The 67,590-nt window shown below is 47.4% G+C and overlaps 1 protein-coding gene across 5 annotated transcripts; it reads left to right on the forward strand.

Moving 5' to 3' along the window:
* The first annotated feature begins 3,019 nt into the window (after positions 1-3,019).
* LOC101691816 (non-compact myelin associated protein) lies at positions 3,020-45,365 on the forward strand. Of its 5 annotated transcripts, none has more exons than XM_013047582.2 (6): positions 3,020-3,075; positions 27,898-28,044; positions 33,296-33,414; positions 37,013-37,101; positions 40,040-40,124; positions 42,593-45,365. In XM_013047582.2, exons 2-6 carry the CDS (start codon positions 27,949-27,951, stop codon positions 42,732-42,734), a joined length of 531 nt encoding a protein of 176 aa, XP_012903036.1. In that variant the 5' UTR covers positions 3,020-3,075; positions 27,898-27,948; the 3' UTR covers positions 42,735-45,365. The 5 variants fall into 5 exon arrangements, with proteins under 5 accessions (XP_012903036.1, XP_012903052.1, XP_044919900.1 ...); XM_013047576.2 differs by having other exon boundaries at positions 3,042-3,075; positions 27,765-28,044; XM_045063965.1 differs by lacking the exons at positions 27,898-28,044; positions 33,296-33,414 and adding an exon at positions 12,805-12,869 and having other exon boundaries at positions 3,039-3,075.
* Positions 45,366-67,590: the final 22,225 nt, after the last annotated feature.

Below are 67,590 nucleotides of genomic sequence, written 5' to 3' on the forward strand. Positions count from 1 at the left end.
TAGGAGACCTCTGTTTTTACCCAGGATGTGGGCATGCTTCCTCAACTCTCTGGGCTGGGGCTCTATGGGTGTGAGATCCCAGAGAGATGAGAATGTCTCCAAGTTGTGTCCAGCTCAGCCAAAAGAGGGGCCCATAATCCTGGTCGTGGAAGCCTCCATTGCTCAGGGCATCGTGACTCATCAGCAGTCACCCCATGGCCTTCTTCAAATCTTTATCCCCCTCAGCAATTCCTGTGTGCCCGTCTTCCAGAATATATCCCAAATCTGACCACAACTTCCACTGCCACTCCATTATTCCACACCACCCTCCCATCTGGGCTTCCTTGATCTGTTCTTCTCAGCCAGAGAGGTCTATTACAAACATAGGTCAGATCAGGTCATTGCCTGGCCTTCCAAGTCCATGAAATGAAATGTACTCCTCACAGTAACCTGTGAGACCTCACAACATCTGACCTCTGCCTGCCTCTGACCTCATCCTGTCCACTCTGCCTTCAGCCCCCACTCTGGTCAACCACATCAGCCTTATGGACTTTCCCTCCTCCAGGAATGCCCCAGCTCCAGTGCTCCCTACACCTCCTTGCTTGTCCTGCTTTAAAAAGAATTTTTTTTAAATAAAAATATAAATTTAAAGATCTAATTGGCTTTGTTAAGTGATTCATGTCAGGCAGCATCTCATCTAGCAAGTAGAGGGGAGCTCTGAGGAGTCATACAAAACAGAAGTTTTCTATAGCAAAAGAAAAAAAGTACTGTTATTAGCAAAAGAAAAAAAGTACTGTTCCAGGCAAGGTCATTTTCCTTGTGGGGTTGGGGAAGAACAGGGGTTTTTATCATGCACATTACCTCATCTTCCTTAGGGGGATAGAGAAGGCCCATGTGACAGATTTCCTCACTTTTTCTGGTGCTGACCAGAAAATTCCTGACGGACCAGTGAAGACTTCATTTCTGGGGGAGGGTTGAAACTGCAGTTAGGTTCGGTTGAAGCCCTAGTATGGTGACAAGGCCTAGCATAAGTGACTCCATCCTGGGCCTGTGGTTTTCTTCTTAACACCCTTCAGGCCCATCTCACCTGTCTTCTCCTGGCAGATGGTCCTTACCCTCCCTTTCTAAAGGAACCCTGTCTCCCACTTACAGTGACCAGTGACAGCATGTTATTGTTTGCTTCAAGGGACTTTTCACAGGTTGTCTTTCTCTTGTGTTGCCATCTTTTGTGCTAGAGTATCAGCTGTTTCTCCCACCTTTCCTGGAAGGTGAGATCTACAGGGTGGGGCACGACCTCCACTGACTCTGGCCTGCCTTGCGGAGTGCCCAGCCAGAGGTGAACATTTGGGAGGACTTCATGATTGCATACCCAGAAAAAGGAAGATTCCCTTTCATATTTCTGCTTCACTGGGCTTGGCTCAGGTGTCTGACCCTAGTCAACTATTTATGGGGGGGGGGCGGGGAGGCTGGGGATGGGAGGGGTTCTGTTCCTAAATCCCTCACTGTAGGTGTGTGCAAGGCTTTCTGATGTGTGCAAGGCTTTCTGATGTGGTGGGTGTCCTGTGGCTGGTTTAGCCTGGGTTAACAGAGAAAGCAGAAGGTGGGGGTCAAGTCCTGGATGGCAGAAAGCTGAAGGTCATCAAATCTCATACAGGTGGACCAACCCAGGGATGCCAAAGTCCCCTTTGTGTCAGCACACCCCCCTCCCTAGCCCCTATCACTTAGCATAGGAAGTTTCCCATTTATTCAGTATTTTACAAACATTATCTTTTTTAAGTCCCATCACAACTGTGCTGAAGTGAGTATGTTATCTTCATCCGACCAAAGGAAACGGAGTCTCAGAGAGGTTTAAAAAACCGATTCTGTCTTGCAATGGAGTCAGGATAGGAACCTGAGTGCTGAGCCCTTGACCCCAAGCAGATTCCAGCAAGAGCTTCTAGTAGCATCTGGAAGTAGCCCCAGAGATTTTAGATCTCAGAGCCTGAGCGGTCTCTCCCTGGGCTCCCCTCCTTTCTTCATGGCCCCTGCTTCGTGGACAGGTCCGCCTCTCCCATCACATGGAAAGCTATTTGAAGCCAAGGATTGTCTTATGTCTTTGGTGAGGAAGTAGAATCCCAGAATTACACTTCTTAATCTTTGTTAATAAATACTACCATGGAGTTTCCCGTGAAAACACAGTAGACTCTTCGTTCTCAGGCAACTTGGGAGGACACTGTCAAGGTGTGGACAGCATCTCATAGGGGGTCCATAGCAACGCAGTCGCCCAGAACCTTACACTTTCAAGAAATCACCTGAAAACAGAATGAGGAAATCTGACTGTGTTCCTGGTTCTGTTACTGACCTTCTGTGTGACTTTGGGCAACTCACCTCTGCTTCCCAAGCCTCAATTTCCCTATTTATATAAGGAGAGGGGCTTGGGATTCTTCTAAGACCCCTTCCCTCTTTCTGTACATATTGGTTGAAGGCCTATGGTGTGCTGGCTTAGTGTGGGGGTGAGGATGAGGGAGGGATGGGGGTTGGGGTTTCAGGAGGAAATATACAGCAATGAACCACACAGTCCTAAAGAGGAGATGGGCCTTGATTCCACAAGGCAGAGTTTTTGACCCTTTCGAGCTATCAAACACCTTGTAATAGCTTGCAATAGGTCTAAAGCCCAACCTGCCCCCAAATCTTTCAATCAGATTAACGCAGTCCCACTTTAAAGACATCTTTCTCCATCTGCCCTGGGGTATCTCCAAGGTCCTTTCTCCCTTTTGGCCCTTGGAGAAGTCTGACCTGGCATAGGTGGCCTGCGGGACGGAGCGTCCCCGTGGTGCCCCACCTGGGATTCCAAAAAGGACCCAGGTCCGGGAGAGGCGCGAGGACACCACGGGGAGGCGCCGCCACTCCAGTGTCCCGACCCTGGCCCCCCCCCCCCGGGGCGGTCCCCAAGGCCCCGGGACCGAGGGGCGAGCTCGGCCTCTCCCCAGGATCACCTGCGCCGGGTGGGGCGGGGCCGGGGGCGGGATCCCCGGCGGGTAGAGCCTGGGCCGCCGCGGTGGCGCCGGCGGGAGGGCGAGCGGGCGGCGGCGCAGGGCGGGCGGCTGGCCCGGGCAGGTAAGAGGTCGCGGGACTCCGGGACGCCCGGGGCTGCAGGGAGCGCGGGCGGCTCGGCATGGGCGCTGCTGCTCGAGGTCCACCTGCCGGCCGCGCTTGGTGCAGGAGAGCCCGGGCGTGGGGTATGAGGGCTCCCCGAGTTGCTCCACTTTCGTGGGAGGAAGGGCCTGCGGTGGGCACGCGAGGGCAGCGATCGGAGCCGGTGGGAGGAAAGTTGATCATCTCGCGCGGGCACTCTGGGCACGCGTAAGGTGCCCAGAGTGCCGAACACGCTCAGCCAAGCGCGGAGAAGCGCCCCGAGAACTAACCTGCCTTTGGGGGGTTGATATTCCGGGTATCCAGTAGGCAGGTCATACCCTTGTCCCGCCCCCCTTCCCCACCAAGCCTCGGTCTGAGAGCTTGAGACTCAGCAAGGAGGTAGAAGGGACTTGAAACCATTCAGGACCTGTGTTTGCTTCATCTGTGAAATGGGCGTCTTGATGGGTGGGCCTCATGGGGCGACCTCTTCGGGAGGAAGATCAGTGATTCTGTGAGATGAAAAGCCACACCAGGGGGAGGAACCCAAGGGCTGGGTCAGATCAGCAAATTGAGTAGACACGTTGGAGCAGCTGCTCCAGAGGAAAGACGTAGGGACAGCTACTATTCTGTGGTGTGGGTCCCTGATGGGACAAGGAGATGGGTGAGTTAAATACTAGGTCTCCTTTAGAGGGACCAAGGAAGTCCTCTAGTCTGGGAGGAGGATCTGGAAAGCTTCTTGGAGGAGATGGGATTGAGTGGAGCTGGGGGAAAAAAGCTCTGTGCTTAAGGAAGGATGGTTTGGCATCAATCAACCTAGGCATTGGAATCTTGCCTTGCCCCTCAGCCTGTGGCTAACTTAACCTTTATTCCTCTATGGCCCCATTTGATGTATTCCCTAAAAGAAGCAGTTTCTCTGAAAGGTTAAGTCAGATAATCCATATAAAGTACTTAGTACAGAGTCTGTATGTAGTAGGCGCTCAACAAACACAAACTATTAATTTCCACTAGACTCTAGCTCCTTGGGGACAGGGACAATGTCTGTTTGGTTCGCCATTAAATTCCCAGCACCAACCAGTATGGTGCCTGGCATATAGTAGGTCTCACTACATAGTTGTTGAATGAATGAACAAGTACTCAACAAATAAGTGAATTTAGAGATGGCTAGATGCTAACAGATGGATGTAGCTGACGATGGTGCAGGTGGATGAGACAGTGTGAACGTAAGCCCAAAGTAACAGATCAGGGTACCTCTGTCGTCTGGGGCAGAAGGCTAACAGGAGCATATCCAGAGCATAGAGGTAAGGAAGGGCACTCAGACTCCTGAGATCCTGAATCCCAACAGCCATACAGGGGTGGGGAAGGAGCTGGAAGTACAGGTAGGTCAGATAGCCTTTGCACATCCTGTAAGTGTCCATCTCAAAGTTACATGGCTAAGGGGAGGACGGGGTGCTGGGTACCTGACGGGAGTGGACTATGACAAGAGAAGAGAGCCCCGGGCCCCCTTTGTGGGGGTGAGGCATTCCTCACCTTGTCCCCCCACGTCTCCATGCAGGGTCATGGTGAGGTGACCAAAAGGGGCAGCATGGTGCCGCCAAGGGAGCCAGCCCCTGGGTGTGTGTGATGAGCCAGGCAGAGAATGAGCCAGGTCAGAGGAAGGTGCTCCACATTTTGAGGAATCTGCTGTAATGGTTTTATATCACCAGCAAATCCTCATGGGGGGCTCCCGCACTCCCGATCACACTATGGACTGTGGCCACTCCAGCCTCAGGCCACGAGCGAGCTGTGTGTTTGGGGGTAGAACCATCCTCTAAGCAAAGTGAGGGACCTTTCTCTTTTCTGAAGTCCCAGAAAGGCAGTGCGTGTTGGGTTTCTCTGTCCCCGGGGTGACCAGGAAGGTGTGAGGAGCAAAGACGTAAGGTGAAGGTGAGGGTTGGGGGAACGTATCCATGGAAGACAGGAGGCCTCGCCCTCAAAAAAGTCAGGCTCAAACTGTCTCCTCATGGCACTTCCCATAGTTGCTCATAATCGTTGGTTTAATTTGCCATTTGCCCTGGATCCGTCAGTGCCCTAGAGACCCTCGCGGCTCTGAAGAGCGTCCCCGCTGATCCCCGTCCTACTGCTCCTGGTGCACAGGGTCATAGGCTGTAAGGGCTACAGGGACCCTGGGCAGTAAGAGAGGGCACTCGCCATTGAAAGGTGCAGAATCAGGGACGCCTGGGTGGCTAGGTTGGTTAAGCGGCTGCTTTCGGCTCAGGTCATGATCCCAGCGTCCTGGGATCGAGTCCCACATCGGGCTCCTTGCTCAGCAGGGAGCCTGCTTCTCCCTCTGCCTCTGCCTGCCATTCTGTCTGCCTGTGCTTGCTCGCTCTCCCTCTCTCTCTCTCTAACAAATAAATAAATAAAATTTAAAAAGAAAAAAAAGGTGCAGAATCAGGGGTAAGATGTGCTCAGCCATGGAGCGTTGTGGGGCAGGGGAGGACCCCAAGTCTCCTGTTGCATGTGCTGTCTCGCTACAGAGGGCCCTGAAACTCTCTGGGAATTGACGATGCTGCCACACTTGCCTTCGTTTTCGGATCTTCCAATAAAATGGGATGAAAAGTTAGAAAAAAAGAAAGGTAAAGTGGATTTTAAGTGGCTCAGTGAAACCTTTTAGTTAAAAAAGACAGAAAGTCACGTATGTTCACTTTGTCTTTTTAAAGATACATATTGATCTTAAAGAGAAATCATTAGAATAGGGACCTCTCTATGCTAGGCTGAACTCTTGCTGTCAGGAGCGCCTGTGTCCAGATGGCATACTCTGCAGGCCTCCCCAGAAAGGCCCCCAGAGGCCGCCTGGAGGCAGTGGCATGTTTACTTGTCCTGGACAGCCACCAGGCCCCACGCCTATCACCTTCCCCACCTGCATCTAGTCAGCTGATGCAGTTGTCAGTCGTGGACATCTTGGCTTCTGGCATCCAGCTCTTTGCTTCGGGATCCGGCAGGAGGGATCCCTCTTTGTTTTCTCTTGAACAAATGCCTTATCAGAATTCTAGATCCTAGGCAGCCAGGAGGAGGCAGGAAGAAAGGAAGGGGGGAAAGCGATCAGCTGTGGATTCCTGAGCAGGGCTGGGGTGTAGGTAAAGCTGGGGGATGTGGCCCTGGGGCTGGAACTTGTGTGGTTTGAACCTCCCTAGGGGTGGTGGCTGCAGTTTGGCCTAAGGAAGGAAAAGAGGGTGTGCCAGTCTCTAAGACAGAGCGGTCTGGTCTTCTGCCAGCGGGAAGGCTGGCTGCGGGGCCTCCTGTCTGGGCTGGCTGCCCCTGAGCTGTGGGGGCCCTCGGCGGGGCTGCTGGGTCCTGTGGTAGCCGCTGGGGCCCTCGAGGAGGTGGAGCAGATGATGGTAGAGACCTGGCATCTCAAGGTCAGTGCTGACACCAGAGGCCAGTGTGCCCTGCCCCAGGGTGGCCTCGGGCAGAAGTCAGCAGCAAGCCTAGGCCAGGAGCAGGGACTTGGGCCTCTGCTTTGGACTTGTGAGATCTTGTTCAAGCCACGACACCTCTCTGGGCCTCCGTTTCGTAATATATTAGAGAGGGTACTAGCTACAGAAGCCACAGCAGTCATTTAATAGGTATTAGTTCCCCTTCCCCTTGAGAGAAGCTTGTGTCTTGGGAACTGTTGAGCCAACCTCTCGGGCAAACAGCATCAGAATTTTTTAATTCCTCTGCAAATCACACTTGATTCACTCATTCCGCTCGGGGCTAACACCTGCCCCTGGCCTGCGCTGGGGATTCAGACTTTGCTCTCTTTGCTGCTGGGTGCAAAGAGAGTTTGCAGGCCCCCAGCACGGCACCGTGGGCTGGCTCCGAAGATTCCATCTATGGTGGCCCCTGCAGTTGGCATGGAGGGAGTCAAAGTATCACTCCTCTTTGCCAAGTGCTTGCTGGTGTGTACACACGCTGCTAAACGCTCCACATGCCTCGCGGCCTGTAACACCCACAGGATCCCAGGAAGCCAGCAGTTGTGTCCCCTAGTTCTGTGCCAAGGCTCAGAGACAGAAGTCACTCACTGGTTGTCACAGACACAACCAAGGATGCATTCAGACTTTCCTGGGCCTGAGGCAACTTTGCCTTCAAGGGCCCCTTACTTCATAAAAAAAATATTAAAAAGTTATATTTCTGGCTGCATTGGTATATTAAAGCATTTTGTTTGGGGAGCCTGGCTGGCTCAGTCGATTGAGCACCTGACTCACGTTCACGATCAGGTCTTGATCTCAGGGTCACCAGACTGAGCCCTTCGTGGGGAGCCACGCCCAGCACGGGCATCTGCTTGACATTCTCCCTCTCCCTCTGCCCCTTCCCCACTTGTGCTCGCGCTCTCTTTCTCGAATAAATAATTCTTCTTTTTTTTTTTTATGATTTTCTTCAACCTTAAAGTTTCTTTTCTGATTTGGAAAAAAATGAAAACATTTTCGTAGGCTCTGGGCATTTTGTCCCTTGTGCCCGATGGCAACATGGGCCCGGGAGCTGGCAGGGCTGGGATTCCAGCAGAAGCCCGCTGCTGTGGGAGTCCTAGTCTCCTCACTGCACTGCTGTTAGCAGCTTAAAAACAAAGAAAGAGGGGCGCCTGGGTGGCTCAGTGGGTTGGGCCTCTGCCTTTGGCTCAGGTCATGATCCCAGGGTCCTGGAATCGAGCCCCGCATCGGGCTCTCTGCTCAGCAGGGAGCCTGCTTCCTCCTCTCTCTCTGCCTGCCTCTCTGCCTACTTGTGATCTCCGTCTGTCAAATAAATAAATAAAATCTTAAAAAAAAAAAAAAAAAAGAAAAGAAAGAAAGAAAAAAGGTTATCTGAAATCTTAGCACCTAGAGCGGCATTAATAGTTCTCTGTGGAAAAGTTCGGAACTTGATTTGTTTATCTTCCCACTCTCTGCCTTGCTGTTTTTTGACCTAAACATTTGAAGGGTCAAGATCACTGGATCCAGGGCACCTGGGTGGCTCAGTGGGTTAAAGCCTCTGCCTTCGGCTCAGGTCATGATCCCAGGGTCCTGGGATCGAGCCCCACATCGGGCTCTCTGCTCAGTGGGGAGCCTGCTTCCCTCTCTCTCTCTGCCTGCTGTCCTGCCTACTTGTGATCTCTATCTGTCAAATAAATAAATAAAATCTAAAAAAAAAAAAAATCACTGGATCCTCTTTCTTCAAAGCTCTAGATGCTCCACATGGGCCATCTCTCTAATCACAGACCCTAAGGAGAACTTGTTTGCCCAGAAGACAAAGAGGATCCATTTATTTTTTTTTTAGAAATAGTTTCAGGTTCCTACCTGGTCCCCTGTATCAGTATCCTAGGCAATAATAATAATGATTATTATTACTAATAATTAAATAATAAATTATTATTGTTATTATTATTAACACATTTGCATCCTCTGAGGGTTTGGGGTTGGACACTGTGCCACTCCTTTGGCATACACTGTCAGTATGAATAGATAGTGTGATCATTTCCATTTTGCAGATGAAGACACTGAGGCTTAGGAAGACTGTGAGAGTCACCCAAGTGGCAGTGCCAGGATTGGGCCTGGGGTCGGCTAGCTGATTGTCAGAGCCTAACCTCCATGAAGGCAGGGACCGTTTCCCATCATCCCCCCATCATCTGGCACAATGGCTTGGTAGGTATGAGCCTTCAAAGCAGAATGAATGAATGTTTGGCTGATCCCAGAGCCTGACGTCTTAAAAAAATCTCCTCTGTCCTGCTCTTTAAGGAAGCTTACTGGCTTCCAGTCCTGCCCCAGCAGCAAAAATTGGCTGCTGCACCCCAAGGTAGTCTGGGACAGCTCAGAGCTAGAGTGAGGAATTGGACAGGTGGAGGCCCAGGCATTCCCTGTCCCATCCACACCCCACCTACCCCCCCCCACCCCCAGCCTGTGGAGTCCCACTTGGAGAGTCCACCCCCTACCCAGGCTGCTGCCCATCTAGGAACTCGAAGGTGCAGCCTGATAGTCACAGACAGAGTGCCAGCCAGAAGGGGGTGGCCAAGGGTGTCTGTATGGCTCTCCATCTTTTTCCTGTCTGGTTATGCCTTTGGCACCTCCCCAGGGTACAGTACAGTACCAGAGAGATAGCTGGTATCCCCAGAGGAACTTGAACCCACCTGACACTGTAATTAGACACCTAAGAAATATAGCTACTGGGGCGCCTGGGTAGTCCAGTCGGTTGAGCATCTCCCTTCAGCTCAAGTCACGATCCCAGGGTCCAGGGGTAGAGCCCCGAGTCCGGCTTCCCGCTCAGCTGAGAATCTGCTTCTCCCTCTCCCTCCCCTCCTCCAAGATCGTGCATGCTCTCGCTCGCTCTCTCTCACTCAAATGAGTGAATAAATCTTTAACAGAATATTTATCAGTTTATTTGAAACAGAAAATTTCCATCACTTCTGAATATAGAAACAAAACAATGTCAATTGCCGTCGACAGAAGATAACCAAAGAAGCAGATCGGTGTCATTAAATTCTAGCTAGACAGTTACCCCGTGTCTGAGCCCAAGGCTGGCCCTCTCTTGGTTGAAGAGATGAGCGAGGATGCCGCTAACACTGGAGCCAGATTCCAAGTTCCAAGATCGCTCAGGGACAGCCAGTCAGCTTCCAGATCCTGATCGCACAGTCCTGGCCACTGTGTTCTTAAATTTGACAGTTTGGAGCAGCTTCGGGATTCTCCCGCTTTCCTGATTTTGGCAGGTGCCATCCACAGCTCCCCAGTCTGGCCAGTTCTGCAGCATTGTGGAATTCTCCAGCCTTTCTAGTACGATGTATAAACCAGGTGTATAAACCCCTTCATACCTCAACTGCCAAATACTGTTTCCATAGCTTGCCTGAAATGCCTGTTTCCCTTAGTTCTTGCAATCTCCTGGATTTCTTTTATTGTCTAAGTATTTCCTCCAAGAGGATCTTCAGTGTGGGCCTGTGTCTTCCACCTTCTGCAGCTTTATTTGCTTCAGAATATTTTTATTATGGGACCTCTTGTTGGAATGACATCTTGGCTGGCTTTAAGATGCTGGATTGAAAGGGTCTTCTTTTCAATTCTTAATTACATTATGACTTCTTTTGTTACCCAGGGGTGGCAGTCTGCTTCTTGTTCCTTTGTAAGGGATGTTACTATGTTACTTCTCTCTCTCCCTGCTCTTCCTCTCTGTCTTTGTGGATTTTTTCCTTATTTCTACTGCTGGCTAGTCTAGGAGCCCCTTCAGTCTGAGTCCATCCGTGTTTGTTTAATTCTGGAACATTTAATCTCCAATGATTCATTCCTTGTTTCCTCTCCCCAGCTCTCCAGTTGTATTTTCCTTTCCTTTTGGGATCCCTACTTTCCATCCCTCTCAGCTTTTCGTTCCCTTTTTTTTTTTAAGATTTTATTTATTTATTTGATAGAGAGAGATTACAAAGTAGGCGGAGAGTCTGGCAAAGGCCCAGGGTTGGGGGGTGGGGGGAGGGGGGAGGTTCCCCACTGAGCAGAGAGCCTGAGGAGGGACTTGATTCCAGGACCCTGGGATCATAACCTGAGCCCAAGGCAGAGGCTCTAACCCACTGAGCCACGCAGGCGCCCCACCTCTTGGCTCTTCTTTTTCCTTTGTTACCTCTTTATCTTTTCCTGCTTTGGGGGAACAGTCCTAATCCGACTTTGCACTAAACTAGTGAATTCTTCACGTGTATGCATCTTGATATTTACACATCTGTTGTTCCCTTTATTTTAAATGTTCTGTTTTTCATAGCTCATGTTTTGACTTTGTTCTCACCTATGACTTCTTGTTCCTGCATTGTTTTACACTTGTTCGCTTTTATCTCCTTAGTATGATTTACCGTGTTTTACTTTAAACTCTTGGTCCCCCTGGTTCAGTAATTTCACTTCAGATAGAATGTAGCTTGGTTTATTGCCTATCTTTTATAGTAGCTGCATTTCTTTTTTTTTTTTTTTAAGATTTTATTTATTTCAGAGAGTGAGTGGGAGAATGAGCAGACTCTGTGCTGAGCATGAAGCCCGATGCAGGGCTGGATATCATGAGAGAGAGAGAGAGAGAGAGAAGGATCAGGGGGAGGGGCAGAGAGAGAGGGAGAAGCAGACTCCCCACTGAGTAGAGAGCCCAATGGGAGGCTCAATTCTAGGACCCTGGGATCATGATGGGAGCCAAAGGCAGATGCTTAACTGCCTGAGCCACCCAGGTGCCCTATTTTTTTAGGTACTTCATTTTTTTAAAAGATTTATTTATTTGAGAGAGAGAGAGAGAGAGAGAAGTGAGAATGGGAGATAGTCTTGAGCAGACTCTGTGCTGAGCATGAAGCCCGATGCAGGGCTGGATATCATGACTCGGAGATCACGACCTGAGCTGAAACCAAGAGTTGAGGCCTACCCAACTGGGCAACCCAGGTGCCTAAACTGATAAATATTTTAAAGGAAAAGTGGGTCCAGGAATCTCAGTACAAAGTCATCATGATTGGTGCAAACAGTTATTAAAAGTGATCAGAGGGGCACCTGGTTGGCCCAGTCCTTACGCATCTGCCTTCAGCTCATGTCATGATCCCAGAGTTCTGGGATCAAACTCCGCATCGGGCTCCCTGCTCAGCGGGAAGCCTGCTTCTCCCTTTCCCGCTTCCCCTGCTTGTGTTCCCCCTCTCCCTGTGTCTCTCTCTGTCAAATAAAAAAATACAATCTTAAAAAAAAAAAAGTGATCTGAGGTGGCCGAGGTTACCTGGGGAGGAGGGGACAGTTAGGCCTCACGATCGAGGCAGGTTTAGCTTGGTAAAGGTGGGAACACAGTCTTGGAGTCATGGGCTGTTTCTGTGTTGCTGGGGACCCGACCACTCAGATCCTTAGGCGTTTCTAACAACCATTTATTATTTTTTGTTCATCGCTCTTTAGGTGGACCAGGTTCAGCTGGGAGGTTCTCCCTTGGGGTCTCACCTGGTTTCAGTGACATATTCAGACACCTGAAGATGCAGCTGGCATCTGTCCTTGGGTGTCCAAGGTGGCTCACTCCCATGGCCGCCCACTGACACTGGTTGACAGCTGGAGCTGTCCACTAGAGCATCTACTTATGGCCTCCCCACAGGCTTGGGGCTTCTGAGGGCATGGCAGCTGGGTTCTAAGAGGGAACTTTCCAGGAGCAAGCACCCAGGAAGCAGAAGCTGCCACTTAAGGGCTGTCCCCCAAATTCTGGTGAACCTAGCAGTCCAGGGCTCACCTAGATTCAAGGCAGTGAAGAAGTAGACCCTGCCTCTTGGTGGGCGGAGTGACAGGGACACACCGCTGAGAATCACATGGGGGATGGAAGATTCTGTGCAGCCAGCTTCCCAGGAAGGGAAGCACTGGTGAGTTTGGGAGAAAGGAATTAGCTCCCTTTGCCTGGGATGGAAAGAAGGGAGGAGACAGGTATTGGTGAAGAAGACTGAGGAAAGTTCACAGAAGATATTGATTGCCAAGACCAAGTCAGGGAGAGATACCTAGCAGAAAACTAGGTCTTAGCGTCTCCATACTTAGAATTACTTTTGCAACAAGTGAGTCCCCAAGGAAGAGGCTGGTGGCTTCTGTCCCTTCACCATAGCATATCCCTACCCCACTGCCCCCAATCCACTGAACGGTTGGACAGTTACTGTATGCTGGGTGTGTGCCCAGGCCAGGGACCACGCAAGTAAGTCTACAATTCAGAAACCCCTGGAATACCCTAGAAATTCCAGAATTTCTTCCTTCCTTCTGATGCTGACAGGCCAGGTCTGGGGACCCGAAGGAGGTTGCACAGGACCAAGAGAGAGGGTCCTTGACTTCACAAAGGTAAGAAATAAAACACGAGCCAGTAGGAGGTGAAAACAGAGTTTCTGGAAGATGTAGAGAGAGCAGTTATAGACGGACTGTCTGGGAGACTCAGGAAAGGAAGGAGGGGGTCTCGTCTTTGTTCGGGGTCTGGGGGTTTTCACTGAGGACAGTGGTCTGGTGTATGTGTCCTGTCAGGCATCTGGGAACCTATTAGAACAAAGACAAGGGCCCAGGGGTTAACTCCTAGGAGACAGAGGGTCTTGGCATCCAGATGTCTTCCAGCACCAGTGGTCTGGGATACGGACAATAGCTTTTGTCTCCATCATTCTCACTTGGTCCTTCCTTAGGTGTTGTCTCTTCTAGAATAATCCTTAACTCCTTGTCCCTTACAAGGAGGAAGTATGCTATTTGCATTACAAAATGTGTAAAGGGAGGTGGGATGCCGGTCCTAGCCAGAAAAGAAGCAGGAAGAGGAGTGAAAGCAGATTTTTAGGGAGTCCTTCAGTTTCCCCATCTCTGTGCCGTGGCTTCCAGATCCCCTCTTGGACTCTTCATGGCCCCCAAATCTTTTTGTGAGGCCAAGCATCCTAGGTTTTTTACTAGTGAAATCAGGTCCAAGTGAAAGCAGCGGAGGAAGAGCGTGGAGGTGAGCAGGGACTCCGATCACCATTTCTGGGGCTCAGGGAGCCAGAGTCTGGAGAGTTCAGTGCACATTCAGAGCTGACCCATCCTTGGCATTTGCATAGGCACCTCTCTTCCATGAAGCCTCCCACTCATTCATTGATTCAGTCAGGTGTCTTCTTCCATGGCGGGCCCCCTCCCCAAGGGCTGAGTGTGGGCAGTATGGCTCCAAGGCAGGCTTTGTGCCCCAGGGAGCGCCTAGAATAGAAGAGAACAGAGATCTGTCCACCATTTACACTTCAGTGTTCTGAGTGCTCTAACCCAGGTCTCTATGAGAGGCCTTGAAGATTCTCAGAAGAGACCAACCTGCTTGAGATCAATGGGGAGGCTTTGGGCTGGTCTCGGAGGACAAGGAAGCCAGTATCTCTGGTGCCCACTCTTCAGGCTCTCTGCTAGGGTTTGTGCACTGCTAAGTGACTTTTGTAGGCAGAACCCTTCCACAGGCCTGGCTTAATCAGCGAGGCTAAGTGATTGGCATTTACTAGAAGCAATTCTCATCCTCTAACATCCATGTCCTCTGAGGCAGAGCTGGGGACCCGGGAGCAACGGTCTCCTGACTCCCAGCCCAGAGCTCGCTCCTCACCCACCTTCCTCCGTGGCTGTGGGGGCAGGCTGTGGTGTTTGCTCAGAACCTGAGCCCGGGGGCAGAGAGCAAAGAAATATTTATTTATGTCACGGCCAACCCTGCCTCCTGGAGGCCCCTAAGGGGTAGCTCACAGAGAGCTTCAGTTATATAATCCCCAGTTGACACAGCAGGAAGGAGAAGGAACTACATTATAATTATTCCTTTTTTTCTCAGCACTGGACACATTCTGAAGCTGGATAGCTTGACCTTTTCCTCTCTGCTTCTTCCTTCCTCATCTTACTGACCTGGGATCTCCAGGGATCTTGGTGGTTCTAGACCATTCGTTGGTTTTGGCCTTGGTTCTGGTGAGACTGGAGGTTTGGGGGGATCTTCTGGAAGGTGGGGGGTGGGGAGAGAAGGGAATATATTCAAGGGCTGCTTCCTGCCACACACTACACCAGAGGCTTTATACTCATGATCTCTCTCTCTTTTTAATTTAAATTTTAATTAATATACAGTGCAATATTGATTTCTGGAGTAGAATTCAGGGTTTTCATCACTTAACATCCAATACCAATGCACATCACAAATGCTTTCTTTAATACCCATCCCCCATTGAGCCGTTCCCCCACCCACCTCCCTCCATCAACCCTCAGTTTGTTCTGTCTCTGTTAAGAGTCTCTTACAGCTTATTTCCCTGTCTCCTTTTTTTTTCTTTTCTCCCTTCCCCATATGTTCATTTGTCTTCTTTCTTAATTTCCCCATAGGTGTGAGATCATAGGGTACTTGTCTTTCTCTGACTTATTTCACTTAGCATAATACCCTCTAGCCTCATCCACGTCATTGCGAATGGCAAGATTTCATTTTTTTCTGATGGCTGAGTAATATTCCATCTCACACACACACACACACACACATACACCATATCTTCTTTATCCATTCATAAGTCGATGGACATCTGGGCTCTCTACCCAAACAGCAACCCTAGAGGGAGGTTCTGTTTATTACCTGGATTTTACAGAAAGGAATGGAGGTACAGAGAGGTTAAGTAACTTTCCCAAGGGCACCCAGCAGAGCCAGGTCAGCCTGGCTTTGGTGCTTCTAGTTTTCAGATGCCTCACTCTGATCTGTAACAGGGATTCTTGAGAGAGCAGGGCTGCTGGCTTCTCCCTGTGGAGCAAGTTCCTCTGCCGCTGAGTGCTCTGGCCTTCCCTAGACTCAGCTCCACTGCGCCGGCCCATCCCCTCACCAAATCATACACTTCCCTTCCTGAATGTGCTCATCCCCACCCCTGCCCGACCCCCATCTCCTGCTGTTCCTCCCAGCTAGAATGTCACTCCTCCCTTCTTCACCTTACAAAATCCCGGTAAAATACAATAACAACAAGAATAATGAAGCTCGTTCATTGAGCAGGAGCACAGAAGTGTGGTGGTTGACAGCAGGAACTTGGGGTGTTTTGCCTGGGCTCCACCCAGTCCCACCACTTTTGTTGGCTGTGTGATCTCAGGCAAGTTACTTAACCCTTCTGGACCTCAGTTTCTTCATGGGTAAGACAGAGATGACGATACCCACCTCAGTAGGGTTATGGGATGAAAGGAGTTACAAAAATAAAAACTACACGGGGCGCCTGGGTGGCTTCAGTCGGTTAAGCGTCTGCCTTCAGCTCCGGTCCTGATCCCAGAGTCCTGGGATCGAGCCCCATATCAGGCTCCCTGCTCAGCGGGGGAAATCTGCTGCTGCTTCTGACCCTCCCCCCACCCCCTCTTTCTCTCTCTGTCTCAAATAAATAAATAAAATCTTTAAGAAAATTAAAATTAAAAAGTATACAAATAAAAACTTGCAAAGTTTTTAGAAAACTGCTTGGCTCATAAGAACTACTCATTATATGCTTATTCTTAACATCAAACCCTCAAAGCGTGGGGCAGACTCTAAGTCAGATTGCCTGGGTTCACATCCCGTCTCAATCGGTCACCTTGGCCAATTTATTTACCCTCCATGGGTCTCGGTTTCCATATCGAACAAATTTAAAGGCTAATATGCTTTCCACTTCAGGTGGATGAGATAGGCCAGTAAACATAAAGGACTTAATAGGGAGCCTGGCACTTAGATCCAGCATCAGTTATTACTGTATTCCTGGGATTCAGACCCAGGTCACTCTGCCCTTCCCACCCAAGAATTTAGTGACCCCATGATGCCACTCAGACTCCACCCCCCACAGCCTGCCCTCCCCACCTCCAACACCCACCTCTCACCCTCTCTCTGAGCTACACAGGCACTCACTCCCCATCTTGTGTCTTTGTGTCTCATCTGCATCACCGTGGCAGCCACATGTGGCGGGAAAGCATGAGCCACGTGATGTGCACATGACCCTGGCTCAGGATGCAGCCTTTCAGGCGCAATTACTGAACCCCCTGGGGCTCATTCACTTAGCCAGTTTATTTCATTCAGCAACTGGGTGTTCATTCCTGCAATGTTCCAAACAGTTTTCAAAGCCCTAGAGATTCAAAAGGTAAATAAAAATGGACACAGCCCCTGGACTTGTAGACCTCAGTTTCGTACAGGACACAACCATCCGTCAAAGGGAAGATGCTTACTGACCTATGGGGAGACAGGGACACGGAGATGTGAGAGTGCACAGCACAGGGATTTAAAGTGATTCTTTCTTTCTTTCTTTCTTTCTTTTTTTTTTAAGCGATACTTGGGGTAAAGTATCAGACATGTCAGTAGGGCTCAGCCCATGCAAAGGCCCTGTGGCAGGGATGGGAAGGACTAACAGGGCTGAGCTCAGATGAAGAGGAGACTGGAGTGGTCTACAGGATCAGATACTGCACGGAAGACTTGTTGACTGTTGTAAGTTCTAGTTTGGAGTAGATTTGAAATTTTTAGCAGTTGCTGTGGCTCATCACAAAGGATTGTGGGGGCCCAGGGCAGAGGGAGGCTGGGCCTGTTGGGAAGTTATGGCAGCATCCACAGAAGAAAACACAAGCCTGGGCCTGAGCAGGGAGGGGGATGAGGAGGGAGACAAGAAAGAAAATTTGTAAGGAATGACGATAAATTTGAAAGACTTGAGCGATGAAGGTGTTGGATGGGTGACAAGTTTAGATTTCTGGCTTTGGAAGCTTCAGGGGTTGCTGGTATCATTCCCTGTGATAGGGAACCCCAGATGAGACCAGCTTCTGTGACTGAGAGACTACCTAGGCCCTTGTGAAGCCGGTTGCCTCACCAGGGAAAGCTGCCAAGTCATCACAATGACGACAATAGCTAATTGAGTCACTTGACGGTGACTGTAAGCAGCTAATCGAGGGCAGAATTTGAACCCTGTTTGCCCAGTGCCAGAGCCTCTGTGGTAGCACCGCCCACATGCCATTATCTTCGCCTCTCAGTGCCTCCCAGGTGCCAAGAACGGTGCCAGCCGGGCCCTGGGCTGTCAGCTCTGCATGAAAAAGACAAGCGCCCTGTTCTCACAGAGCTTGGGTCTGGGGAGGTGGGTGGGTTCACAAACAAGACAGTCTGAGCCAGCAAAGAGCATTAAAGAGGGTAAGTGAGACAACTCCTGAGGGTAGGGGAAAGGGAAAAAGCTTGGACAGACTGGTGATGTTTAAACTGACACAAGAACATAATTGCCTAATCACATCATAGTTTAGGGTCGTAGGGGCAGGAGGGACAAGCTTCATGAAGTAGCAGTTTGGGGTTTTTTGGGGGAAAACATTGGACATACGTTCTGATGAAGTATAAGTAGGAGTTCACCAGGCAGACAGGATCTGGAAGTCACCCCAGAGAGAAGCACAGGTAGGAGTAGAGGCAAGTAACATTATTGGGTGTGTGTGTGTGTGTGTGTGTGCATGTGTGTGTGTGTGTGTGCGCGTGCGCACGCACATGCACAACACCTGGGGCTTAGCATTCCGGAAGTCGGTAAGCTCCATGTAGGATAGCCAGAGTTCAAATCCCAGTGCTCGATTAGCTAATGCCATCATTGTCAAGGGACTCAGTTAACTATTGTCATCATGGAAGTGTAGTCCACAAGCTCCATGTGGGCTCAGATGCTGGGCCTGTATTGTTTCCTTTTTGTCTCCACCGCCCAGCACCATCTCCGACAAACACGATGACTGAATATATATACCAGATGAATGAATGAGTGAACACGTGATTGAGTTAGCAGTGGTAGGAGAGGCAGCAAAGAGAGTAGGACAAAGTGCGAATCAGTGTTGGCCAATGTAATGTTAGGTGTGCCACTGGTGTCATTTTAAATGTTCTAGGAGCTGCATTTTAAAAGAAAAAGAGGGGCGCCTGGGTGGCTCAGTGGGTTAAGCCTCTGCCTTCAGCTCAGGTCATGATCTCAGGGTCCTGGGATGGAGCCCTGCATCGGGCTCTCTGCTCAGCAGGGAACCTACTTCCCCTTCTCTCTCTGCCTGCCTCTCTGCCTACTTGTGATCTCTGTCTGTCAAATAAATAAATAAAATCTTTAAAAAAAAGAGGTGCCTAGGTGGCTCAGTAGGTTAAACGTCAGACTCTTAGTTTCGACTCAGGCCATGATCTCAGGGTCATGGGATCGAGCCCTGCATCAGGCTCTGCGCTGGGTATGGAGCCTGCTTAAGATTCTCTCTCTCTCTTGTCCTCTCTAAAAGAAAATTTTTTAAAAAGTAAAAAGAAACAAGGTAAGTAAACTTTGAGAATACATTTTATTGAACCCAGCATATCCCAAATATTCTCAAGGAGGTAATCAGTGTTACAACATTGCTAACAAGGTATTTTCCATTCTGTTATTTTGTGCTCGGTCTTCGAGATCCCAGGCGTGTTTTACAGGCACAACACATCTCAGGGCACAGCCGCCACATTCCCTGGACTCCACAGGCACAGGGACCTGTGGCTCCCACATTGGAAAGCACACGTCTGAATCGTGTCGGTCGGTGAGAAACCTGCTAGGGAGTCAGGACTTGATTCCTCCAGGCTGATGAGAGGCCACTGGGCGGCCAGACAGAGGAGAGCAAGGGCAGGTTTGTCACTCCTGAGGTCTCTCAGGTGACTGTGTCCTTGATGGCTTGTGAGAGCAGAGAGGCCCCTTCCATCTGCTGCACTGCAGGTGGGGAGTCACATTTGGGGTGAAGGGGGGGAGGGTCTCACTCCACCTGTCTGTGGGGTGACTGGGGTAGAGATGGGATGCTCTCCCCAACTATGAGTCACCCCCTTGGTGAACTCTAGAGCCTGAGACCCCTGCCCTGCACCCCTCTTTCCCGAGGCCATCCATGGCCCCTGAACCGGGAAGGCTTTGGCTGAGCATGGCATGTGCTGTAATTCGTGGGTAAACAGACGAGGCTCTGGGCAGCTGGGCAAGGAAATGAAGCACCTCCGCGTGTTTAGCTACAGCCCCACCTGGCCCCGCTCCCTTGGGGCCGCCTGGGGACACACGGGCCCACGGAGGCCCACGCTCACACTCACTGCCTGGCCTGTGCTGCTCAGCGCCCCCAGGAGTATGTGGGGGGGGCTCCCATGCGGGGTGGGGGGGCTCCTAGCTCACCCTTCCCCGCTTCCTACTCGTTTTCCTACTTCCTTGGACTTCAGACTCACACTGCCTTGCACTTTGCGCACACCCTACATGTCTCTTCCACGTTCCCTCTGACTCGGGGGGTGGGAGTGCTGGATGCTGGGAGGCTCCTGGGTGCTGGGAGGTCCCACCCCTGCTTTGGTAGCTCTGTGACTTTGGGTGGGTTACTGGGCCTCTCTGAGCCCCAGTTTCCTTGAGTGTAAGGCAGCAAGTGTGCAATGATGATTAATTGAGGTTGTGCACACAAAGCTGAAACACAATGCTGGGCACAGGGTAGGAGCCCAACAGAGGCGTCCTGCCTGCCTGCTAAGTGTCCATGGTCCCCCAGCCCGGCTCCCTGGGAGCCAAGCCCAACTCACAACACCCGGGGCCCTGGATTCTCCCAGGCTATCAGCCTCAGGACAGGGCTCACCCAGCACTGAAGCTGGGGGGGGTCCGGCAGAAACAGGGCCCCCTGAGCTCAGCTCTGCAGGTGTGAGGTTCTAGGACTCTTCAGTTGCATGGCTGATTCTTCAGTGATGACACTGGGGGCCCCCAGGACGTTGAGGTGGCACCCGGGCCAGGTCAGCCCTGAGAGAACCCAGAAGCAGGACCAGGGCCAGTTTCCCCACTAGGCCCAGCAGTCACAAAACTTAAAAAACTCTTAAGCCCCCCCCCCCAAGATTTTAACTTCTTTGGAAATCAGGGGAGAAGAAAACCAATTTTTAGAGAGGAAGAAAATGTTTTCCATTTTTTCCTCACATCACCTCATATTTCTTCACATTTTTTCCTCACAACTTTTTTCACATCGGGAAGAAAAATAAAATATTTAAAGCCCATGAGAATTTATTCTGGGGGGAGCACAGAAGTCGTGATGCAGCCCTGACCAGTTCTTCATTCACTCAGATGCTTTTGTTGGCCAGGGCACTTTCTGTCAGTTCTTTTTTTTTTTTTTTTTTTTTTAAGACTTTATTTATTTATTTGACAGAGAGAGAGAGAGAGATCACAAGTAGGCAGAGAGAGAGGAAGGGAAGCAGGCTCTCTGCTCAGCAGGGGCTCATGTGGGGCTCAATCCCAGGACCCCAGGACCATGACCTGAGCCAAAGGCAGAGGCTTTAACCCACTGAGCCACCCAGGCGCCCCTTTCTGTCAGTTCTTGTTCAAGCCTTACAGTCTGATCCACTGCACACATATCTTGGCTCCCTCTGATGGGGAAAACGAGACTCATGGGAGGTAAATCAGTGGCCCGCGACAGGGGGTTGAGAGGTGACCAAGGTGGGATTTGAGCTGGGGTCCCTCTGAGTCCAAATGCCTTCCTTTATCACAACACACTATTTGCAAATTCCTCATTTTATTTAATCTGGTCCTCACGGCAGTGAGGGTGGCACAGTCATTCCCATTTTAAAGCTGAGGGAACTGAGGCCTGGATTAGAGGAGGAAGTCTCTTGCTCTCGGTGGCTTGCCTAGTCGGTAAGGGTGTCGGGGACTAGCCCTCTCCTCCTAAACGCTCCCTGCAAGCAGAGAGCCCCCTGCAAGCACCCTCACCTGCCCACCCCCGACATGTGGACAAGGTGGGGCCTGGCGCTGCCACCTTAGAGGGTGGGGAGCAAAGAGAGGCAGCGGGCCAAAGACCAGAGGGAAGGTTTAAAAGAAACCATGGGTTCCCCCAGACAAATGCCCCTCTGTAGCTCTAGGCCTGTTGTGACTGGCGAGGGGCCAGCTCTCACCGCGGCAGCTTAAACGGCTGGGGTGGTTTCCCCACCTCCTGTCCTCTCGGCAGGCCAGTGCCTGCCAGGCCCGGGCTTGGGCAGGAAAGGGCAGGGGTGTTCCCTCTGGAATGGAGGGTGTGGGAGGCCAGCAAGATTTGGGAAGGGCGAGGGGCCATGTCCTGAACCAAACTTGCGGCTGGGCATGTCACAAGATGGAAGGCGCATGAGACGGAGGTCACTGGGTCCCCGCTGTGTGTTTTGCAGGACAACATACCAAAGTCCAGACAGAACAAAGGACTTGCCCAAGGTCACGCAGCAAGGACGTAGCAGAGATACTCCTAACTTCCAGCCCAGGGTACTTACTTCCTGCACAGGCCTCCCTGTCTGTGTTGAATAGCTAAGATGGCGAGCTCCGCAGATCAGGCAAGAAGGTCACACGTTAAAATTACAGAGAAAGGACTAGGTTTCTTCGAATTCCATGTACAAGAGCAGATACCCCAGACAGCATCTACATCCTAAACACGTTCATTACAAACACTTTGAGGTCAGCCAAGTGCTTGGAAAAGGCAGAGGGAGAGACAGAATCAAAAGTGAGACCATTGGAAGGTTGGTTTTAGGGACGAATGCAATTTACGGGAGTCTCTAAGAGGACAGTGGTCTTGGTTCTTAAAGGCAATGATGAGCCCCCCCCCCAAAGCACTGGGAGGTGGGGTACTTGGTTCCCGCAGGTTGCTGGTTCCCATTTGGGTTTGGTGTTTGCCCTGCTCTCTCACCCCCAATTCCCCCCCAGAAGTTTACAGTTGGCAGGTCCATGGGGTTCCAAACTCAGTTTCATCTATTTGTTTGCGCTCTGATGGACGACAGTTGGTAGCAGCTCAGAAACCCCAGTCTGTGCCTTCTAGAAACGTCATGCCACGCAGCAGGTGGCACCTGAGCTGAGGGCAGTGTGAGAGCCAGGTGGGGTCTCCCCGATGGCCCACCAGCTCACTTCCTCTAGGTTTGGTTTGGTTCTTTCTTTTGTTGTCATTGATCTTGTTTTAGATCAATCAACGAGGAGTTCTCGAAACCGTACCAAATTAACTATCAATGAAACAACATCTCTCCATACCCCCTGGGTGCCTCGCTGGCCCTCAGTTTCCCTCTGGGTAAGGAGAAAGGGCTGTGGACTCTGTAGTTTTCCGACTGACTCCCACGGAGTCCTGTGACCGCAAGGAGTTGCCTCCCAGGACCACCACCACAGGGGGCGGTGAATGAGAAATTGGGTGGTTCAGAGGGAGGTATTTGGTTCCATAAGGCTTTGGGGAAGCTTCCTTTTCTATCATAAATTCATTCCCCAGACTTTTCCAGAGAACAGTAGATCTTTCAGTTTGGACCAACACATCAGAATATCTGCCAGTTTCCCTTTTTCTGGCCTCTGTTGTCCCCTGAGTCAGACTGTGACCCGCCCCGCCCGGGCTCCCCCTGAGGCCCTGGATCCCCTGTCCTTCCACGCCTCGTTCGTTCCTCTGCTTTAGTGGGGCCTGTCCTCCAGGAGCTTCCCCGGGGAAAGGTGCCTGGGTGGGAGGGATTTTTTTTTTTCTTTTGGAGCTTCGCATGCCAGAAAACGTCCTTCTACCTTTCCACTCAATGTTTAGTTTGGCTTACTGTATACTTCTGGCTGGAAATTATTTTCCCTCAGAACTTTGGAGAGTTGTCTCAGAGCTCCTAGTGCTGCTGATAAATTCTCCTCTCATCTGATTATGGGTCTTTTTATTTGCATTTGACCCTATTCAAACAAACAAACAAACCTAGGGAGGTGTATGAGATACTTTCTTTACGCTCAACGTTCTGAAAAGACATGATGATGAGCCCTACTGTGGGTCGTCCTTACTGTTCTGGGGACTCAGAGAGTCCTTTCATTCTGGAAGCTCCTGGTCTACATTTCTGGGAAATTTTCCGGGATTCTTTGATAATGTCCTCTCTTCGATTTTCTTTTTTTTAATCATTTCTGGAATCCTTATTAAGAGGATGTGGGACCTCCAGGAGCAATCTGTTCTGACCTACTTTTATCTTTTTCGTTTCATTTTCTGAGAGATTTTCTCATCTTCCAACCCTTCTATTAAAGTTTCTGTTTGGCCAGGCTTTTCTTATTTATTTCTTGGCACCCTTTCTTGTTTTCAGAATATTCTTTTCTTACAGCACCCTGATTTGCTTTATAGATGCGGGGTCTTACCTCTCTGAGAACAAGGACATTTTCTTCTGCCTTTAGTTCCGTCTGTTTGTTTTAAATGCCTCCAGCTGTTCATTTGTTTTGTTTGCTGTCTGTTCATTTGTTCGAGGCCCTTGGTCTATTGGCCCTTGGTTATCTTTTTGTTTAAGAGTAAGGCACTACAGGGCGCCTGGGTGGCTCAGTGGGTTAAGCCGCTGCCTTCGGCTCAGGTCATGATCTCAGGGTCCTGGGATCGAGTCCCACATCGGGCTCTCTGCTCGGCAGGGAGCCTGTTTCCTCCTCCTCTCTCTCTCTGCCTGCCTTTCTACCTACTTGTGATCTCTCTCTGTCAAATAAATAAATAAAATCTTTAAAAAAAAAAAAAAAGAGTAAGGCACTACAGGGGTACCTGCGCGGCTCAGTGGGTTAAAGCCTCTGCCTCCGGCTCAGGTCCTGGGATCGAGCCCAAATTCGGCTTCCTGCTCAGTGGGGAGCCTGCCTCCCTTTCTCTTTCTCTGCCTGCCTCTCTGCCTACTTGTGATTTCTGTCAAATAAATAAATAAATAAATATTTTAAATTATTGAAAAAAAAAGAGTAAGGCACTACAAAGCTCATTTTTTTTTTTTTGAAAGATTTTATTTATTTGAGAGAGAGAGTGAGAGCCTGTGCATGAGTTGGTGGGGGGCAGTGGGCAGAGAGAGGGAGATGCAGGCTCCCTGCTGAGCAGGGAGCTGGATGCAGGGCTCAATCCCAGGACCCCAAGATCATCACCTGAGCCAAAGGCAGACACCTAACCGACTGAGCCATCCAGTTGCCCCTAAAAAGCTTATTTAAAAAAAAACTTTCCTGAGGTGCTCTGGTTAGGGGGTGGGGGGCTTGTCAACTAGTAACCTCATTGGCTGATTGGTGAGAACCTGGTCCTTTTGATGAAGTTCTAGAACCTAGGTGAGGTTTGGTGGGCTGAGGTCCAGAGCCGATGACCAAGAAAGAATTCTTGAGACATCTTTGGTGCAAAATGGTGGTTTATTAAAGCACGGGACAGGACCCGTGGGCAGGAAGAGCTGCTGCCCCGGGTTGTGAGGGATGGCAGGTTCTGTACCCTGCTGTTGGGGGAAGGGGAGGGGAAGGGAGGTGTCAGTGGAGTTTCATATGCTAAAGAGGGCCTACAAGGTGCCAGGATGTTCCAGGCCTGCCGGAGGCCTTGCCCTTGCTGCTGGATCAATGTTGTCTTTAGACCAGCCATTAACATTAAGATCTTTGGGAGACTTTTTGGTGGGGTCTCACAATCCTGCTATCAATCGTCTTTGTTAGTGAGATTTAGAACATTTGTAAGCCAAGGGAGACTCCTGTCTAGCAGGATTGTGAGCTCTGCAAGTTAACTATTTGCTTATTGTTCATGGCAGTCAGGGCTGCCTGAGGGATGCTACACTTACGGAGGGGAAAGGGTGAAGAGGGGATGCAAGGCGCCAGCTTTTGCTTTGTCCTCAGCCAGCCTCCTGCTCCCCCATCACTTTCATGGAGGCTCCTGTAACTTCCATCAGTGTCTAGTCTGTTCTCTTTGGCTGGTCAGTCTCCCCAGCCCCTCTCTAATTTCCTGCTTAGAGGTTAAGCCTGGCTGCCTCAGTTCAGGCCCAAGGGTCTCAGGGGACAGGGTGAGCCCCTCACTGCATGATTTAGACTTTCCCTCAGCCCCATTCCCAGCCAGGAATGAACCCCCACCAGTGCTAGGTTTCTTTCAGGGATCGGAGTCCTGAAGTCAGCTGTGCCCTGAATCACTTGGGGATCTTGTACGAGGCTGATTCAGGTCCAGATTCTTGTCTAGTGTTCCTGACGTGGCCTGAGAGTCTGCATTGCTAACAAGATGCTCAGAGCTGCTGATGCTGCTGACCCAAGGGCCACATTTTGGACAGCCAGGGTCTAGAGCAGTGCTGGACGCATTCTAGAACTGCACTCACCAATAGAGGGCCACAAGGCATGGGAAATAGTCAGCACTTGAAATGTGGCTGGTGGGAGTAAGGCACTAAAATGTATTGTTTTATTTTAACTTACTTTTCCCTTAAATGTAGGCGGCCATGTGTGGCTGTGATGTTGGACAGTGCAAGTCTAACTCCTGATTCACTCTCTGTAGAGACGGATTTACCCGATCGTGCAGGACGAGGAGGCCTGTGGCCAGGAGGACGAGGTCAGGGGCTGGCTGGGCTGGAGCTGAGCTGCTCCTCTTAAAGACTTGTGTCTTCCTTTTTTCAGCCCCACATGGCACCTGACTTTGGGGAGCACCTGTTGCCCCCCGTTCATGAGCTTTCCTGAGCTGCTTCAACATGATCCGCTTTTACAGGTTCCTCCCCCGCACCCTACAGGTTTCACTAGGCCTCTGCCTTTTCCAGGCTGCAGAATCAATACGAAAGCATCAGTATGTCCAGCTTTCAAACCTGGAACGGCCTCTCTCCAGTGTGGTTTCTTCTCTCCTTTCCCTTTGGCCATGAGGATGTATACACCTTGATTCCTCTACTGTTTCTGCGGGGGTCTGGGGAGGATGCAGAAATGAAAGCTTGGCCCTCCATCTACTATGCGTAACCCTCTGCAATTTTGTTTTTAAAGATTTTATTGTTTTAAGTAATCACCCAAGTGGGGCTCGAACTCACGACCCCAAGATCAAGAGTCACAGGGTCCACTGATGAAGCCAGCCAGGTGCCTCCCCCCTTTGCAGTTTTTAAAAAGATAAAAATGGTTCTGGGGCGCCTGGGTGGCTCAATTGGTTGAGCATCTAACTTTTGATTTCAGTTCAGGTCATGATCTCAGGGTCAGGAGATCGAACCCCACATCTGCTAGGCATGGAATCAGCTTGAGAGTCTCTCCCTCTCCTCTCCCTCCCCCTCTTCATGCCCACAATCTTTTTTTCTTCTTTCTCTCAAATAACTAACTTAATTAGAAAAAAAAAAATAGTTCCCAAACTTTGTTTCTCCCGGGATGATGCAACACTCAATTTGTCCCTTCATCTCTCATTTTCCTTTGGGCCGGGATATTTGTCGTGCCCAGGAGCCTAGAGAAACCATCCCTAAGTCACTGCCGAGCCTGAGGGCTGCTGGAAGAAGTCAAAGGCTCTGCCTGTCTGGGGAGAAAGAGCCTGGCTAACCCACTCAATGTGGTTTCTTGATTCTGTAAAGGGACTGGGGTGCTCGGGCGAGGTCGGACCGCCGCCTCCTCCCCTAGCAGAGCAGAGCAGAGCAGGGAGAGCATTTATAAGACTAAAGACTTTCTAAGCCTTTGGCAGGGAGGAGATTTGGAAAGGGGAAATTGAGACTGGTTATCAGTTAACTAACAAATCACACAGATGGGTGGAGGCTGGGCTGAGCGGGCCCTTCAGGACAGAGGAACTACAGACGATGTACTTGAAGCTTAGGTTGGAGGTAGGTGCTAAGGCTTATGGGAAACAGCTTGCGTGGCAATGGGGGTGGGGGACAGTCAAGACTGCCTAGTTGTCCTCTTGCCCCACACCCACTCCCACCCCATGCCCCCGAGCTCACCCACACAGCTATGCCCCAGCTAGCCGGCCCAGGGTCTCCGGGACCCTTTCTCTGCTCCTCTCACAGCACTTCTCCCATACTCCCTTCTCCCATACTCCCTCCCGCTGGGTGCTGGTACCCACGGCTCCCTGGGTATGTGATCTACCTTCGAATCCCGCACGACAGCAGGATATGCCTTTTCAGGCTCGTTGGAGGAGGTAGGAGTGGATTGAGTACAAACCTTGGGGTCAGTGAGATGAGAGTCGAAATCTACCATGTGTGAGGCTGAGTGATGACCCCCAGCAGTATCCACATCCTAATCCCCCAAAACCTGGGACCCTGTCCCCTTAATGGCAAAGAGGAGTTTGCGGGTGTGATGAAATTAAGGGTTATGAGATGGGGAGATGATCCTGGGTTACCCAGGTATGGCCAATGTAATCACGAAAATCCCGTAGGGAGGCCAGAGAACCAGAGAGAAGGAGGCATCATGATGGAAGCAGAGGTCAGAGACACAGACACAGGAAGATGCTATACCGTGAGCTTGGAGGTCAAGGTGGACGGTGGGGCCTTGGGCCAAGGAATGCTGGTGACCTGCCTAAGCTAGAACAGACAAGGAAACAGATTCTCTTCTAGAAGCTCCAAAAGGAACACAGCCAGGCCAACACCTCGATTTTAGCCCAGTGATGCTGATTTTAGGCTTCTGACCTCTGAAATGCTAAGAAAAGCAATTTTTTTGTTGTTTTTAGTCACTTCGTGTGTGGTGATTTGTTACGCAGTCCTAGGAAATGAATGCCTCCTAGCTCTGCCTTGTATTAGCCCAGAGACCCCGGGCCAGTTACCTGCCCTCTCTGAGTCTCACTTCTCTCCGCGGGAAAATAGAGGTTACATGTGAAGAACTCAGCATGGTAGCAGGTACTCAGCAGGCCCTGGATGGACTGGCCGTGGTCCTGTTTGCAGTCACCGTTTGCAATCACCGTCCTGTTTGCAATCACCGTCCCCGTCTCTGCCGACCTTCTGTCCACAGATGTAAGTACAGACTAGACATTTTCTTTGTTGTCTAGACATTTTTGGGGTAGAAAAGATAGGGAACTGTTGCCAGGCCTCTAGTTCTTCTCCAGCCTGGGGCGATTTGCCTCCCTGAGGACACTCAGCACGCCTAGAGACCTGGGGGTGCTCTGGCAGCTCATGGGCAGAGGTGGGGGATCCTGCCTTTCCCAGGGTGGTCCCCACAGCACAGAATTACAAAATATTGGGGAGCCTGAGTGGCTCAGTGCGTTAAAGCCTCTGTCTTCAGCTCAGGTCAGGATCCCAGGGTCCTGGGATCAAGCCCCGCATCGGGCTCTCTGCTCAGCAGGGAGCCTGTTCCTCTCTGCCTGCCTCTCTGCCTACTCGCGATCTCTGTCTGTCAAATAAATAAATAAAATCTTTAAAAAAAAAAAAAAAGAAGAGGGGCGCCTGGGTGGCTCAGTGCGTTAGAGCCTCTGTCTTCAGCTCAGGTCAGGATCCCAGGGTCCTGGGATCAAGCCCCGCATCGGGCTCTCTGCTCAGCAGGGAGCCTGTTCCTCTCTGCCTGCCTCTCTGCCTACTCTCGATCTCTGTCTGTCAAATAAATAAATAAAATCTTTAAAAAAAAAAAAAAAGAAGAGGGGCGCCTGGGTGGCTCAGTGGGTTAAGCCGCTGCCTTCGGCTCAGGTCATGATCTCAGGGTCCTGGGATCGAGTCCCGCATCAGGCTCTCTGCTCAGCAGGGAGCCTGCTTCCCTCTCTCTCTCTCTCTGCCTGCCTCTCCATCTACTTGTGATTTCTCTCTGTCAAATAAATAAATAAAATCTTTAAAAAAAAAAAAAAAGAAGAAGAAGAAGAAGAAGAATTCCATACAGGCTTCTTTTAAAAAAAAAGAAGAATTACGAAATGTGAATGGTAAATGGGGCCGTGGCCCAGGAACCCTGCCACCCTCTGGATGTTTGTCGTACCTCTTGGGCTCACAACATCAACAAGGAGAAAGAGGGGTGAGCACAGTCCTGGCCCAGCAGGGTTGTGGACCCCCAGAGCATCCCCAGGAATATTCCTTACCTCCTGGGAGGTTTGGCTGCTGTGAGCAATCTCAAGGTGGAAGGTCCAAGTTTGATCCTCAGCTCCTGCCCTCTCTTGCTATGAGACTTTGGGCAAGTCACTTAACCTCTCTGAGCCTATTGTCTGTCAGCAAAGTGGCCATAAAACAACCTACCTTGTGTTAAGAGCAACCGTGTCGAAGCCCAGTGCCTAGCGCTGTGTTGGCATCTTAAACTGTCACTCCCCGTCCTGACGGCGTGTCAAGGGAGAATTCTTTCCCTCCAACCTATTCCTTTAAGGGCATCAACTTTTTAACCTTTTAACCTTTCTCTCCCTTGGGGTCAGTGGGACACATGCAGGCTTACATGAGCCTTCAGGTGGAGTTTGAGGACTCTTGGGAGCTGGCTGTTGGCTTGCAAGGGCGAGACCCAGGGGCAAATGGAAGCCGCGGGTCAGATTCCAGCTCTCGGTCAGTCCCTGCCACAACGCCCACAGGTCTTCTTCCTGCCGACTCCTGGCACGGCCTGTGCTGCCCTTTTGGCACCAGGCACAAATCTGCCTTGTGACTGCTTTCATCTGGGATTTCTATTTATATCTCTCGGTACAGGGAACTTATCAGGCTTGCGTCTTGGCTGGAAGCTCTTTGGGGGCACCTCTCATTAGAATGTGGGCCCAAAAATCAGAAATAAAGGATGTTCAAGCCATTGACAGGGCAGGTCATTAAGACTTGATAGATGTGGTGGATCTGAAACCTGAGCTTCCGGATGCAAAGGCCCCTGCTTTTTCCAAAGGACTTCACTATGACATTGATCAGGCCTCTCAGTCATCAGGGCTGGGCTAGGCAGGGTTGGGGGGGGCAGTGATCCCCACTCAGTATTGACTGGAGGAAAGAATCTTTTTTTTTTTTTAAGATTTTTTTTTTAAGATTTTTATTTATTATTTGACAGACAGAGATCACAAGTAGGCAGAGAGAGGAAGTGAAGCGGCTTCCCACTGAGCAGAGTGGCGGATTCGGGGCTTGATCCCAGACCCTGGGATTATGACCTGAGCTGAAGGCAGAGGCTTTAATAAACCACTGAGCCACCCAGACACCCCTGGAGGAAAGAATCTTAAAGGAAACAATTCCAGGAGCTCCTGGGTGGCTCAGTCAATTAAGCGTCTGCCTTCAGTTCAGGTCATAATCTGGGGTCCTGGAATCAAGCCCCACGTTGGGCTCCCTGTGAGAAGCCTGCTTCTCCCTCTGCCTCTGCCCCTGACCTCCCCCCGACCCCCGCAACACTCACTTGCTCTCTCCCTCTGTCTCTCTCAAATTAAATCTTTTTTTAAAAAGAAAACAATTCCATTCCAGTTAGGTATCTATGGCATGCTCTTGCCCTCTCCATCCAGCAAGCCCCGCAAGCCCCGTGCTCTACCAGTCCTATGAGGATTTTTGCCTTCCTGGCAGAGGTTTTACTATTCCTCAGTGGAAATGGAAGAGAAGGTTGAACCCTCCAGAAATTCTAGTGAATCCCTCTTCAAATCCCCTCCTTGGGACATAGTTTCATGGTCTGATTTTCTGACTTCCCTGTTCATATAGAGTTTGACCATATCAGCAAACACTTGACCAGGTAGAGAACTGGGAGCTCAAGGTCCAAGGAGAGCAGGGAGAGCACAGACTGAGGATAGAAAAGCAAGAAGAGGGGCTAGGAACTGACCTTGACCATTCACCCACCACCCATCAGGCACCATGCTGGGTAATTATAGCTCCCTGATTGTCACAGCCTTACAAGATAGCACGCTATCCTTACAAATGAAAACACTGAAGCCTAAAAAGTGCCTCAGCTCATAGAGCTAGCTGGTCAGAGATGAGGTCAAGATCAAAACCCAGGTCTCCCTGACCCCAGAGCCCTCGCTGGGTCATGACCTCCTAGACAGCGTGCTCTGTCACAACACTACCAGGAGGTCTCAAGATCCACCCAGGAGGAGCTGGACTTGCTCTCCTGAGGGCCCATACCAATGAGGTCAAGGCTAACAGGGGCCAGTGCAAAGTCTTACACTTAAGTTCAAAATGACATTTGCACAGGAGTGTAATGGAGACCTGGTTACTGGGCAGCAGCTTATCGTAATATTGTCCCGTCATAACGCGGCTGCTGTTGCCTTGTATTTCCAAAGCACTTTGAAGTTTAGAAAGCCCTTCTTCCACTTACCGAACTCAGAGCTTTGATGGACCATAAACAAGCATGAGAGTAAGTCTGGAAAAGGTTTGGGAGTATACCAATAGGGTGTGTATGCTGCAACAGCCTGTAAGGGTAAAGAGCTATTTGTTTGCATTAATCCAGTGGAATATCAGTAGACTTTGGGCTCAGCCACTGTTCTAAATGTATTACACGTTTGATCTCTGTTAATTCTCACAACAACCCATGTTGCACAGATCAGAAACCAAGAGGGGAAGAAAGTCCGACCAAGGTCACAGAGCTAAAATTCAGGCTTAGGTCTGAGAAGTATCAAGACAAATGTCCTTCTGGACATTTCAACCCCCCAACCCCACCCCGGAGATAGGGGTCCCATTTGGGGTGCTGTATTTAACAGGGACGTTAACACAGAGTAATGATCTCACAAAGGACACGATCATTGTAAAGATTGTTTGAAGGAGCTTAGTATATTTGTCCTGGAGGAGAAAATGGTCAGAGAACATATCATTGCTGTTTTCATGGGCGTAAAGCTCCTTTCTTTAGAAATAGGTTGGGTTCCCAGGACGTGTACCAACCGTTTGTTGGTTAGTGTAAACGGGATAAACTGTAGCCAGCTGCTGGCGCCACCTACTGGTGGGAGGTAAAATTGATGGGCTGACTGGGACCGCTGTCGCTGTTCATCCCTGAAGCTTGGTTTCACCTTTCTTACACAGAAGTGCTCAAATCTGGTGGGTTGTGCATAAGACGCAGCATATGTACCTTTATGGCAAGAGAATTAGGACCAATGGGTGAAAATTATAAGGAAGGATATTTTGGTTTTGACATGAAGTTTAGTTTTCTGAAAAAAATCTACAAAACTCTAGGGGCTGATTGGGAGTAGTGAGGTTCATGTCTGTGGGAGAAACCAATTCATGCTGAATCTCCCAAGGTTTGGGCAATGGGAAGAAATCAATCCCAGTGTTTTGGTGGGTCTGGGGTCTTCCTGGGTTACCTACTCTGAGTTACAGTTGGCCGTTTGAGTGGGGTCTGCCAGTGTTGGTAGCATCTTTGTTGTCTTATCCAGGGAGGAACTTCTAGGGTTCCAACGGGACCGAGCAGTGGGGGAGATACTTGGAAGAGGTGAGATCTGGGAATGTTTATCTTCCAGATACGGCTTGAACATTTGACCAAGGGATAGGCAGAGAGGAGTGACTCAGAGGGTAAATGGTCCTGACCTTCCATCACTTCCCAGACTGACCTCCCACACAGGACCATTTGTAAACAACCCAGGGGAACAACAGTTCCTTGTAGATTCTGTAAATGCGATTAAGGCTGAAGACAGAGGCTGAAGACAGAGGTTCAGAGTGTGGCTGAGAGCAGGGACCAGTCAGACAGGACCGGTCAGGGGTCTGGGGCAGAGCTGAGCCCCAGCCTATGTGGGTTTTCTCATCAAAGCTTTGCGGATTCAGGGCCTGGGTGCCAGGCCATTTGTGTCTTGCACATTCCCCGGGAGGCTGTCCAGTAAGGATATGCGGAGAAGGGGCCATGGGGTAGGACAGACCCTGGCACAAATCCTAGCATGACACTCCGTTAGCCTTGTGAGTCTAGGTTGATTACTTCTGTACTGTGAGCCTCAGCTTTTTCATCTGTAGAAGGGGCAGTGATTCCACGTTCCTTACCCAAGAGGTATGAGGATTTAATGAGACCTCCTTCATAGAGCACTGAGTACCATGTTGGCACATAATTTATTATTAATTATTATTATTATTATTTATTATTATTAAATTAACCTCTGTTAGTGAAAACCATTCCCACTCTCCCTGCCCCCTCCTTGCTTTTCTGTGGCCATGGATCTGGTAACAGACACATTGGATACTGAAAAGCCCTTGCTGGGCCTCACTTGGTTAACAGGAATGGCTGGGTCCCACACATGAAAACACCCACAGCCTTGTCCATCAATGTCCCACCGCCCTCCCTCCCACCTTCCCTGATGGGGCAGGAACAGAGATGTGATTGAGAGCCTTGGGGCCTGACATAAGGCAAGATATACTCTGAGATGACTCACTGTTCCCTCAGAAAGAATACCCTGCCCGTCCGAAAGGAGGTCTGCACCCAGAAGTAGGCCCCCTCGAGGTCACCTTGAAGGGTCTGCGGAGGAATCTGTGTCCTGGTGGCCTTGGGCAGCTGCGTTACTGGTCAGTGTGTGTGTGTGTATATGTGTGTGTGTATGTGTGTGTGTGCGCGTGCACACGCGCCTTTTTCCATTGTAACCTGTCAGGAGCCCCTCTAGACACACAGGTACGAGCAGCAGATTGGTGAAGTGAGCTTTGAAGTTTGCAGGCCCAGGTACATAGGCCAGCTCTGCATCTTCCAGACTGTGTAAGCGGGCAGAGAAAGCTTTAGAGTCCCAAACCTTGGGGTCCTCCTCTGATCCAGGGGAGGGGAAACCCTATTTTACATGGCCTTCGCTAATTAAATCAAAGCATGGATTAAAAAAGAAAATGCCTGGCCCAAGGTCTGGGCACGGAGTGGGCACTTGGGTGATGGTGTCTATCATTTTTGTGCATGTTGGTCCAAAGGAGATGTGTCCCCCAGGCAGGGTTTAGCCTTATCAGTGACGATGCCATGCCTCTCTCACTAAGTAACCCTGGATCAGTGGCTATTTGTCTCTCTTGTTCTGTTTTTAAAAGGAATTGAATTAAAAACAGTATTTATGGGTCTTCTCAGATTAATATTGGTGTGGGTAGAAGCAGATGGTTTAGGCAAATGCATCACAAAACTCTTTACGATCAGATGGGGGAATGATGGGCAGTGGGGGGCAGGTGCCTCTCCTTCTTGGGAGTAGCAGTGGGGGCAGGGGTTGGGGGAGACTTTCATTCCATATTGTCATATGGGTCCTAATTTATTTTTATAGAAAGAATTTTTCCTTGTTTTGAGCTCCAGAGAGCCACCTGGCTCTGAGTTCAGCAAATATTTGCTATTATCCCCACCCCCACCCCCCAAATACTCAGAGCTGCCATTTATCAAGCACTGAAAGCGCTTTCCATACTTAACCTTGAACCCTCAGCTCCCTTGGGAAAAGCCACCTCGTTTTACAAACGAGCAAACCAAGCTGGGAGAAGTTCAGCCACTTGCTTCCATACTTCTCCTGGCAGAGGTGAGAAGAACCGGCCAGTTTATCTGGGAGACGTAGGAGGAGGATACAAAAAAGACCCCAAACAGCCTCTACCCTCAAGGACCCGACAGTGAACATGAGAGGCTAACTGCCAGACAGCGCGACTGAGACACATGCTGTGGTCATGCTTCTTTGCGGAGTTCTGCTGTGGGAGCGGAGGACCAAAGGCTAATTCTGGCTAGGGGATGGGGGAGCCTTCTTAGGCATGGCTAGGCTCAGTCCTGAAGGATGTGTTCATTTTGGAGAGGCAGCCACCAGGGGAACATGGCCAGTGGGCCTGTTGAAGGAGGTCAGGAGACAGGAAGCCCAGCGAGGAAGAAAGGTTGACCAGTACAAAGAGTCAGGCAGAGCCACACAGGGCTCCTTGGGAGAGCCCAAGTCATGGGAGTCCTGAGGATCTGGTGTTTGGGAGGAAGGGACAGACAAGAACTATGGGTTTTTAAGTAGTGCCCCGTGGCTTAAAGGAGGGCAGAGAAGGGGAAGGCAGAGAGGGCCATTCTGAGGCTGAGGCCCCCATGGGGTGGGACAGGCCACAGCCACCAGAGGCCCCAGCCTGACGACCTGCCTCCAGTTCAGGTGCGCTGACCCATTTCCATCAGGAGCTGGGGGAGTGGGGAGCTGCGGTTGATGTGAGGAGCAGAGAGACTAGAGAGGCTGGAAACAGCCAGTGAAGTGTTTTCGCTGCCAGCTGTTCAAGTGTGGGCACTGGGAGACGATTATTGTTTTTTTGAGCCTGAGAACGCTCTGTCTCTCTCTCACTAGAATGTGAGCGTCTGGAGGCAAGGAAGTCTACCTGGCCTTTCACCAGTGTGTTCCCAGCTCCTAGCACAGCGGCCGTCACTTAGTAGGTGCTCAGTTAGTATTTCTTTAGTAAATATGTAGAACCACAGTCTGTATATGCGGACGTGGTAAACATTTTAAAACTTGGATAAGAAGACACACTAATGGTCAAGGTCGTGGTTACTTCGGGGGGAGGGAGGAAATGAGGTAGGAGTAGAAAAAGGATTTCAGCAGAGTCTCGCTTTTCTTCTTTAATAAAGAAGAACTGAAGAGAATACGATCGTGAACATTCGTTCCATCTGAGTGCTGGGTACATGCACTCCTATGACATTATTATTTATAATTTTAAAATATTTATCTTAAGAAGAAAATGAATTGGGTGACTGGGTGGCTCAGTCGGTTGAGCATCTGCCTTCGGCTCAGGTCATGATCCTAGGGTCCTGGGATCAAGCCCCACATCGTGCTCCCTGCTGGGGGTGGGGGTCTGCTTTCCCTCTCTCTCTCTACCCCTCCCCCTGCTTGTGCATGCTCTCTCTCTCAAATACATATATAAAATCTTTTTTTAAAAATGAAAAAATGCAAATTGGTGTACAAATATTGTGTTAGGTGTAAAGAATATCTCTCCTCCGGAAGATGGAGTGACCGCCCTGAAGCCCATGGCTTCTTAGCGTGACAAATAGGCCTGGATAATTCTTTCCTTGGTGGCGATCCTTCACAGGCCTCCAAACTGTCAGCAGCTACAGTGAAGCAGGAAACCCTCGTGCGTGTCCCTCCTCTTCTCAATGCCTGTCGTTCAGAGCACGTGTGGATACTACCATAGGCTCAGAATACACTTCTTGGGAGGATCTCAATTACTCGTTCCTGAGGGCATGATGTTGCATGAACGGCGTCCCTCCTGGCTCACTCCTTAAGTGTAAAATCGCAGGCTTGTGAATTTGGATTCCTGCCGCCATCAGGGAAAGAAGCTATACTGTGCCCTCAGAGAGTCTGTTTGAGTCCAAGCTCTGTGTCTTCCTTACTGTGTGACTTTTGTCCCTTCACTCAACCACTCTGAGCCTCAGTTTGCTCAGCAGCCAAAGGTGATGACTGAGAAGATGATTAACGAGTGAGCTTGATACAGGTGTGAAGCCTGTAACAGGGCCCGGTGCCTGGCGGACGCTCAGCACACATGGCCTGTCCTCCCGCTGAGGGCTGTGTGCGGCCTGGCCTTTGTTGTCCTGCCATCCCAAGCCATGTCTGTCCCTCAAGGCCCATGCAAATTTAGCTTTTCCTTGAAACCATTCTTCACAGCCAGGGATGGCTTATGTCCCTGACTGCTTGGTAGCATAGTTAAATTTTCCATCTACTTGCTTATTGGTTTATTTATGTTGGCCTCCCTAGATTGCAAAGCTTCTGAAAGCAGGAGCATCGTTTCGGGCATCGTTACGAGATGCTGACCGCCGCACCCCGTGTCCTGGGTTAAATGCGAACTTGGGGCTCCATGAAGCCTAGGGGACTTTACTTTCATCAGGAAAATGGCAATCATCGCCTCCCTCACACAGTTTCTAGAAGATAACTGTTTAGACATTCTGGGTACAACCTCATTAGGAAAAATTTAATAAATATTATTGAATTAATTTAAACAACCATGAACGATGAAGTTCTTTACAAATGTCAGACATTATTTTTAATTCTCCACAGTAGACAGTGAAAGGACTTGTATTTGTTTACTTGCTGCTAAGAGAAACCGCCTGCTTGACTCTTCTCTGGTCATCCAGGTGAGGACCAAAGGAGGCATCACACAGGCATTGTAAAGCTCACCCTGGTGTTAAATGAAATTTTATCTTTGTTCTTCCCAGGATCGAGATGACCACAGCCACCCCTTTGGGGGGTACTACCTTCTTCTCCTTGAACGTGACCACCAGAGAAGAAGACTTTCTGTACAAGAGTAAGGTCAAGTTGGCTTGGCAGCCAGGGGAGGGATGGTGGGATGAGAACTGTGGTCTTCTCCTGGTGTTGAGGTCAAGAGCGTGGGTTCCGGAGATAGACTACCTGGGTCCCCAGTGGCACTTCTGCCATAGGCCCGCCATGACCGTGAGCACGTGACCTCATAGCTTTGTGTCTGTTTCCTCGTCTGTAAGATGGGGATATTAATGAAGCTACTCTTAGCATCACACACGTGAATGGTGTGAAGACTAAACCAGATGACCACGTAAGGAGCTTAGAATAGCCTCAAGTCACACAAACTACCTAATGAGTAGTAATGTGACTAGTGTTGTGACTACTGCTGTGACTGCTGTTGTCATCAGGGACTTTTGGGGTCTGGAGGGCAACGGACATTGACTCTCCTGTAAGAGGTCCCTCAATGAGTCACCTTACAATGTAACTACTTTCATACTCTTCATACTGTTTTTACAAGGCAAAACCCATCAATTGACAAAGGAGTAAATGAGTGGGGGTGGGAGTAGTCCTTGGGAGACATTTGGCAGGAACAAGGGATGCCCGGAAGGAAACTTAACAACCACTCTTCAGAATACCAGTTAATCACGTGAGGGGAAGTTGGGACTGTTTCCGTCTTTTCTGTTGGTCTGGCACGTACCCCCCGCACGTGGAACAGGCTTCCCAACACACGTGGAGTGTTTCCCTAATGATGACAGCTCCAGACCATGGTCCTGGCAGGAAACCTATTTCTGGCAGGATGTGGGTCTTCCACGGAGACCCAGAAAGGGTCAGTCTTGGGACAGGGTCCTGTGTGTCTGCCTGCTCCTGGCCAGGTGGGGACACCTACAGAGAGAGGCCTGTCGAAGTAGCTCAAAACAGTTCTGAAAGGAAATGCAGGGTAGATTGAATCTCCATCAGCAAGATGGGAACGATTCTGCTCTTATTTAACTAAAAGAAGGGTTCTCAACTAGATGATTCTGCCCCCTAGATGAGATGGCCAGAGATCAAAAATAAGATACAGAATACCCAGTTACATTTGAATTGAAGAGTAACAGTATTTGTGCACTATAAGGACATGCCATGTAATAGGTGAGACATCGCAAAAATTACTCATTATTTGTCAGAAATTTTAATTTAAATAAGTACCTGGTACTTTATCTGGCCACTTTACTATCAGGGGACATTTGACAATGTTTGGACACTTCTGCCTGTCACAGCTGGCGAGGAGAAAGCAGTATTAATGACATTAGTGAGTGGAGGCCAGAGATGCTGTTGAACATTGTACAGGGCACGGGAGGGTCCCCTCAGCAAAGGGTTATGCAGGCAATGTTGAAAAACAGTGGATTAAAGTATTATCACAGAACTCATCAGAAAAGAGACAAAAAATTACTCCATAACAGAATCCCCACCCCAGTCCTTTTCTTTCTTTCCAGTCTTTCTTCTGTGAATATTTGGACATAGTTTTGTTTTTGTTTTTATTTAGTAAACCTTTTCATAAGAGCATTACATACCTTAAAAAAAAAACCCAAAAGGCACAAATCCTAAGTGCACAGATGGGTGAATTTTCACAAAATGAACACAGTTAGGTTAGGTCACCAGTCTGCAGATCAAGAAGAGGACCATCCATCACCAGGATCCCAGGCGTCCCAGCGCCCCTTGCCACCCTGTCCCCACCTGGTCAAGGGAACCTGCTATTCTGACTTCGCCCACTGGCCATTAGTTCTACCTGGTTTGGAGCTTTATGGAAATGGAAGTATACCGTACACACCCTTTTATTTCTGGCTTCTTTTACTCATCGTTATGTTTTTATGCATATATTTTAGTGGTTGCAACATAATGTGTATATGTGGGTATGTACAAAATACCATATCCTCTTCTCCACATGTCATTCAGATTATAGTATAATATATCATGAGTTAGGCATGCCATACCTTAATGAATCATTCCCGTATTTAGAATATAAATGATGTAATTAGCATATTGATTCATGCAGCTTTTTCTGTATATAGGATTCTTCCCTAAGATAAACTCCCCAGAATCAAATAGATTGGCTTAAAATGTGCCCCCCCACACACTTTATGGGGGTTTCTTTTTGTATTTTCAGTTTCAGTTCACACAGGGACGTTGATTCTGAACGTGAAATGAGAGGTGGCCATGGGAACTGGTTGCTGATACTGAAATTAGATGCTATTAAGCCACAAGGACATTCATTAGAGCGTTGTTTTTCATGGTATAAAATTAAAAACAACATAAATATCCTCAGTACGGCATTGGTAAACAAATTATGGCACATCTAAACAATGGAGGTCTACACAGCCATCAAAATCATGAAAAACAATGTAATTACATGGAAAGATGATTAGGTTATGGTTGTAAAACTGTGTACAGAACATGGTTCCATTTTTATCAAGTGCTATTTTTCCACTTTTATTTCCTTGAGGTGGGTTTTCAGACAGGATTAATCAGTTACTCAAAAAATGTTGGGTAGGTATTTAATATGCATACCTGCATATACGTGATGGCATTGGTGCATGTATGCATGTGTAGGTGATCCGTGGTTCCTGGGGCAATGAGTTCCCTTTTGGGCTTGTATTTTTAGTTTCAAAATTAACTACAGAAATAATGCTTTTGTATTATCAAAAACAGGGAAGGGTGTTTTGCTTGCCTGTTTCACAAAGGAAGTTGGATGCTATGTTAGGACTGACGACAACAGGATGGCTTGAGATAGGAGTTTGGCAGATGAAGCTCTCTGGGGGGAGGGGTGCACTGCTGCTCTGGGTATGTCTCTGCCCTGGGGTCAGTAGTCGGGGTGCCAGGACAGCACATTCTCTCCCTGCCTGATCCAGTGAGGATGCGAGGTGCTGGGTGGAGGTCCCCCTCTTAGTCTCTGGATGCTTCCCTTTTTTCAAGTTGCACATTTGCCATTTCCACGTTTCTCCTCTTAGGTTCTGGAGCCATTGTTGCTGCCATTGTGGTAGTTGTCATCATCATCTTCACTGTGGTTCTGATCCTGCTGAAGATGTACAACAGGTACGCGATGCCCTGGGGTCTGATGGTCTTGTCCCTTCCGTGATGTCAGAGTGAATGGGAGCTAACACTTGTGGGTGCCAGCCGTGTGCCAGGAGGTACCCATGAGTCCTTTGTCAAATGCTCTAACCCTTTGTGGGCCCTTTTTTGACATCTGTTCTCCTGTAGGAGCTTCATGGTAACCAAATATTTTGGTACCTGCAGAAATATTTGTTAAATATTATAATCATGTCAATGCTAATGGCCTTGAACACTGCAGTAAGGTAACTTACAGTTATGGAATAATATGATTCAGTCTTTTTCTCTCAGAGAGCCCTCTGCTAGGCTGTGTTGAGCAGACCATGTGAGTATTTAAGGGGACAAATACTGGAATGCCTATACCCCCAGCTCCACTTTCTGGGACCCAATAGGAGGAAAGAACATCATGTGATTGCCTAAAGACTCAATGTTGTGTAATCACCTTTAAGTCCCAGCTTGGCTAGAAGGTTATTTTTCCCAGGCAAAAAATCAAAATAGACTATAAACACAACCACATCATAGAAGACTTGGAAGCCATTAAAAAAAAAAAAAAAGATACCATAGAAGTGTGTTTATTGATGAGGACAGCTGTTTACAATATACTGGCAAAGTATAAAAAGATAATATGTACATTATAGTTACACACGTGGGTCACACACACAAAACCAAGGATTCAAATTCTACAGGGCCAGGTGTTAATATCCAGTGTGTCCGCATGATGGGATTGCTGGTTGGCTGGTTTTTGCAGGGGGAGGGGGGACACATCTTTATTTTGAGGAGGTGCCAACATGCATTGTATAATGTTATTTATAAAATATATGTTTTATATTATATATTATATGTGTATAAAATGTATATATTATGTACGCATATATGGTATACATCTATTGATCTCTTATGATGTGCGAGGCATGATTCTAAGCTCCCTGTATGTATTAACTCATTGGATCCTCACTACAACCCTACCAGGTGGGTGATTCTATGTCCCCCAATTTTGTAGGTGTGAAACACGCACTGAGAAATGAGCCAACAAGCCCAAGTTTACTCAGCCTTGCTGGCAGAGTTGGGATTTTTTTTTTTTTATTTTATTTATTTATTTATTTATTTATTTGAGAGAGACAGAATGAGAGAGCATGAGAGGGGGAAGAGTCAGAGAGAGAAGCAGACTCCCCGCTGACCTGGGTGCCAGATGTGGGTGGGACTCGATCCCGGCACTCCAGGATCATGATCTGAGCTGAAGGCAGCTGCTTAGCCAACTGAGTCCCCCAGGTGCCCCAGAGTTGGGATTTTTAAACCCAGTACATGTGGTTTCAAAGAAAATACTCACACCGCCATATGTAATAATAATAATAACACTTAATAAGTTATTTTTAAAATTTTGAGGGTATTACAGTTTGGATCCATCCCAGACCAGGAAGTGGCATCCAACCACAGTGTCTGCCTTTTATTCCTGGCCATCACTGCTGGCGCTCTGAGCCCCTTTCCTGGTTGTAATCTGGGGCGAGATCTACCCACCCCACCCTGTTTACAATGATGCCGGGGCTGCAACTCAGAGACTGGAGCTCGGTCTTTGGTCTCTCAAAGGCAGGCAAGTCATTTAACCTCCCGGAGCCTTGATTGTGTCATCTTTAAAATGGAAGCCTCTCCAAGTGGGACAGCTGAGTTTCGGTTACGTGGAGAATGCCTTTGTTTTGAGAAGTAGTCAGGGGCGACGTGGCGTGACATCTGCAATGGACTCAAATAGTTCAGGATTTTAAAAAACTCTCTGTGTGTATATGTGTGTCCACATGCGTAAATGAACCGAGAGAGACAAAGAGGCAAATGTGGCAAACTGCTGGTAATCAGTGAATTGTTCCACGAAGGGTACACAGGTATGAATTGTACTATTTGTGCAGCTTTCCTGAGCATTTGAAATTTAAAAAAAAAAAAAAAGGTTAGGTGGTTAGGTCATCTTGTTAGGTCAATAAGATGAAATTTCATGTAGACGTTTGAATTAATGATTGTTGTAGTCATTGAATTTTCTGACATGTGAAATGAAAGATTGGATATACATTTTAAGTCCATTCTCTTCTCAATTATGCAAAAAGTTCTTAAATATTTCTAGCAGTCGACTTGGCAAATGTAAGGAAACTGCAAAATTTAACTCCTGCCCCAACTGGGAATAGAAAAAAAATCATAGTATTTTCATTTTGTCTTTAATATAATCTTAATATAGGACACTCATTCTTTAACAGGAGAAAAAGCATTTTCAATATCTAATCTAAGTTACGCACAAAAATAGAAGGGTCAGGCTAGCTGATGTCTAAGGCACCTTCCGGTTAGTTGTACAATTCTGTGGTTGGCAATCAAGCAACATGATTTAATGATGATCTATGTTAATGTCCTTGCCAGAATCAAAATCACAGGGTATAGGAGGTGAAAGACTCAAGCATTGCATGGGTATCTCATTCCAGGAAGATGAGGACCAGGCGGGAGCTGGAGCCCAAGGGGCCCAAGCCAGCCTCCCCATCTGCCTTGGGCTCAAACAACAACAGCAGCCAACACCCTCCTACTGTGACCTTCAGTCCTGTTGACGTCCACGTGGAAACTCGATGACCGCCCCCCACCACCATGGTGCTATCTTGGCCACCGTCCAAAGAGCCTTCTCCATTCAAGATCCAGAAGCACATTTCTCCTCCGGCAGCTTCACTGAGTTCCTTCCCGTTCCGGTTGGGTCGACAAGGGGCATCTCACGCAAGTCCAGATGCTCAGGCAGCCCCCCAACCCCGCCCTGCCCCACCCTAGCTGCTCCACTTCCCTGCTGCCACCCTTTCAGAAAGCTGTGGAACATTCTTTTGTGCTCTGATGAGGAACGGCTGTGCTGGGAATCCACTGCAGTGGGTGTAGCTGTCTTCCCCACCGTTGCTAGACAGACAGCCCAGGGGTCTTCTGGTCTAGAATCAGGAGTCCAAGCATGCTCCCAAGTATATCACCAAAGGGTCTGCTCTTGAGGTCCGGTCATAATAAGTGCTGTATGTAGCCACAGCTTTGCAGAGCAAAATATTCCATGCCGTTCATCAGGCACAGGGGAACTAACTTGGGCTAACTAACCAAAAAACTAACTTGTTAATCTATAACTTGCTCCAGTACTAGATGACTGCTAGCTAGCTCATGACAACCAGTTAGCCGAATTCTCTGTCTTTAAGAAAGGTAATGGGAAAGACAGTTCTTCTCGAAAGTTTTCTACTTAATCGTAGAGACTCAGAGAAGGAATAGGGTGACCTTGAGGAAAGATGGCCTCTAGGCCAAAAGCTTAGTATAGTGTCTGTGGGCCTGAATGAGCCAGGAGCGGGTCAGAGCCTCTCCTCTCCCTTTGGAGCTGGATTAAGCCTGACTCGGTCTCATTTCTTGGCTTCCCTTTGGATTCTGAGCAATCTTCTCTCTCTCTGGCCATACCTTCCCTCCAACAACCAGTATTAGAGACTGGTAAGATTACAACCCTGTTTATGTGACCTGTGTCTGCCCCAGTCACCCTCGAAGCCCCAAATTCAAAAAGTGTTTCTCTGTACGGAGCTGATCTCTTTAACTCTTAGCCCGGAGAACAATCCATTGAGAGGGAAAAGCATTTTGAAATTAAAGCTTCCCTTCCAAGCCCTACTTCCTGGTCATGTGGACTTGAAAGAATCACATGAAAGCTCCATATTGGGCTTGCTAACCATAAGACTAACAGACTGACTTTAATGAGTGAAGGACTTGGTAGAGCCACTCAGGTGGTCCCTGGCACTCAGCAGACACTTAATAAAGGAGAGCCGGCATTATTGTTACAGTATTTCTTCAACTGTAAGACATATTTGTTCACATGCTAATGATTCTGAAATCAGAATATGTCTTTAAATTGATGGGTCCATAAATGTAGCGGTTTTTTTCTCTCTCCAAAAGCTATTTTTTTTATTCAGTTGTGCACCGTACAATTGAAGGCATCTTGGAAGTGAGGTAATAAATATTGAATCTGTTGCAGAAAGTGACACCGTCTGACCTTTGACCTTAAATTCTAGGGGTCTCTTCCTCTTGGAGTCAGAAATCTCTTCTGAGGGGAAATTGAAGGTTAGGAAGGTAAGAAGGCTGACCCAAGGTCATGGAGTCATGTCATCCCACTATAAAAATACTGGCAAATTCCTCCTCCCCAAACATTTTTCCTCCCGACTGTGTTTAAATATCCACCAAGTACCAGGTACTTGGCAAGATGCTTTCACATAAATTATCCCATTGGATTTATTTTTTCCCAATAACCCTGGGAGGAATTATTTGTTCTGTTTGCAGGTGAGAATTGCAGACTCCAAGAGAAGGGTACTTGTCCCCAGTCAGACAGCTAGTTAAGTTGCAAAGATAAGACACAAACCCACATCTTTGACTCCAAAGTGCCTCTCTCTGTCGCACCACTTTCTTCCCTAACATCCTGGCTCAAAGAACATGGATTCTTTTATGGGCCAAACAGGAGAAGGACAGGCTTGTCCATGTGTCTGAGCAGAGGTCAGGAGTCTGACCTCCAAACTGACACTAGGAGCAAAGCCACTTTGGTAGCCTCCTTTGGGCTCCCAGGATTGGAGCCAAAGGACCCCTTTCTGAGCCCATCAAAGCTCTTAGGATTCCTGTTTCGTATCCCATAACCCTTATACTCAAGGAGCAAGGGATGGAATGCCATCCAACCAGGGAAAGGCATTTCCTAAAGGACTCAAACCCCAAATAGATACTTTTTCCCAAAAGTGTTCTGCTTTATAAAAAAAAAATTTGTTTGTTTGTTTGTTTGTTTGGAATGCTCCAGCCCTAAAAGCAAACTCTTCTGCTCATACTGGACTCTTCCTGGAATTACTAGAGGAATCATCCCTTGTTATATGTTCTTTTGCTAAATGAAAGCTTGGAAGTGGAGGAGGGGGAGAGTCTGAGAGGTAAGGGGAGACCAAGAAAGAGGTTTTAATATTTTGCTTTTAACGAATGAAGATAACTCAATAAGCATCCCTTAAGGGTTCCTATGTGTAAGTTGAGGTGCTACTAAACACATTGTTCCGGTCCCCACTCTCAAGGAGTCTGCCACCGGTCTCCTGGGACAGGGAGCTTGCAACACAGTGGAGTGTTTCATTTCTGTCAGGTGCCTTTCCTAACTGATGCCACCTTATTTGGCCGCTGAATCAATAAAAGATATTAAACATCTAAAGAAAAATGTCTAAAAATAAAGAGACTTAAATCAAACATTTGTTGAGTTGACGTCAATCTATGTTAGAGTTAATGAATACCTTTTCTAAGAATTTCCTTTCCCTAACCATGTAAATACGGTCCTGTGGGAAAGCCTGAGCAGTTGCAAATTGTACTCTTCCTGCTAACAGGTGATGGGGAAGCTGGGTTCCAGCAACCGGCCTTTCCATGAGTGAGAAAACTTGTTAGCATGATTAATTACTTAATTATTAGTTAGTTAATAACAGCTTGATTGTTACAAAAGGAATCCCATTTCAGAGCCTGCTGTTAAACACCAGATGCTCTGATACGTTGAGGTTTAGGGACCCCTGGGAGTGAAGTAGACCTTAGAATGCAACCCAAGTCATCAATGAAGGAGTTTCCAGTTAACTGAGCTTCTGGTGTGTTCTAGGTACATGATGGGTCTTGGATACCTACCAGCTCCTCTAACTGTTACAATCCCCATGTATAGGAACCATCGCTATTTTTACTCTGGAAACACAGGAACAGGAAGGTCACATGTCCTTGGGTGATGCAATGGACAGGTGGCATTCTTGTGGTGACCATTTCTTGTGTTTGGGGAGTCTGCTACTTTAAGAAGCAAGACCACCTCCTGCTGTCAATGCTGAAAAGGACAGTCATCTTCCTGGAGTCCAGAGGCCCTGCTGATCAGGTGCCCCCACAGTGGACTTTGAAGCCAGAAGTTGGTAACATCAAGGGTCAGAGACCATGCAAAATACGCTCTGGTGGCAGGTAGGTTGGCTTGTTGCCTTTCAAAAGTTAGCAACAGTAGCAGCTTGAACAGCATGACGGGCCATTCTTGAGTCCAGCCCTGTAGCTGCTGAGCTGGCTATGTGAGCTTAGTTTGACAGGAACAGCTGTGGTGTCTACCAAATAGGCTCTTTAGTGTGATCTTAAGCCCCATACCTGATAGCATTCCACGGAGACCAGTTTTAGCCTTCTGGAAATTCCAGCAACTACCTTGTTCCATTTTCTGCTTCAACCAGCAGCCACTTCCTGCTGCTAGTGAGGCTGCTAGGGTGGGGGCAGGGAACAGGCTGGCTCACGGCCACCCCCCTCGGAAGTGGCTGCACCAGAACCCAGGTCTCCGAAGCTCTTGCTCTTACACCTGCTTCCAGTGGGCGCTAAGTGATCAAGGGATCCACGATGTGCTATGGAGTCATGGAGAAGGTAGAGTTGCCTCCAATGACCTGTATCTCAGAGACTTCGTTAGGGAGGAAGTGTTTTTGTTTTTTTTTTTGAAAGATTTTGTTCATTTATTTGACAGAGATCACAAGTAGGCAGAAGCAGGCAGAGGGGGGGGGGAAGCAGACTCCCCGCTCAGCAGAGAGCTCGATGCGAGGCTCGATCCCAGCACCCTAAGACCATGACCCAAGCCAAAGCCGGAAGCTTAACCCACTGAGCCACCCAGGTACCCCAAGGAGGAAGTATTTCAAAAAGGACCTGGAAGAATGGAGAGGACTTCTTTTTTTAAGTAAAGTTTTTTATTTTATTGAAATACAACACACACACTCATACACACATACTCACACGTATGTGTGCAGCTCGTAAGATGTTCACAAACCAAGCTCACTTGTGTAACCAGCATCCAGGAAGCTCCCATCCTCTGCCTACCTGCCTCATGTCCCACAAAAGTTAACCAGCATCCTGACTGCTACCCCCCTAGAACAATTTTGTCCGAAAATAGAATCACAGTGTAAACTTTTGTTTCTGGCTTCATTCGCACAACATGGCATCTGTCACATTTGTTCATTGTGTCACATGGAGCTGAAGGTCGTTGGTGCTCACTGTGGTCACCTTCATTAAGGGATGCCTTTGGTTTATTCACTCTATTGTTCAGTGCACAGAAAAGTTGTTCGCAGTTTGGGTCTGTAACGAGGAGGACTGCTAAGAACAGTTTTGGTCATGTACGTATTTCTGTGGGGAATATTTCCAGTTGAGTATTATACAGGGTAGAGACATATTGAGCCTTCGTCAGCAGTGCCAAACAGAGTTGCACCAACCTATGTTCCCTCTCCCAGTAGCGTAGGGGAGTTCCTCTTCCTCCACATCCTTTGCTAACACTAGGATATTTTCAGAATCTTGCATTTCAGTCATTCCTATGTGCCCACAGTGGTATCTCATGATGGTTTATTTTTTCTCATTTTAGAGAAATTTTAATTATTCATGTTTTTTTCTTTTTTTTTAAATTTTTTATTTATTTTATTTTTTATAAACATATAATATATTTTTATCCCCAGGGGTACAGGTCTGTGAATCGCCAGGTTTACACACTTCACAGCACTCACCATAGCACATACCCTCCCCAAGGTCCATAACCCCACCCCCCTTCTCCCGACCCCCACCCCCAGCAACCCTCAGTTTGTTTTGTGAGATTAAGAGTCACTTATGGTTTGTCTCATGATGGTTTTAATTGAATTCCCTGATGATTGGTGGAACTAGATCTTTTTTTGTTTTTTGTTTTGTTTTGTTTTTGTTTTTTAAAAAATATTTTATTTATTTATTTGAGAGAGAGAGAGAAAAATAGCATGACCCGGGGGCGGGGGGGGGGCGGGAGGGCAAAGAAAGAGAGAGAGAAGCAGACTTCCGGCAGAGCAGGGAGCACTACACAGGGCTCAATCGCAGGACCCTGAGATCATGACCTGACCTAAAGGCAGACGCTGAACCGACTGAACCACCCGGGTGCGCACCCCCCCCCAGCATTTTTGTATGTTTATTGGCCCTTTAGACGTCATCGTTTGTGAAGTTACTTTTCCATTTGTCTCTTTTTTGGGTTTTGGTTGTCTTCATTTTTCATTATTGACTTGGAGGAGCTTTATGTACATTATGGATATGTCTTTCATCTTTGTTATCCTGTGGCTTACCTTTATTTTTATTTATTTATTTTTAAAGATTTTATTTATTTATTTGACAGAGAGAAAGAGATCACAAGTAGGCAGAGAGGCAGAGAAAGAGAGGAGGTGGAAGCAGGCTCCCTGCTGAGCAGAGAACCCAATGCAGGGCTAGATCCCAGGACCCTGAGATCATGACCTAAGCCGAAGGCAGAGGCTTAACCCACTGAGCCACCCAGGTGCCCCAAAGATTGTTAATTTTATTAATTATTATAAAGAACCAGCTTTGGTTTCATTAATTTTCTCTATTATTTCTCTATTGTGTCTGCCTTTCTAAGTCTATTAATGGTATGCTTTAATGAAAAGAACTTTTTAACCTAAATGGTAATTTACCAATGTTCTCCTTTATAATTAGTACTTTTTGTATCCTGTTTAAGAAATCTTTGTCTACCTCAAGGTTTTGAAGATTTTTCTCATAAGTTTTTTTCCAAAAGTCTTATTTTACTTTTCAGATTTAAACATACAATCCAGGGCACCTGGGTGGATCAGTGGGTTAAGCCTCTGCCTTCAGCTCAGGTCATGATCTCGGGGTCCCGGGATCGAGTCCCACATTGGGCTTTCTGATCAGCAGGGAGCCTGCTTCCTCCTCTCTCTCTCTCTCTGCCTCTGTCTTTTCCTACTTGTGATCTCTCTCTGTCAAATAAATAAATAAAATCTTTTAAAATAAATAAATAAATATATATATAATCCATCTGAAATTGATTTTGGTATATGTGCAAGGTAGGGTCAAGGTTCCTTTCTTCCATATAGATGTCCTATTGACCCAGAACCATTTTTTTAAAAAGATTTTATTTATTTATTTGACAGATCACAAGTAGGCAGAGAGGCAGGCAGAGAGAGAGAGAGGAGGAAGGAGGCTCCCCGCTGAGCAGAGAGCCCGATGCAGGGCTCGATCCTAGGACCCTGAGATCATGACCTGAGCTGACGGCAGAGGCTTTAAACCACTGAGCCATCCAAGTGCCCCCAGAACCATTTTTTGAAAAGGCCATTCTGTCCTGAAGTGTCAACTTTCTTATGAATCCAGTGACTGAGTATGTGTGGTTTGGGTAGAAATTTTGTAGACCAAGAATGGTGGCAAAGACTGGTCAAGTGGGGGAAAAGAAAAGCAAGAATAAAACTTGGGAGTCAAGGCCAACTGTTCAGTTCACTTGCTCTTTCTTGCTTGCCTACATTCACGAGTGCATCCCAGGCCCTGGAGAGACAGTACTGAGTGAGATGGCTATGATCCCTGACCTCAGAGAACTTATTGTGTAGCTTGGAAGACAGTTAAACCAACCACTACAATTCACAGCAATTACGTTTGTGATAGAAGGAACACCAGGGTTTTATATAAGCCTCTTGCTAGAGTGCCTAGTCCGCCCAGAGCTTGGTAGGTAGGAAAAGAGCTCCCCAGAAGAAATGATAATAAACTGAGAGTGGAAAGATTGAATCGGAGCGAATCCGGGGAAGAGTAAGAGGACAGGACAAGAAATCAAGAGAATCCCGCTGGTGAGAGAAGCTTTAGTCTAGCACATGTCCAAGGGAGCAGTGGGAGATGGGGGGTGGGGGGATAGGAAGAGAAGAAAGATTCCAGTATCAAGGATCTTCAATGCTTGGTTATTTTATTTTATTTTTAATTTATTTATTTGAGAGAGAGAGTGAGAGAGAGCAGGAGAGCTAAAAAGGTCAGAGGGAGAAGCAGTCTCCCCATGGAGCCGGGAGCCTGATGCAGGACTCCATCCTAGGATCATGACCTGAGCCGAAGGCAGAGGCTTAACCCACTGAGCCACCCAGGTGCCCCTGCTTGGTTATTTTAAAGGCAGTGGGGAGCCATTGAAGGTGCTTGAGCGTCAAAGTGACAAATTCAGATCTGGGCTTTCAGATTAATCCTGCTGCAGTGTGCAGAATGGACTGGCGTGGGAGAGACTGGAGGAGGGGAGAAGAATTCAGAGTCCAGTTGCAAGAAGTAACACGTGCATCTGTTATCTGTTAGTTTTTAAATGCCTTTTCTAAATAGCCCTCTAATTGCAAAGTTTTGTTCTTTCCCCTTTTTTAAGTAGCTAATTGTGGGTGTGCAGTAACCCAACAAAAATGTCTCCAGGAATTGCCTCGGGCCCACTGGATGGGAGCACACAGCAGGGGCATTGTATCAACTCTGTAGCCTTTTGTCCCCCCAACACCCCTTCCCTGCCCAGAAAATTTCCTGGCAAAGAAGCAAACCGCTGCAGTTCAACACATGCTGCTGTCCCAGACTCTTGACCGTCAGCCCACGCTTGGGAGAAGCAGGTAGAAACAAGACTGACTTTCAGGTCTCTAGTGAAGTGAAGCCCTCTGTCTGATGACAGCCCAGTTATGAGCAGAGAGAGTCCCTTCCCTGCTCAAAACCCTTGAATGAATTTTGCCGTGGCCCCTCGGGCTCTTAAAAATGCTGTGATGCCTTAATCAATCTCAAAGACTTGTAACAGCCAATTTATTCATTCTTTCCCCCTTTCCAGTTCTTGCCTTGGGAGGCACATCGGAGTAAAAGAGATGGAAAAAATGTAAATGTGCGAGCATTCACAACTTTGTGTGGGTTTGGGGTTTTTTAAAGGTTTTATTTTTTTTTTTTTTTTAATTTTTTTAAAATATTTTATTTATTCATTTGAGAGAGAGACAGTGAGAGAGAGAACATGAGCGAGGAGAAGGTCAGAGAGAGAAGCAGACTCCCCGTGGAGCTGGGAGACCGATGCGGGACTCGATCCCGGGACTCCGGGATCATGACCTGAGCCGAAGGCAGTCGTCCAACCAACTGAGCCACCCAGGCGTCCCTAAAGGTTTTATTTTTAAGGAATCTCTATACCCAGCATGGGGCTTGAACTCACAACCCCAAGATCAAGAGCCGTATACTCCAAGACAGAGCCAGCCAGGCACCCCAAGTATTCTTGACTTTGAATGGAGCAGTTTGCTCTGCATAGTAAAGATCAGAGGAGAGAAGAGGGTAATGTTTGTTTTGTTCTGTTTGCTTCTCCCCTCTGGCTGGCCCTCTGCAGAAATCATTCTACCATTCTCTTCCATTCATAGCGCGCTGTCATCTTTGAGTTCAGAGACCACACTCTTATTTCGTCTTCCCTACTTCACCCTGAACCCCCACTGCCACTTTTCTTCTTGCCGTAGACACTTCTCTTAATTTATCTAATTTGTCTCATATTAAAGTCAAACAAAGGTAAGCTTTTCATTGACCACATAGGCTCCTTCAGGTACTGTACTGTGCCACCTCTCTGTTTTCCTGGAGAGCAAAACTCTTCCAAAGTGCTGTCTCGGGAATGGCATTGGGAACAACGTGGTTGGGGACAGAACGGAGTTGAGGAGCAGCCCATAGTCGTGGACAGAGGGCATGAGTGGAGAGAAGCAGATCCCACAGAGGGGTAGTCAAATGAAGTCACTGTCTCCTTCCCTCTGGTCAGCTGGATGGCCAGAGGCCTGGGGACCACCCCTCCAGGACTGCTGACCTGGGTGGCCTTGGGGGTGATGGTGACCAGACACAGGGATAATGGTGACCTGCACAAGCACTTCCATGGCCATTGTCATGGGCACTTATGATGGATTTCCACCAAGAATACAGCCATACCCATGGCCATGGCCATAGTCATGACATACCCATAGCTGCAACCATGGACATTCACATGAGGATTTGCACCATGGCCACTCCTATCGTAGCCCTACCATGGAGGACATGAACATGGCCCTGAGCACAGCCATAGAAGCCATAGGGAGTCTACCGCTCCAGGCATCAAGCTGGACACTGTGGCTGTCTGGACCTGTGGGGCCATAGTGCCCATGTCCACAACTCCTCCTCCTTGTCCCAGAGGAGTCCATGTTCCTGGAGCCACGCTCCCCTCCAGATCTAGTTCCGTTTTGCCTAGGGTGAATTCTTGGCAGATGCCTTCTTGCTCCTCGTCCCTCCTTATTCTCTCTGGAGCACCATGGAAGGGCCCCGTTTGTCTGTGGGACTGTGGGCAGTCGGAGGAATCGTCACCTCTCTTGTGGTAGAGAAATTCATGAGATATGTAACAGGAAGATATGCACATATTCAGGGTTACAGGTGGAAGTCTGGGTTGGAAGACAGGAGCATCCTTAAAAGGAGAAGCAAAGCTCAGAGGAACAAAAAAAAGGAAGTGGGATACAAGAGAGGGGGGAGTGGGGAGGGGACATCACTGCGGTCACTTCTAGAGGTGCTGGGGCTACTGGGGCAAGTTGTCATAATGGTGCCCCAAACCTCCAGCCTCTGACCTCCAGGTCAGAGGTGTGTCGAGGCTGTGCAGGGACATCTGCCAAAAGAAGGAGTTGTATACCAGGGAAGGGGTGACTTCGGCACGGGGACCATCCACGTTGGGCAGTCTTTCAGGGGCTGTACGGTTGAGAATGAGGGATCAGAAGGACCATGTTGTTGTGTTTAGGATCAAGGGACCATGAAAAGGTGGGAGAGAGAGGGGTGCTAGAGGTGCACCCCGTGTCCCCACCCCCTGCTCTCAGAGGACTAAGCTGCCACTCACAGACTTCCCCTGTCCCACTGGTTGGTGGCGGCTTCCAGGAAGACCGGGGCCCTGGCCAGAGCAGGGAGCAGGAGGAGGAAGGATAAACATCAGTTAAACATCAACCATGGTCCTGATTTGGGAGCGATGGGGAGGAGGGGAGTTAGTGGCTAATCTCACAGCCTGATTTTGTTGTACAGTTTCTGTGTTTCAGATCTCTAGTTGAATCAAGAGAGTGGCCAGTAGAAATCAAATCCACAGATCTTCTGCCCACAAAACATTTAAACAAAACAAAAAAGTGCTGTCTCTGCTTGCTCTCACTTCTCTTCCTGGTCTCTCTAGAACCTTCTCCAGAGACATCTTCAACCCCATCACCGCACGAAATTATCCATTCTGGATCAACTCCTTCCTCCTTGCACATCGGACCACATACAGCAGATCAGGGCATGGCCTACCACTCCTTCCTGCTGGCCCTCAGGACCCCAGCCTTTCCTGGCTCTCTTCTGACCTCAGTGACCATTCCTTCTGGGCCCCCTTTGCTAGCTCGTCATCACCTTCCCTATTCCTAAATAATGAGCCTCTCAGGGTTTGGTCTCAGACTTCTTGGCCATGGGTGCTCATTCTCCTGGTGACTTTATCTAATTCCATGATTTAAGCACTATCCATATGCTACTACTCCTAAATGAGTATCATCGGAATTCTCCCCAACTTGTAGACCTAAATGGCCAACGACCACCTATAGCTCTGCTTGGGTGTGTAATCTGCATCTCCAACAGCCCAAAGCACACTCTGGCTTTTTCCACCTGAAGTTCCTCCTCCCCAGTCTTTCCCACCCAGCGACAAGCACCTCTGTTCTCCCAGTTGTTCAGGCTCAAACCCTCAGCCATCCTTGATTGTTTTATTTCTCTAACACCCACCCATGAGTAAATTGTCTGCGCTATTTTTTTTTAAGATTTTATTTATTTATTAGAGAGAGAGAGCACAAGCAGGGGGAGCGGCAGGCAGGGGGAGAGGGAAAAGCAGACTCCCCACCGAGCAGAGAGCCCGATGCGGGGCTCCATCCCAGGACCCTACAATCATGACCTGAGCCAAAGGCAGACACTTGACTGGCTGAGCACCCAGGTGCCCCAGTCTGATCTATTTTTAAATTGTGTATCTTTTCTCACTTTGCAACTTGTCTTTTTCCTCTCTTTGTGGTATCTTTTGAGGAACAAAGTGCAGTCAAATTTATCAACTTCTTTTTTTTTTTTTATGGTTAATGCTTTAAAAATATATATCTTGTCTAGAGAAGTATTCCCTATTCCTAGTCCTTAAAGATTTTCTCCTGAAGCTTGTGTTTTGTTTTGTTTCATTTTTCTCTTTTAGCCTTTGACATCTTTTCCACAATATTCTACAGCACCATCACCTGCTCTCCCAGCTTCTAGTCTTGGCTCTGCACAGTAACCCAGACAATCCTTTAAAAAGAAGCCAGATCATTTCACTCCCCTGCTAAAAGGCCTCTAATGGATTCTCATTTCATTCCAAACAGAATCTTGGCCATCAGAGCCTCTCTCACTTCCTGCAGCTCCCTCTCTCACTCCACTCTAGCCCCATATTGATCTCCTTAATGTTTCTAAAGTACGCCAATCACATGCCCACCTCAGGACCTTTGCACCTACTGGTCTCTTTGCCTGGAATTCTCCACATAGCCACAGTCTTGCTCCTCCTCTTTAAAAGTAGGTTCAAAGGTCACCTTATCAGATAGGACTTCCATGGCCACCCTCTGTAAAACAGCACCTCTGGCTTATCAACAATCTCCATTTTGTGGGCCTCGTTTTGTGTTTCATTATCTGTCTTCTTCTAACAGAATGTAAGTTCCACAAAAATCAGAATTCTCCTTTGTTTGCTGCTGTATTTCTGATGTCAAGAGTGGTGCCTTGCATAATAAATAATGAAAAAATTCTCAGTGGATACATGATTGAATGAATGAATGTGTCTTGAAAAACACACAATCTTCTTTAAGGATAAATGTTTTGAATTTATGTAAGTTTTATGTAAATGTGATATAGATATTCTGTTTCTTTTATCATTAGGTGTATTTTGTTTAAGATCTAGCCATATTGCTGAATATAAATCCAGTTTATTATTTCTGCCGACCACATAGTGTTTATCACATGCCATATTCTTCTCACCCATCTCCTTAATGGCAGATACAGTTTGCCTCCGGCTCCGACTACATACACAAAATGAAAGCAACTCTCAAGGGATGCCCGGGTGGCTCACCCAGTTAAACGGCTGCCTTCGGCGCAGGTCATGATCCTAACTTCCTGGGATTGAGTCCCATCGGGCTCCTTGCTCAGTGGGGAGCTTGTTTCTCTCTCTGCCTGCCACGCACCCTGCTTGTGCTCACTCTCTCTCTCTCTGATTAAAAAAAAAAGAAGAGGAAGAAGAAAGATAGAAAGAAAGGGGGGCTGCTGGGTGGCTCAGTGGGTTAAGCATCTATCTTCCACTCAGGTCCTTAATCTCAGGGTCCTGGAATCAGGCTCCCTGTTTGGCAGGGAGTCTCCTGCTCCCCCTTGTCCGTGCTCACTCTCTCCCCTTCTATCAAAATAAATAAATAAAATCTTTTAAAGAAAGAAAGAAATTCTCATATATATACCCTTGCTGATATGTGTGTGAGGTCTTTGAGGTATTTTGGACAGGGATGAGGAGGAAGGTTTATAGGCCCTGGAGTAGAAGAGTTCAGTCATAGGACATAGATAACAGCTAATTTGACTAAGTACAACTGAAAGCCCTTCCAGGGAAAAAACACACATCATTTATACCTCTATCAGCAATTAGTAGAAAATCCTGTTTCCTCCATATCCTTACTGCCCTTTGAGTTACCTTGAGTTTCTAATTTTTGGCAATATGATGGATATAAAGTAGTATCTAACTGTTGCTTGAGTTTGGATTTCTCTGTTTGCCAAGAAGGAACACTTACAGTTTTAGTACTAGAATCTGTAATATTTCAGGGGTCTTGGTGGGGGGAGGGTAAATCACAATTTTTTAGACATCAATAAAATTTATTAAGTCATTTATTGACCTTTACCTTCATATTTCATTGCTTTCTTCTGGGTTCAGTTCCCTTCTCTAGGAGTGATTTCAAAGAAGGTCTTTATGTGGCAGTACTTCTGAGGCTTTGAATAAATACTTACTTTACTCTAGCGTTTAAATGACAGTGTAACTAGAGATAAAATTCTGGTTTCAAAGTTCTTTTCCTCCAACACTTTGGAGTGTCTTTCTGTGTACTGGCCATTAAGAAGTTCTTTTGTCTACAATCTAACTATATTGCCAGGAGTTTTTCTCTCCCCTCATACTGTGTTATATTTGTGAAATACCAAATCAAATATGTCACATTTTAAAAAATGGCTCGGCACATACTCCACTGAACTCAAGAGTTGGAGCATTACCAATCCTGTTTAATAATTTACTTCTGTGCTCTTTCCCTAGCTCAACCCCCTTCCGATCCCCAGGGGGAACCACTTTTCTGAACGTCCCTCACTGTAAAAATAATTTTGTCATTAGTGCGTACTTCCCTAAAACAATACAATGTTGAATTTTGCTAAGTTTTTTTTTTCCCAGTTTTTTATAAACGAGCTCATCCTGTGCACAGCCTTCCGCAACTTGTTTTTTTTTTTTTTTCACTCAATTTTAAAGTTTTATATTTTTTTTTTTTTTTTTTTTTTTTTAAAGATTTTATTTATTTATTTGACGGAGAGAGATCACAAATAGGTAGAGAGGCAGGCAGAGAGAGAGAGGAGGAGGAAACAGGCTCCCTGCTGAGCAGAGAGCCCGATGCGGGACTCGATCCCAGGACCCTGAGATCATGACCTGAGCCGAAGGCAGCAGCTTAACCCACTGAGCCACCCAGGCGCCCTAAAGTTTTATATTTTCTGGCATTCAGCTATACTCGATTCTGTGTCCTTTAAAACTCCATTTTAAAAATTATTTACGTATTTATGTCTTAAGATTTTAATTATTTATTAGAGAGAGAGAGAGAGAGAGAGAGCAGGGGAGGAACAGAGGGAGAGAGACAAGCAGACTCCATGTTGAGCATGGGGTCCCAGTTGGGGCTGATCCCAGATCCCAGGGATTATGACCCAAGCTGAAATCAAGAATCAGATGCTCAACTGACTGAGCCACTCAGGTGCCCCTAAAATTCCATTTTAAAAACATAGTGCAATCTATTCATGATTCAGATGATAGACATTTAGGTTATGTCCAGTTTTTCCCAGGAAGAAGAATTCTGCAATGAATATTTAATACATGGCTCTTGGCACACATATGCATTGTTTGGAGTGGAAATGCTGGGCCATACGGTTTTCACATTTTACATTTTATTTGATAATGACAAATTGTTTTTCCAAGGTGTTGGCACCAATTTACTCTCTCACCAGTAAAATATGAGAGTTTTGGTTAATCTACATCTTTAGTAACACTCTGAATTACCAGACTTCCTACTTTGGAATAGTCTAATAGATATTTGGTATCTTATGATCTTAATTTGCATTTCCCAGATCGCTAAGGAGGTTGATAGGTTCTTGTGTAGAATGCTGGTTTAAGACTTTGCCCATCTGTCCATTGGGTTGTCAATTTTATTCTTACTTGTATGTGATAGTTTTGAAAGAGTATGTTCTAGATACTAATCTTTTCTCAGTTATAGTAACATTGTCACAAATTATCTTCTCCCAGTTTTCAAGTTGTCTTTTTTACTCTCTCTGTGGTATCTTTTGAGAAGCAAACACTTTTAATTTAACATAGTCAAATTTAATAGTTTTTTTCTTTTATGGTTAGCACTTTATATCTGGTCTAAGGAAGTCTTCCTCATCCCTAGGCCTGAAGATACTCTCTTTTTTTTTTTTTTTTTTTTTTTTTAAAGATTTTATTTATTTATTTATTTGACAGAGAGAGATCACAGGTAGGTAGAGAGGTTGGCAGAGAGATAGAGAGAGAGAGAGAGAGAGAGAGAGAGAGAAGCAGGCTCCCCGCCAAGCAGAGAGCCCGATGCGGGGCTCGATCCCAGGACCCTGAGATCATGACCCGAGCCGAAGGCAGCGGCTTAACCCACTGAGCCACCCAGGTGCCCCCTTGAAGATACTCTCTTAAAGCTTGCTTTCTTTCATCTTTCTTTCTTTCTTTCTTTCTTTCTTCCTTTCTTTCTCTCCTTTTCTTTCCTTTCCTTCCCTTTCCCTTTCTTTCTTTCTCTCTCTTTCTTTCAAGTTTCACCTTTCACTTGCAAGGGTTTCATCATTGGAAATGGACTTGTGGGTAGAGTGAGGTATGGCTCCAATTTCTTTTTCCCCCAGGTGCATGACGAATTGTCTCAGTCCCACTCCCCAGGATCTGCGATGACACCTCTATCTTATACCAAGTTTTCAGATACACGTGGGTCTTTTTCTACGGTGTTGTACTTCTTTGATGAGTTTATCAATCGCTGCACAGATAACTACATTTTCTTAATTAATACAGTGGGGACAGGCCTCCTATCCTAAATTTCTCCTTAGGAGTATCTTGGCTATTCTTGGATATTTGTCTTTATAAAAATTATTGCATCAGACTGCAAGTTCCTCAAAAATTCCTTTTGAATTTTTATTGGAATTTAATGGGAGATGAAAATAAATCTCAAGTAGATAAAAATACATCTTGCCATTTGCAACAAACGCCAACCTTCCCGTTTGGGTAGGTGGTGGTTGTTTTTACCATGCAACAAAACTTTTATTAACATTTTGAACAGCTGTTGAGAAAACCAGCAATTCAGTTATTACTGAAGCTAGTAATTTCTAAACTTAAATTGGGGGCAAAGGGCTAGAGTGCAGCACGAGGCCATCATTGGGCACTAGAGGGTATAATGCTTAAGTGAAGAGTCAGAGAAATACAGACACCATATGATTTCACTTATATATGGGATATAAGAAACATAACAAATGAAAAACAGACTCTCTCTTCTTAAAAGATTTTATTTATCTATTTGTTTGAGCGGGCAAGAGAGAGAGAGAGAGAGATCGCGTGTGCGTGCACGTGCACAAGTGGGAGAGGGGTAGAGGGAGAGAGAATCTCAAGCAGTCTCCCTGCTGAGCCCAGAGCCAAAGCAGGGCTCCATCCCAGGACCCCAAGATCATGACCCAAGCCAAAATCAAGAGTCAGATGTTTAATTGACTGCGCCATCCAGGTCCCCCTGAAAAACAGACTCTCAACTATAGAGAGCACACTGGCAATTACCAGAGGGGAGGCAGGTGGGGGGTGAGTGAAATAGTTGAAGGGGATCCAGAACACTTATCATGATGAGCACTGAGAAATGTACAGAATGGCTGAATGACTATATTGTACACCTAAAGCTTATATAACACGGTATGTTAACTCTACTGGAATTTAAAATAACTTCCATTTGAAGAAGATTGACATGTCCACAAGGGCACAATTCCATCCATGTACACTGTTATTGTCCTTTGTGCCATAATTAGCACATATATTACATCTACATATCTTAAAAAGACCCCAAATTACATTGTTATTATTTTTGCTCTAAAGTCAATTGACATTGGGTGCCTGGGTGGCTCACTGCGTTGAGTGTCCTACTCTTGATTGATTTTGGCTCAGGTCATGACCTTGGGGTCTTGAGATGAGCCCCACATGGGTCTCTGTGCTCAGTGGGAAGTCTGGTTGAGATTCTCTCTCTCCTTCTCCCTCTGTGCCCTCCCCCTGATCTCTCTCCCCCACCCTGCCTAGAATAAATAAGTAAATCTTTAAAAAAAAAAAAGTCAATTGACACGTAAAGATTTAGGAAAAGAACCAAAAGTTGGCTTTTTAAGTATTTATCACTTATTTACCATTCCCAGTATTCTTCCTTTTGTCCTATAGATCCAAATATCTAAATGCTATAATTTCCTTTCGGCCTACAGAACTCTCTTCAGAGTTCCTTGGGGTGAGGGTCTGCAGGTGACAAGTCACAATTCATATATTCACGCACTACAACTCGCCTACTCGCCTAAGGATCTTTTTCTCGTGCTCACAGCCTACTGAGCGACAGTCCCTCAGTAATTCCACGGGGCCACAAAAGGAAAGTATGTGAACCAAATTTTATGTTTGCTGACTGGTTCCCATCTGGTCTCTAGCCAGCTAGACAATGTCTCTCGTTTTACAAGACAAGGTCATAAGGACCCTGCCCAGCTAGGGAATTTGGGTGTGGAAGATAGACAAAAAAGATCATTCAGAATAACAAAAGTTGTTGCTTATTTTTAAATGAAGTCAAGAATGATTTGAATCAGGAACGACTTAAGGCTACTGTTGCCAGAATGGTCCTGGGCCCCAGTTAAAGAAAACTCACCCAAGCCCCTCCGGCTGTCCCTTTCTTTCACCTGTGTTTGGGCATAGACTGGAAGGCATTTGCTGACCAGAATAAGGAAGTCTTTTTTTTTTTTTTAAGATTTTATTTATTTGACAGAGAGAGAGAGATCACAAGTAGGCAGAGAGGCAGAGGCAGACAGAGGGAGAGGAAGGGAAGCAGGCTCCCTGCTGAGCAGAGATCCTGATGTGGGGCTCAATCCCAGGAGCCTGAGATCGTGACCGGAGCCGAAGGCAGAGGCTTTAGCGTACTGAGCCACCCAGGCGCCCCAGAATATGGAAGTCTTATTTGCTCTTTCACCAATAGGATAAGATCTGTCTACATTCCTCCTCTGGCTGTTTGCTTAACACCTACATAAATGTCAAGCCATTTATAATGTTGTGGTCTTAACCCTCAGCAGATAGACCAAAGCCTGAAAGGGAGTTCTGTTGTAGCTGGCTGTATAATTTTAGGAAACTAACTTCTCTTTCCTGGGGCTCATTTTGCTCATTTAAAAAATTGGGATAACAATGATGTATGAATTTTCAAGAATTGCTGTAACAGACTGTCACTGACTCGGTGATTCAAACTACAGAAATTTATTTCCCCACCATTTGGGAGGCTAGAAGTACAAGACCAAGGTGTGAGCAAGGTGGGTTTACTCCGAAGCTTCTCTCCTTGACTTGCACATGGCCACAGAAGGCCACATCAAGATGTAGGGAGGAGATGGAAACCACCCTTGGGGCGCCTGGGTGGCTCAGTTGTTAAGCACCTTCGGCTCAAGCATCCTGAGCTCGAGCCCTGCATCCGGCTCTCTGCTCAGCGGAAGCCTGCTTCTCCCTCTCCTATTGCCCCTGCTTGTGTTACCTCTCTCACTGTGTCTCTCTGTCAAATAAATAAATAAAATCTTAAAAAAAAAAAAAAAGAAAGAAAGAAAGAAACCACCCTTAAAAGGATTTTACGCCACCCTGGAAGGCGCCCTCAACCCTTTCCCATAAGGTAGATAGGGGACAAAAACCTGATTGGATGGCAGGAAGGACTAATCAAATTAAAACAGCCTGTCAACAAGCCCATAAAAACCCCTACACTTACAAACTTCAGTGCCAAATTTCCCAGGTACCCTCCTACCCCCACAGCTTTGTACCATTACTTTGCTAACGTTCATGAAACCTTGCTTTGCTGCCCACCAGGCTGTTTGGTCTCCCTCTTCATTCTTTCTTCCAGTGGCATTACCAAGAACTGCAGGCACCAACAGAGAAAAAGGTCCTATAACATGTTTGTGAAGACTGAATTATCTAACGTGTTTAAAGCACTAATATAAAGGTTGGCATAATATATTTTCTGATACGGTAAATGCTAGTATTATGAGGTCCTCCATAAAAAGATACGGTCACTTAAGTACAAGGGAATGTAGATAGGAATAGAAAAAGATAATTCTGCCAATTACGGTCCCTCATTCCCCCTCTGATGGGTATCTCCATTGTTCTTCCAGCTCTTCTAAAAATAAGCCAACACAGTGCCTGAATGTAACATCTGCGGGGGACCTTTCTACAGGATGAAGAGCAAAACAGGCAAGTACATTTTTCTGTTGTTCTATTTGCCTGTGGCTATTATCTTTCTGACCATATTATAAGCTCCCTGAGGACTGTCTTAAACATCCCTGTATCCCTTACTCTCTCCAGGAACCCCTAGTGAGCACAGAGTCAGGGCTCAGTAAAAAAACCACCAAACCACTGTACAGTGTCTTTGTCATTGTTTACTTTTTTCTGAAAGGATTGATCGCCATCTAGTGAATCTTGCTATAAGACTGGAAAGGGGAGTGTCTGGAAATCCCAGATTGCGGCTCCCCTGTCTTACATATTTGATATTTGTATATGCAAAAACATCTAGAAATCTTTGAGTTCGACGGCTCTTTCTTTAGTGATCAATTCAACTAAGCTTTTATTTTCCTTTATTGCCAAGAGATTGCTGGCCTTCCTATTGTTGACCTCATAGTGAATCTGATTCTTATAGAGTGGAAAAGAAGTAAATAAAAGTGTATTGCAAATATTAGCAACCGTAAAATAAAAATGTGCGGTATGGTGAATGCGGGAACACAGCAGTGCCAAGAAGCTGGTATCCCTGTACTAGAATACCAGACTTAATTTACTAAAAATTTGACTATTAAATTTTTTAAAGATTTTGTTTATTTATTTGACAGAGAGAGAGAGAGATCACAAGTAGGCAGAGAGGTGGGTAGAGAGAGGGGGGAAGCAGCTCCCCACCGAGCAGAGAGCCCAATGCAGGGCTTGATCCCAGGACCCTGAGATGGTGACCTGAGCCGAAGACAGAGGCTTAACCCACCGAGCCATAGGCTCCCTTATTAAATTTCTTTAAAGATATTATTTATTTATTTGAGAGGGAGAGAGCAAAAAGAGAGAGAGAGAGAGAGAGCATGATAAAAGTTTATTCTTGTATCCAAAAGTTTATTCTATGATGGAAATTTTCAGCTTTGGCAGAATATTGTTTTTTAACACTCAGCTGCTGTGCCCTTGGCCAAAGTGTGTTTGTGTTGCACATATACTTGGAACTTATCATTTGCCAAACTCTGGTTTGGGTGCTGATGATAAAGAGAGGAGACACAGTTCCGCCTTCAAAAAGTTGTGTGCGTTGGGGTGGGGGAAGGGGCACAGGAGAGGAGATGAGCATGTACATAATTAGAATATAGTGGAAATATGCTAATAAATAGAATTCAAGGAGCCTGTTTGCAAAGATCTGGGCCTAGGGGTTTGGGGGGCTCAGCAGTCCCCTAAAAGATTCTCAGATGGTAAGTATTAAGTCCCACTAACCAGAAATGCTTCCTGGAAGAGGTAACAACACGTAAACTAAACCCTTGAGGAGAATCAGAGCTGGTTAGTTAAAAGGATTAAAAGTAGAGAGACTAGATGGGGAAGAGAAAGCAAAGGCTGGAAGGAAGGGAACAGAGGTTCTAGATCAAGTGGACAGAATATGTGGAAAGGTTCTGAGGAGAGAGAAAAAACACGGTCTTTTCTAAATCTGAAAGCATACAAACTCTTACACTTACATCTTTTGTTTTCTTGTTAATTTTATTTATTTATTTTAAGGAATCTCTGCACCCAAATATGGGCCAGATATCACGAGTCACATGCTCTTCTGACTGAGCCAGCCAGGTGCCCTTATATTTTCAACTTTCAAATACTTATGCTGGTAACCAGCCTCCAAGGTGACCCCCAAAGGTTCTCACCTAGTAGTATTCACACCCTCGTGCAGTCCCCTCTAACACTGAATACAGGTAACCTGTGTAACTGATAGGATAGTGTGGAGACTATGGTGTATGACTTCTTAAGTTAGGTCTTAAAAGAACCATGGCTTCTGTCTTGCTCTCTTTTGGATCATTCGCTCTGGGGGAAGCCACCTGCCATGCCATGAAGGTACCCAAGCAGCTTACGAAGGGGCCAATGTGGCAAGAACCTGAGGCCTTATGCCAACAGCCATGTGAGTGGACCTTCTTGGAAGGTCCTTCCAGGCCCAGGTGACTATAATCTAGGCCAATATCTTGAATACATTCTTTTGAAAGACCTTGAACCAGAACGATCCAAAGAAGCCATTCCAGGTTGCTGAGGCACAGAAAGAGTGGGTGATGACTCATGTTTATTGTTTCAAGTTGCGAAATTTGGGGGGTTATTCAGCAACAGATAACAAACACGCACACCGATGTGCTCAAAGACACCTTCCAGAGCAAAATGCAGCAGCTTTTGTCCATCAGGCATTTTCATTTCAGTTATGGGATTATTTTAGTCCGTAGCTTGCTCAGTAAATTTGTGCTGGGTTTTTGAGATATTTTACGAAGATTGTTATTCTGTTTTATCTAGGAAACACAAAAGCAGAGCTGAAGGAAAGAAGCAAAAGACAGAGATGGACGTGGGGATGAGAACAAAAGCTGTAAGGGGTGAGAGAGTTACAAAAAGTGCACTTGCCTAAGGGATAGTTGTGTTAAGTCACCGTGACTCTAAAGGACAGAGGATAGTGGCAGCAGGTGGAACACGTCCACCATCAACGGTAATCAACAAGCAATGAGGAAAAGCAGTTGATGACTTGGAGAGATCTTGGAATCTGTGCCTGAAGGATCAACAACAAGGTTGGCTGCCCGTTAGCTTTTTGAGCCTCAGGACTTACTTGAGGACTTAAAGACCAGACCTAGCAAAGAGCCACCAGTGGCTCACTGGGGATGGCTCCTTGGCTTTAAGACCCATTTTGATCTACACAGTGTCAAAATGAGCAGAAGCAAATACCTTCACTGCCAAGGATCCTCCCCTGCATGTATAGGGAGAAGGCTTATCTGCTCAGCAGATTTTTCAATGTGGATACTTCCTGATAGAATAAATGGCTATACTATTTCAAAGAACAGACTCACTCATTAGTAGAAATGCCTTTGGTGACTGATCCTTTTACTCATACACTCATTCAACAAATATTTATTGAGCTCCAAGAATGTGCCAGATACTGTTCTAGACACTAAGGCTTTAATGATGAATAAGAAATTCATGAAGTTTCATTGTTATTTTTAATGGGGGCAAAAACAATAAGCATGTAAGCAAACTAGATAACAATGTCAACTACGATCGAGTGCTGTGAAGAAAGAATAAAGCAAGGTGAGATAGAGTGAGTGGGGAGAGTGTCCTGCTGTTTGCAGAAGACTGGTCAGAAAAGGGCTTGTTTCAGGAAGTGATATTTGAGTCACCTCTCCGTAAGTTTAGGTTTACCAACATACAGACAAGAAACTGACTTTGAAACCTAACCTGTTCTTAACTAGACCACATCTGTACTTCAGTGTGGCTGTGGCTTAGAAGTGGAGGATGTGTGCACGGAGAGGATTGGTCCTTGTGAAGAGTCTGAAAGAGGGAGCAGTAAAAAATCATAAGGGATTTTTAAACCACAGTAACTAGCTTAGGCTTTATCCAGAGGACAATGGGGAGCCACAGAAAGGTTTTAAGTTGGGGATCAAAAGGATCAAGATTATTATCTTAGAAAATAACTCTTGAGGGGCACCTAGATGGCTCAGTCAGTTAAGCATCTGAGTTTGGCTCAGGGCATGATCTCAGGGTCCTGGGATGGAGCCCTGAGTGCGAGTTCGGCTCTGCCCTCCGTGGGGAGTCTGCTATCTCTTTCCCTCTGCCCCTCCCGCTGCTCGTGCTCATGCTCTCGCTCTCTCAAATAAATAAAACTTTTTAAAAAAGAGAATAACTCTCAATATAGGGTTGAGACATCAACCCTGAAGGAAGGGTAAATGGTTAATCGGTTGTTGCTGCAATGATCCAGATGGCAATCCAAATTAAATTAAAGAGACAATGGGGCTAGAAGGCAGGCAACAGAAATGAAAGGCAAGATCTGGTGGTTGTAGAGTATGAAGAAGACAGAAGAATGATGACAGGGAGAAAGGTAGGCTCGTTTACGGAGAATGGGAAACATAGAGGGTTGAGGCAAGTGAAAGAAGATAAATTCAGTTTGGGACATGTTGAGTGTGAGGTGTCTACAGGACATCCCAAGTGATTGTAATAAGAAGTTGCACATAAAGTTCTGGGGCAGAGCTGTGTCTGTGATAAATAGGTTTGGGAGATGAACTGGTCATTGAAACCAAGAAAGGACAGATAGGTCATCTTTTTTGAGTGAAAAGTAAAAGGGGTCAATGACAGAACTGCAAGGAAAGCCAACATTTATGGGATTGGCAGCAAAAGGGTAGAGACCGCAAAGAAAAGATAAAAAACACAATGACTGATCAGAACCAGTGAGAAACATCAGTGAGATGTGGGGCACTGTGATTTCATAGTTCCATCTGGTCAACTCGCGTGTTCTGTGGAAGCCAGTCACTTCCCCATCTTTGACCCCCTGACAAAGCTGTTCATTCAATAAATTTCATTGAGCCTCTACTATGTGCCAGACACCGTTCTGCTAAAGACACATCAGTGAGCAAAAAAAGACAAATGCCCTGACTTGAAGGAGTTTACATTGTAGTGTGAGGTACATATAACAAACAAACATTAAAGGGGCACCTGGGTGGCTCAGTGGGTTAAGCCTCTGCCTTTGGCTAGGGTCACGATGTCAGGGTCCTGGGATTGAGCCCCGCATGGGGCTCTCTGCTCAGCAGGGAGCTTGCTTTCCTCCCCCCCTCTCTGCCTGCCTCTCTGCCTATTTGGGATCTCTGTCAAATAAATAAAATCTTAAAAAAAAAAAAAAAAGAAACAAACATTAAAAATAGGTAAGTATTATAGGGTGGTTAATGGTATGAAAAAAAAAAGAGTAGTTAAGAGGCATCAGGAGTACAGAGAGGGTGTATAAGCATTTCCAGTGGAACAGGCAGAGTAGACCCCATTGACTTGGTGATACTTAAGCAAAACCTTGAAATTTGCTAGGTATGTATCTGGGAGTAGAGCATTCTAGGCAAAGGTCTTGAGGCAAGAGCAAGCTTAGGAAGTCCAAGCAGTGAGGAGTGCTAGGGTGCCAAGGAGGAAATGAAAGCAGCAGCAGAGGAGCATCAGGTAGAATTTTAGCCTTTGTTGTGGGAAAAGAGAGGGATTTGGATTTTGAGCTTAGGAGTGACATGTCTAAGGTTTTCTAATAGGGTCAGTCTGCTGCGTTTAGAACAGATACTGAGTGGCAAGGGCGGAAGCAGGGAGACCAGTTAGGAAGCCGGTGCAGAAATTGAGGCAAAAGATGAGGGCTGTGTGGGTTTCCGGGTAGTCTGGAAGTGGGATGGAAGGGAAAGAAAAGATGAGAATGACATAAGGCTTGTGTCCTAAACAAAGGAAAAGTAGCCATCAACTTAGGCAGTAGACTGGGAGGAGCAGATGGGTATTCTGGGGTGTGCGGGGAGGGAGGGAGAGAAGGGTAGGAATCAGTCCAGTCCCTGGACTGGTTAAATTTGTGATGTCAACCCAAGTGGGAATGTCCAGCAGGACGCTGCCTGTACGAGTTAAAGGTGGGGAGAGAAGTCTGAGCTAGAGGTCCATGAAGCTGTCGGCATCGAACTGGTACTTAGAGCCGCGGGGATGAACAAATACACAGGATGGAGTGGGGTGCCTGAAGGGAAGGGAGGAGCGAGCGGGAGTGCCTGCGTGTGTGTGTGGGGGGGGGGGGGGTAACTTTATGAAATGTGGCCAGAGGGACACCAATGTGGCGCCCTGCATGCGATTTGGAGGCCCTCTGGGCCAGAGCAGGGCGCCGAGGCGGCAGGGCGGCCCACCAGGCCCGCGCCCAGGCTCAAGGCCACCGTTCTCTCGCCCGCTTCCTGCCCCGCGGCCGAAGCCGAAACTCCTCTCCCCGGCATTTTCAGCCTCCTCCCCCAACGAATGAGCACTGTGAAGATGCGGGCCTGCCCAGGGAACGGCCACAGGGCGGACTTCATTCATACTATACAGCTCGGCTGCTTTAGAGTCGAGCTTAATAACTCGTAAAAGCAACACAACCACAACTTTTACGAGGACACGAGAGGCCGGCAGGCT

Source organism: Mustela putorius, unplaced genomic scaffold, assembly GCF_011764305.1.
Source record: "Mustela putorius furo isolate JIRA1106 unplaced genomic scaffold, ASM1176430v1.1 tig00003853_pilon_pilon_pilon, whole genome shotgun sequence".
In the NCBI taxonomy this organism is placed as follows: Eukaryota; Metazoa; Chordata; class Mammalia; order Carnivora; family Mustelidae; genus Mustela; species Mustela putorius.

What these genes read in the sequence shown, in the direction of transcription:
- LOC101691816 (XM_013047582.2), top strand. Translation starts at nt 27,949, where the DNA reads ATGGACTGGCCGTGGTCCTGTTTGCAGTCACCGTTTGCAATCACCGTC. An exon ending in CCGACCTTCTGTCCACAGAT is followed by an intron (nt 28,045 to 33,295) that starts GTAAGTACAGAC and finishes CTGTTCCCTCAG; the next exon opens with AAAGAATACCCTGCCCGTCC. An exon ending in CTGCTGAAGATGTACAACAG is followed by an intron (nt 40,125 to 42,592) that starts GTACGCGATGCC and finishes ATCTCATTCCAG; the next exon opens with GAAGATGAGGACCAGGCGGG.